The sequence below is a fragment of the Macrobrachium rosenbergii genome, chromosome 6 (assembly GCF_040412425.1).
Source record: "Macrobrachium rosenbergii isolate ZJJX-2024 chromosome 6, ASM4041242v1, whole genome shotgun sequence".
NCBI lineage: Eukaryota > Metazoa > Arthropoda > Malacostraca > Decapoda > Palaemonidae > Macrobrachium > Macrobrachium rosenbergii.
In genome coordinates, this window is record NC_089746.1 from 5,716,235 (window position 1) to 5,788,323 (window position 72,089).

At 36.1% G+C, this 72,089-nt stretch overlaps 7 protein-coding genes across 7 annotated transcripts; all 7 read right to left on the reverse strand.

The window, feature by feature from the left end:
* Positions 1-14,706: 14,706 nt before the first annotated feature.
* LOC136839698 (serine/Arginine-related protein 53-like) lies at positions 14,707-15,090 on the reverse strand. Its single transcript, XM_067106051.1, has one exon. The coding sequence runs from the start codon at positions 15,088-15,090 to the stop codon at positions 14,707-14,709; it is 384 nt and encodes a 127-aa protein (XP_066962152.1).
* Positions 15,091-15,840: 750 nt separating this feature from the next.
* Positions 15,841-16,320, reverse strand: LOC136839699 (ADP-ribosylation factor-like protein 6-interacting protein 4). Its single transcript, XM_067106052.1, has one exon. The coding sequence runs from the start codon at positions 16,318-16,320 to the stop codon at positions 15,841-15,843; it is 480 nt and encodes a 159-aa protein (XP_066962153.1).
* A 219-nt stretch (positions 16,321-16,539) lies between these two features.
* Positions 16,540-16,953, reverse strand: LOC136839700 (protein SREK1IP1-like). Its single transcript, XM_067106053.1, has one exon. The coding sequence runs from the start codon at positions 16,951-16,953 to the stop codon at positions 16,540-16,542; it is 414 nt and encodes a 137-aa protein (XP_066962154.1).
* A 111-nt stretch (positions 16,954-17,064) lies between these two features.
* Positions 17,065-18,189, reverse strand: LOC136839701 (protein FAM133A-like). The gene is made up of 2 exons (XM_067106054.1): positions 17,464-18,189; positions 17,065-17,364 (listed from the first exon to the last, which is right to left on the reverse strand). The coding sequence occupies exons 1-2, from the start codon at positions 18,187-18,189 to the stop codon at positions 17,065-17,067; spliced, it is 1,026 nt and encodes a 341-aa protein (XP_066962155.1).
* A 1,629-nt stretch (positions 18,190-19,818) lies between these two features.
* On the reverse strand, positions 19,819-21,389 carry LOC136839702 (myb-like protein V). Its single transcript, XM_067106055.1, has 4 exons — positions 21,354-21,389; positions 20,958-21,223; positions 20,375-20,575; positions 19,819-20,272 (listed from the first exon to the last, which is right to left on the reverse strand). The coding sequence occupies exons 1-4, from the start codon at positions 21,387-21,389 to the stop codon at positions 19,819-19,821; spliced, it is 957 nt and encodes a 318-aa protein (XP_066962156.1).
* A 95-nt stretch (positions 21,390-21,484) lies between these two features.
* On the reverse strand, positions 21,485-21,991 carry LOC136839703 (micronuclear linker histone polyprotein-like). The gene has a single exon (XM_067106056.1). The coding sequence runs from the start codon at positions 21,989-21,991 to the stop codon at positions 21,485-21,487; it is 507 nt and encodes a 168-aa protein (XP_066962157.1).
* Positions 21,992-22,652: 661 nt separating this feature from the next.
* LOC136839704 (uncharacterized) lies at positions 22,653-57,220 on the reverse strand. The gene is made up of 6 exons (XM_067106057.1): positions 57,009-57,220; positions 35,391-35,524; positions 33,046-33,124; positions 26,642-26,826; positions 26,485-26,553; positions 22,653-22,789 (listed from the first exon to the last, which is right to left on the reverse strand). The coding sequence occupies exons 1-6, from the start codon at positions 57,218-57,220 to the stop codon at positions 22,653-22,655; spliced, it is 816 nt and encodes a 271-aa protein (XP_066962158.1).
* Between the last annotated feature and the right edge of the window lie 14,869 nt (positions 57,221-72,089).

Consider the following 72,089-nt stretch of genomic DNA (forward strand, 5'->3'; position numbering starts at 1 on the left):
TGCTGTCTCTTGAAATCCATTCCGTAGTTCATGACAGTTTTCTGGGAATGGAAAAGATGACGATGGTACATTTGCTACGTTTGGGTTTCAGCTTATCAAAACAATTAAGAAAACTTTATAAAAGATCCGTTATTCCATGATGAAATATTTCTGAAAAAACGTCGTCGATTTTTATTGTCTGTTTAAATTACTAATTACTCTCTCTCTCTCTCTCTCTCTCTATATATATATATATATATATATATATATATATATATATATATATATATATATATATATATATATATATATATATATATATATATATATATATATTCATATATATATATATATATATATATATATATATATATATATATATATATATATATATATATATATATATAGTATATGATGATTGTTATTCACTGATGAAATAATTCTGAAAAATACTCTTTCTCTCTCTCTCTCTCTCTCTCTCTCTCTCTCTCTCTCTCTCTCTCTCTCTCTCTCTCTCTCCATTTTATACCCACTCTCACTGTCGAATATTTCTCCGTTATATAAAAGTCCTTCGAATTAGTACCTTGCTCTGATCGTCTTCAATTCTCGTTATCTCTTTTTATTTCATTACTGATAATGAGAAGTTCAATGGACCGAGTGATGCGGGTTATCTGCATTTTACCTCTCGATCTCATTTTTGAGAATTAATGGGATGCAATTTGAGGGTGGTGGGAATACTGGGAATACAGTAGTTCCTAGTTTCAATTTTACTTGTGATAGGTTTCTTCTTGTACCATGCCTGTATATTGGTTCAACCAGGCTTTCTATAGGTAATACTGAAGTCTCTCTCTCTCTCTCTCTCTCTCTCTCTCTCTCTCTCTCTCTCTCTCTCTCTCTTCCAAATTATCCGACCTTAACTGTTTCTTAACTGGTGCTACTAATCTGTGAAGTGTTGTATTATGGGAGAAACAAAATACTGCCACGTCTTGTACCCTTATGACCTTCATCGTAATGATCTATAGTGACTTCGTTAACTTAATTTCATGTGTTGTGTTAATATAGCTTCCCTCTTCTTTCATTGTTTATTGAATTTAAACACAATTTCATTATTGTTATTGGTAGTTTGATATTATAACATTTAAAGTGTATCCTGCTTTGAGTTTGTTAAAAGACTTTATTATTATTATTATTATTATTATTATTATTATTATTATTATTATTATTATTATTTATTCGGCATCCGAGGATCGAAATTCTTCTCTTCATCCCCAGCACTACAATGCCGCTCGTTGAAACCGAACATCGACTTGGATGAGTAGGCTCCGCCCGGGTACATGCCCCGGGCAGCCAATCATAATTCAGCACCGATCAAGACCCCCTATTATTATTATTATTATTATTATTATTATTATTATTATTATTATTATTATTATTTTGTTGAATAATATGGCTGCATTATACGAATTGGTTTTATACTGAGTTTTCTCAATTTTCTTATAATTCTCTTTCCTTGCACGTCAGTATAACATCAATTCGCATAATGCAGCCATATTATTCAACAAAACTTGCCTCAAAGAGAGTCTTCTTCCTTCTATCATTATTATTATTATTATTATTATTATTATTATTATTATTATTATTATTATTATTATTATTATTATTATTATTATTCAGAAGATGAGCCCTATTCATATGGAACAAGCCCACCAGAGGGGCCACTGACCTGAAATTCAAGCTTCCAAAGAATATTATGGCGTTCATTAGAAAGAAGTGACAGAAGGCAAGGGGATACAGAAAAGAGCGATCAGAAAATAAATGATTTCACACGAAAATAATTCTCGTCTTGGAACAAAAAAAGGCGAGAAAAAAAGAAACTTCACAAAGTCAGAGAAAAAAAGAAACTTCGCAAAGTCAAAGCAGGGAATACATGGTATAAATATTAAACTGCCAATAACATAAACGAAATAGTTCTGGAATTCAAGGAACGATGATAGAAGGAAGCTATATCTAGTGTACAGAACGCAAGGAATTAAGTCAACACAACAACACAGAGCATTGATACTGCACCGTGGAATCGCCCACGTTATAGCCACCGCAGACGACAAATAAAACAAAAATATTCTTTTGAAGTCGCTCACCTTTTGCATTGACCAGACCGAGGGAGAGAGTCTAGTCTCTTCTCTAAAGGCCTTTGATCGCTTCGAGAGAGAGAGAGAGAGAGAGAGAGAGAGAGAGAGAGAGAGAGAGAGAGAGAGAGGCACAACATACATCTTTTTCCCGGCTCCAATACTTCCAAGGCCACTCGATTGGCTGAGAGTCTTAGCCACATGCCTCCCCCCTCCCCTCCCCTCCCCCTCCCTCTCCTCCTCCCCCATATCTCCAACACCCTCTCGGTCCAAACCGTCCCCCCTTCCCCCCCGGTTTCATCCACTACCCACTCCCAAGGGTAAGAAAAAACTCTGATTCTTCTCTCTTTCCATCGAACCCAGATTTATATATGTAGCCTTTGTAGTCTTTCCCCCGGTTTACATAAAAGAACACTTCCTTTTGAGAGGATTATGTGAATCTCTATTATTATTGTTTCTCTCTCGTACGCTTTCATATGCTAAGTTATAGGTTGGTTTGATTGTATTTGAAGCTTATATTAATTTCTGCTTATGTTAATTTCTTCTACGTTTTAAGTTAAAATTAAGAAGAAATATTTTAAGATTGAGATCGATAATCAACTCATGAAAAACATATATTTTTAATACTGTCTACTTCTTCTCTCCTCCTCCTCCTCCTCCTTCTTCTTCTTCTTCTTTTTCTTCTTCTTCTAGAGAGAGAGAGAGAGAGAGAGAGAGAGAGAGAGAGAGAGAGAGAGAGAGAGAGCCTTCGATCCTCTAAATCCGAATAAGAAGTTTGAATTCATATTGGGAAGATGTATTCAAAGCAAAGTTCCCCAAGAATCCCATTTAGTTGCCCCACCTCTTCAGCATTATCCTTTTACTAAGATCCCTGAGACCGAGAAAGAGCGCAGGGTTCGGTGAAAGTATTTTATAAGTAACATATATAACAAGTAAAATATGAGCAGAAGTTTCTTTGGCGCAATCGAGTTTTCTATACAGCGTATAATCAAGGTATAATGCTGTATGAGCCGCGGCCCATGAAACTTTAACCATGGCCCGGTGGTGGCCTATCCAAAATCGTTGCCAGAAGCACGATCATGGCTAAATTTAGCCTTAACTAAAATAAAAACTACTAAGGGTAGAGGGCTGCAATTTGGTATGTTTGATGACTGGAGGGTGGATGATCAACAAACCAATTTACAGCCCTCTAGCCTTAGTAGTTTTTAAGATCTGAGGGCGAACAGAAAAAGCGCGGACGGACAGACAAAGCCGGCACAACAGTTTTCTTTTACAGAGAACTAAAAGGGGTTTCTGAATCGTTCTGACGATATTTCAGTCGACAGTTAATCTATTTTAGAGCCAAACAAGCGATTGTCTCGCGAAAGTTACTGAAGTCTGCAAACTTTCGCTCGCAGCGGGAATCGTTAATCAAAAGTTCTTTCGAATTTGGGAGAGGATGTGCTACAAGGATACAAATACTTCGCCTGGAAAAAACATTTCCATGGATTAAGAATTTGATACATTATAAACTTCTACTACCACTAATTCTATTCCTAATAATAATAATAATAATAATAATAATAATAATAATAATAATAATAATAATAATAATAATAATAATAATAATAATGAAAACTACAGCAGTACAGCATAAACAATGATTATTCTCAAGTTTAGAATCTTAACGTTCCGTAGCGAACATGTTAAGTTCTATTGTCACGAACTAGCAGCCAGAGATAAACTGGTTATCAAATGAATGGGGAATAATACTTAATTACTTTTGAATACTTTTATTTAAGCAAACTAAACGGAATGACCGAGAATTCTCCCTGATGAAGGATTAAATTTCGACCAAATGCACAAACTCATATAAGTCATGCTGACAGGGGAAAGAAAAGAATAATTGAATCTGTCATACAGTAATCTAATTCAAAATAGTAAGGGAAGTGAAGTATATTTAATTAGAGGAATTAATACAATAGGATAAAGATGGAATTTCAGATCTGGATGATCGAATGGGAAGAGACAAGAGACGAAGGAATAAGTGGAATTGGGAAATTGAATTAAATGTTAAAATTGGAAGCAGATAGGAAAATTAAAATAGCGAGAGAGCTTTCATTATCTATTATCTATCTATCTATCTATCTATCTATCTATCTCTCTCTCTCTCTCTCTCTCTCTCTCTCTCTCTCTATATATATATATATATATATATATATATATATATATACTATATATATATATATATATATATATATATATATATATATATATATATATATATATATAGATGAATATTATGCATACAGTATATACTGTTTTATATACATACGTATGCATATATATATATATATATATATATATATATATATATATATATATATATATATAGACAGAGAGAGAGAGAGAGAGAGAGAGAGAGAGAGAGAGAGAGAGTAGTCAGTGAAGTATTATGTAGAGAGAGAGAGAGAGAGAGAGAGAGAGAGAGAGAGAGAGAGAGAGAGAGAGAGTAGTCAGTGAAGCATTATGTAAAGTGTTTAAACTGATTGGGATAACATGCGTCTTTCGCTGCAATGAAACTACGGCAGAATTCTTTTTTTGACGTCTAACTGTCAACTACGTGTGTCTGAACTCGTCAGGATAAAAAAAAGTAAAAAAAGGTTTTCTCTCAACTTCCACCTTATGACTCAATATTACTAGGTCTCAACAATATTTTAATATCCCTGAAAGACGCAACTATTCATATTTTCTAAATTAAGCCCCACAAACGCAAACATGAACAATATACACAGCGACCTGAAATCCTGCTTCCATCAACAAAGCCTTCTTGCGTAGCTTTCATAAGCTGTTGGCTGAGATAAAAAAGAAAAAAAAATCTGCGGAGCCGTGGGTTGGGGGCGGGGGGTTAATGTTGGGTGGGAAATATTGGAGGAAATGTTTGTTCATTATTATTCGGGAGTTCACGACAAGCATATCAAAGGCTGGTGGAACAATAGCTTTAGAGAGGATGCATATCTCCTGAGATAGGATGTTAGGTCCCCAGCAAAAGCAACCTGAGGATGCATTTTTGCCAGGAAATATATTGTAAAGAGACACACTTTAACACACACACACACACACACAACTTTTGTGAATAAAATCCCAGTCAGATACCATCCTATTTAAATGTGCTCCTTTTATTCTTTGTGTGAATGCACAGTACAATTGTGCAAGTGATCAGCTTATATATATATATATATATATATATATATATATATATATATATATATATATATATATATATATATATATATATATATATAATATATATAAATATATAAATATATATATATATATATATATATATATATATATATATATATATATATATATATATATATATATATATATATACACACTAATAATCTAATTCATATTTCTAGGGTTGACTCCAAAGAAAGGCAACAGTGATTTTAATGTTCATTCTTTATCAACTGATTCAAGGATTTACTCCCAATGCAAAAAACTTTAATAACATTGCAAGGTATCAGCCTCCTTACACACACTCTGCAGGCTAGCCCTTGCCTGAATTATCTTCCCTAAAGTTCTTGTACTATGCAGATCTCCAAATTCCCTGTTTAACCACTGTCCTTACTCAAAGAATGTTAAATTGATGTTAAATAAGTACATTCCCAATTCACGCGTTATCATGAAACACAAAACAGAATTACAGAAATTTCTTGCACTTTACAGGTCTCCAAACTCCCTATTTAATCACTGTACTTTCTCAAAGAATGCTAAACTGATGTAAAATTTGCATAATTCCAATAAACGCCTTTATCATGAAGTACAAAAAAAGAATCGCAACCTACTGTCTCAAAGAATGTTAAACTGAAGTAAAATTTGCATTATTCCAATTCACACGTTTATCATGAAGTACAAAACAGAATTACCGCCTGCTATGCATGTTACTTGGCGCCTCCAGAAACTCCACTAATTTGAGCATATCATTCACGCTCACAGTCCGTGCTTGGAAGTCATAAAGCCGAAGGCAGAGTGGGTATCGTGACATTTGTACACAAAGGCCTTCCCTCCCTCCTTCCCCTCCCATGCTTCATCCTTCCCCGAGAAGGATAATTTGCAGTCGGCAAATTCAATGGGCCGTGTGACAACGCATTCATTCGCCTCGGAATCGTAACTTGCTTATCAAGGGCCATTACGTCTCGCTAGAATGAGCGTCGCTGGGTAATCACTGCGCTGAGATTTCAGCGAGAATTACGGTGCTAAAGGTATTTCAGGCGCTTAAATATCATTGAAGATATTTGCTGAATAGGAACTTAACTTCAAGTGCCACGAAACTTTCCCTGTAAATATTCATCGAAGGAATTGAAAGATATTTTGACTAAACTTGAAGATATGTTAACTGATCTAATTTTCATGAAACTTTCCAGTAAATATGCAACGAAGGAATTAAAAACTATTTACTGAATGTTAACTGAACTCTAAGTTTCATGAAACTTTCCCAGCAAATATGCAATGAAGGAATTAAAAACTGTTTATATACTGTATGATAACTGAACTAAGTTTCATGAAACTTTCCCAGCACAAATGCAATGAAGGAATTAAAAACTGTTTACTGTGTGTTAACTGAACTCGAAGTTTCATGAAACTTTCCCAGCAAATATGCAAAGAAGGAATGAAAAACCGTTTACTGTGTGTTAACTGAACTCGAAGTTTCATGAAACTTTCCCTGCAAATATGCAAAGAAGGAATTAAAAACTGTTTATTGTATGTTAACTGAACTCTAAGTTTCATGAAACTTTCCCAGCAAATATGCAATGAAGGAATTAAAACCTATTTACAGTTTGTTAACTGAACTCTAAGTTTCATGAAACTTTCCCAGCAAATATGCAATGAAGGAACTAAAAACTGTTTACTGTGAGTTAACTGAACTCCAAGTTTCATAAAACTTTCCCAGCAAATATGCCAAGAAGGAATTAAAAACTGCTTACTGTGTGTTAACTGAACTTTAAGTTTCATGAAACTTTCCGAGCAATATGTAATGAAGGAATTAAAAACTGCTTTCTGTATGTTAACTGAACTCTAAGTTTCATGAAACTTTCGCAGCAAATATGCAATGAAGGAATTAAAAACTTTTTACTGTATGTTAACTGAACTCTTTGTTTCATGACACTTTCCCAGCAAATATGCAATGAAGGAATGAAAAACTGTTTACTGTATGTTAACTGCACTTTAAGTTTCATGAAACTTTCCCAGCAAATAGCCTATGCAATGAAGGAATTTAATGACAACTGCTGTGTGTTAATAATCTCTAAGTTTCATCAAATTTTGCGTGTATAAACTGTTCAGAAAATATACGGTTTGAAGGACTTTTACAATATTATAAAAATGGCTTCAATATTCACAATAACTGATATGATTTTATTTCTACGTTGCAACCAGAACACCAGAATGAAACCATTTAAACAACACGAAAACACAAGCAACACAATTAAAACACCGTGGAGCTGATATCTGATCGAGATTTACGGTGCAAAGAGTATCGAAGATATTCAAATATCTTTAAAGTTATTGACTGAACGAAGACTGAAGGTAACTGTTTGAAAGCGCAGTCGATAACAATTGTAATAATTACTAATAATTTTTAATGTTGGAGCAAAAACTTACATGAAATTATTTTATTTTGACGTTGAAATGCGCTCTAATTTGCATCACATTCAGCGTGTAAAAATTTTCACGATATATATTGTTTGAAGGAATTCGACATTACAAAAATGACTTCAAGTTTCACAATAAGTGAAATTATTATATTTCCACGTTGCAGTCGGAACACTACAATGAAACCATTTAAACAACACGCAAACAAAAGAACGCTGAAAAAACAATACGTATTTTACGTGAATCAATTTTCCCGGTAAATTAGGTTTGATGAAATTTGACATTATAAAAATGGCTTCAAGTTTCACAATATTGAAAATTATTTGATTTCTTCGTTGCAGTTGCAAGACCAGAATGTAACTATAATCAGTGATTATTAAACTGGGTGCCGTGGCACCCTGGGGTGCCACAGACAGTTCCTAGGGGTGGCGCAAGATTGTCATGAATTTTGTCTTGGCTAGATGATCTCAATGAACATTTGAAAAAAAAAAGTTTGCAGAAGTCTTCATATAATTATTATCAGTGTGTCTACTCTAATTCTTCTGATATGCTCTTTGTTTGTGCAGTAAATTTCTGCATGTGCGGTGTTATGATTTTGGTTTGAATGTCTAATAATTTTATTTATTAAAAAGACTGAGAAAAAAAGATAAAAAAAATAGATTGAGAACCACTGAACTAAGTAAACAACACGCAAACAAAAGAAACAAAAAATGAAAACATTTGTATAAGCAACGTTTAACTTTCAATTTCTTTAATTAGTTTGTTTGTTTGTTTGTTTAGAGAATGACTGGATCACGCCATAATTAATTTTTGTGATTTTTTAATTTACTTAGGAATAAATTCTCTAATGTCGCATTGATAAAAGGAGATGTCCATCACAGAGAAGCCGATATTATTTCATTTGATACTGAGTAACCCCACCCCTCCCCCCAACACCCCATGGATCACTCGCCCCACACAATATTACGTATATATTAAGCAGTGTTTAGGGTTGGTAGGCCTGGGGCGGGGAGGGGAAGTGAGCAGGCATACCAACAGGATTAGCATACGCTTACAAGGGCGAATTTCCTGTATTTCCCAAACACAAAACGGCCTTTATGACGAATGTGTTCTGACGAATTAAATTTTTGAATCCGGGTGGGCTTTGTTTCTCAAGAGGATCTGATGGGGAAAAAATAACATACAACAGCTGTTGATTTGGTCGTTTTTGCATTGATACAAACGGGAACTTCGACGTTAAGGGATGAGAGTTGCTGTTGTCATTTGGCTCTAGTGGAGTCTGCAGTCATTTTCCAAGAGAACTGAGCGTTCATAAAGAGGAATATTCTTATTTTCCTTCGATTACAAATAAAACATGTTAAAAAATTTATATATATAATATATATATATATATATATATATATATATATATATATATATATATATATATATATATATATATATATATATATATATATATATATATATATATATATATATATATATATATATATATATATATATATATATATATATATATATATAAAATGAAACGCTGAAGGATATTGATATATTATATTGTTGGATTTTGTTGGGGTTAAGCCGTTTGCTTGGAGACATTCTGGGCAAAGGTAAATGGAAACAGCACCTAGGTATTCAGGAGTCGGTGCTGACGGAGGCCTAGCGTCAGTATGGCTTCCCATGGAGACAAGGGGGCATCGTACCCTGGCGATGTGTGGGTTATGCCGCTGGAAGTCGTCTAGATCCGGCGAGTGCGTTCGTTCGTGCGCTCTGATGGGCGTCCCATGTGAAGTGCCAATATTCCATTTTGAAAACAGGCTAAACACTGAGGGCCTAGATGGCTTTGTGTCAGGATCCGCTTGGTTGGAGGAATTCTGAGTACTGCCTGTGGGGTGAGCTGGAACTTTATTTCCAAAAAAATCTGAATGGATTTAATTGGTTTAACATTTTCTGATTTATTTTACTGATTTATTTTTACCTGCTATGTCTCTGATTTTTATTGATGATTTTACCATGCTTAATTATGTGCATTTCCTTTGGGGTTGGTAATGGGGGAAAAACATCCCACATGTATTTTTCTCTGCGCCTATGCTTAAAAGTTGTTTCAACTTTGTTCTTCAGATGTATTGTGAATAGAGGCCAATATAAATGGAGGGGAATGTGACGTACCATGACTTCGGTCATACTGACTTATTTTAACTTATATGCTGAGGCTTACTTAGTGGAAGTTAATTGTACCATATCTTACTTGGTTATTTTGAGGGTACCAATTCTGGGATTTGATATTCATTCCCATTTCATTTTTATTTCATTTCAAACCACTTGCCATGTTAGATTATTGAATAAATTATATTTTTGGTAGTCATGTGTTTGCTGTTCTTCCTTAGTTCAGATAGTGATTTGAATGAGAGAGAGAGAGAGAGAGAGAGAGAGAGAGAGAGAGAGAGAGAGAAAATGTGCTGACCCAGTACTGATGATATGACACTGTTCTTAAAACAGATGTAGAAGAAGGTTATGACCCTATCTGACTTTGTTAATAGGGTATAATATATATATATATATATATATATATATATATATATATATATATATATATAAATAATGCACACACACACACATATATATATATATTTAATCTTTCATGGTAAGTCATGTAACATCAAGTATCAAATTAACTATGTATTAGCAGAGAAATGATGCTAAACGTTCTACATCAGAGCTGTCTAGAACACGCTTATTATGAATTCTGATACCATGAAACTTGATCTTGACTGTATTTCATAATGAGAAATCTGGACAGACTACAGAATATCAAAAATCAATCCTCTGAAACCAGCTCTGACTTGAACCTTTCTCCTGGAATTCATTTGTAGTGACGTCTCACCCTTCTTTTATTCTTCTCACACCCCTTTCTCTCCCTTTCATTCTTCTTCTACCCATGTGCAGTAAATGTGCCTCGCTGTCGAACTTCTCCAAAGTTCCAGAGGTCCTTTATTCCTGTGGAACAGCCTCCCTGGAACTTCAGAAGTTCAGGTGAAGATGTGATGTATTACTACTCTAATACGATTCTCCTTATACTTTACTAACTTACTTTTTTTTCTATTTATTTATTAATTTGTTAGTTGATCTTTCTTTTTAATACGTTATTTCTTTTTTCTGTAGTTCCCATTTCCTTCTGTTACTTATTTCTGATGAACACCACATTCTTTGGAAGTTTGAATTTCAAGTCAATGGCCTTGTGGTGGGCTTCTTCCATATGAATAGGTTCATCATCTGAATAACAAATATATATATATATATATATATATATATATATATATATATATATATATATATATATATATATATATATATATTAATAATAATCTCAACCTTCCATCTTAATAAAAGATTCAGCTTCAGTCCGACTTAGTCAGTGTATCCTGAGAGACGGACGGAGCAATACGTCACTTCGGTTCAGCACCTTCTGGCGTTCCACCTCGCGTCGCGCGTTCCCCGAAGGTGGACAATAAATATCCATGATGCTGCGCCATTTCGTTCATTCGTCCACGTCATAACTTCCCGACCATTAACCGCTCTCTCTCTCTCTCTCTCTCTCTCTCTCTCTCTCTCTCTCTCTCTCTTTCGTACCCTCCTGGGTGCAAAGAAGAAGACGGTAATAAAAATGCGAAGCTGATTAGACTGAGACGAAGAACAATTAAAATGAGAATATTTCATGTGGAGAAAATAATAGTATATTGCAGTCATTATTTTCGAACTGCAAGTTTCATTAAAGACCTTTCTTTTAATGTTGCTAGCCTGAATGTTATTTATTATATTGTTTTCACTTCCTTTCACGTACAGTAATACAATCTTGACTCCTTCTTCCTACTACATAACAGCCGGTGTATACACATTCACTTCTCCTATACAATGTAAATTATCGCAAGAGGTAAATCCAATGCCCTTTCTTGATGCAAAGTAAAATTCTATAATCAGCTGTCCGGAATGAACATGGGGTGGGAGCAACCATTACAAAAATCAGTGGTAAGGATGTAAAGAGTATCATCTGCAGAAGCTCCCCCTCTGAGAGAGAGAGAGAGAGAGAGAGAGAGAGAGAGCGCAAGCACTAGGTTTCACGCTCCTGCTTTGTATAAAAAAAAAAAAAAAGACATTGCTTAAACTTCCAACAGTCTTAGGAATCTGGTAAGAATCACAATAGGTGACAATAGGTCACAGTTTGGTCCAGAAAGTCAATAAAAAGACCGATTTAAAGTTGTAATGAAAGTTTTTTTGACCCCAGTTATCCAAGGCTTATGTTTAGGTTCAGACATTCGTTTTTTGAAGTAAGTCTTCGTATGCTGCTTCCTCTTTCTGTGATGAAGTTGCTGGCTACATACTCTCTCTCTCTCTCTCTCTCTCTCTCTCTCTCTCTCTCTCTCTCTCTCTCTCTCTATATATATATATATATATATATATATATATATATATATATATATATATATATATATATATGTTTGTATATATATATATTTACATACATATATGCATACATATATACAAGCACGCATACATGCACACATAAATAATATATATATATATATATATATATATATATATATATATATATATATATATATATATATATATATATAATCAGAAAGCTACAAACGTCCTTTAATATCAATTCACTCTACCTCGGAAGTAATATATTTTCATATATGTTACCGAAGGAATTTTTCGTTGATAATAAGTCCAGCGTCCCGTGGGGTCGAACCAGCGACGGACGAGGAATCAGGACTACCGGTACACTAACGCTATCTTGTGGCCGACTGCGTTGGTGTGTCACTGTAATCTGATTCCTCGTCCGTCGCAATTCAGCTTCCAAGACAAATATCAATAATACATTCATTGCTATAATATATTACTTCCGAGTAAAATGATTGAATGATAAGACGTTTATACTTTCTGATTATATATATGAATCACGGTGATGTGATAAATAGTCATATATATATGTAACTTAATAATATATATATATATATATGTATATATATATATATATATATATATATATATATATATATATATGTAGCATATATCATATATATATATATATATATAGTATAATTATCGTCTTATTTAAGTTAACGATTTCGATCACCTAAGACCAAGAAAACTACGGAGAATTTATCCCTCTTGTGAAAGTTTCCTCTCACCTTCTGTCGTGTCAAAAGAATGACGAACGATCTCTCACCTACTACATCAGGCTAGAAGACAATCCATCCGGCAACCGCACCCCCGACCCCCTCAGAAAAAGCACCCATCCAACACCTGCTGCCAGTCTCCAAGCGACGACGACGACAACCTCCTTCCTGATTTGTCAAGAGGTAACCCGTCGGGAATCGTGAGCAGACTCGAGTTCTCTCTCACTCGAAAGAGAAGACAAATGCTTTTCCCCCACCAAGTGATGAATGCGATTTGCCACACGGTCTGAGTTTCCATTTAAATTCCTTCGGGAAATCTGCTCAGATGCTGATGCTGCTGGCATCTTTATGGCATGTGGATCTTCTGCTGCTTCTGTTGGTGTTGGCTTTCAAAGGTGCACCTCTTGAATTTCTGATGGCAGGAGGACGAAGAGACATCTTTATAGTATGTGGATCTTCTCCCGATTCTTCTTCTTCTTCTGCTTCTGCTGGTGGTGGCTTTCAAAGTCGTACCTCTAGAATTTCTGATGGCAGGAGGACGAAGAGGCACCTTTATAGCATGTGGATCTTCTCCTGCTTCTTCTTCTGCTTTTACTAGTGGTGGCTTTCAAAGGCGTACCTCTTGAATTTCTGAGGGCAGGAGGACGAAGAAGCATCTTTATAGCAAATGGATCTTCTTCTTCTTCTGTTTCTGCTGGTGGTGGCTTTCAAAGGCGTATCTCTTGAATTTCTGACGACAGGAGGACGAAGAGACATCTTCATAGCATGTGGATCTTCTCCTACTTCTTCTTCTGCTTCTGCTGGTGGTGGCTTTCAAAGGCGTACCTCTTGAATTTCTGATGGCAGGAGGACGAAAGGCATCTTTATAGCATGTGGATCTTCTCCTGCTGCTTCTTCTTCTTCTGCTTTTGCTGGTGGTGGCTTTAAAAGGCAGACCTCTTGAATCTCTGATGGCAGGAGGACGAAGAGACGTCTTTATAGCACGTGGATCTTCTCCCGCTTCTTCATCTTCTTCTTCTTCTGCTGCTTTCGCTGTTGGTGGTTTTCAAAGGCGTACCTCTTGAATTTCTGATTGCAGGAGGAAAAAGAGACATCTTTATAGTATTTGGATCTTCTCCTACTTCTTCTTCTTCTTCTTCTTCTTCTTCTGCTGGTGGTGGCTTTCAAAGGCGTACCTCTTGAATTTCTAATGGCAGGAGGACGAAAAGACATCATTATAGCATGAGGATCTTCTCCTCCTTCTTCTTCTTCTTCCTCTTCTTCTTCTTCTTCTTCTTCTTTCTTCTTCTTCTTCTTCTTCTTCTTCTTCTTCTTCTTCTTCTTCTTCTACTGCTCGTGGTGGCTTTCAAAGGCATACCTCATGAATTTCTGATGTCAGGAGGATGAAGAGACATCATTATAGCATGTGGAGCTTCTCCTGCTTCTTCTTCTTTCTTCTTCTTCTTCTTCTTCTTCTTCTTCTTCTTCTTCTTCTTCTTCTTCTTCTTCTGCTGGTGGTGGCTTTCAAAGGCATACCTCTTGAATTTCTGATGTCAGGAGGACGAAGAGACATCTTTATAACATGTGGATCTTCTCCTGCTTCTTCTTCATCTTCTGTTTCAGCTGGTGGTGGCTTTCAAACGCGTACCTCTTGAATTTCTGATGGCAGTAGAACGAAGAAGCATCATTATAGCATGGATCTTCTCCTTCTTCTTCTTCTTCTTCTGTTTCTGCTGGTGGTGGCTTTCAAACGCGTACCTCTTGAATTTCATATGGCAGGAGGACGAAAGGCATCTTTATAGTATGTGGATCTTCTCCTGCTTCTTCTTCTTCTTCCTCTTCTCCTTCTTCTTCTTCTTCTTCTTCTTCTTCTTCTTCTTCTTCTTCTGCTGGTGGTGGCTTTCAAAGGAGTACCTCTTGAATTTCTGATGGCAGGAGGACGAAGAAGCATCATTATAGCATGTGGATCTTCTCCTGCTTTTTCTTCTTCTTCTGCTTCTGCTGGTGGTGGCTTTCAAAGGCGTACCTCTTGAATTTCTGATGGCAGGAGGACGAAAGGCATCTTTATAGTATGTGGATCTTCTCCTGCTTCTTCTTCTTCTTCTTCTGTTTCTGCAGGTGGTGGCTTTCAAAGGCGTACCTCTTGAATTTCTGATGGCAGGAGGACGAAGAAGCGTCATTATAGCATGTGGATCTTCTCCTGCTTCTTCTTCATCTTCTGTTTCTGCTGGTGGTGGCTTTAAACGTACCTCTTGAATTTCTGATGGCAGGAGGACGAAGAGACATCTTTATAGCATGTGGATCTTCTCCTGCTTCTTCTTCTGCTTCTGCTGGTGGTGGCTTTCAAAGGAGTACCTCTTGAATTTCTGATGGCAGGAGGACGAAGAAGCATCATTATAGCATGTGGATCTTCTCCTGCTTTTTCTTCTTCTGCTTCTGCTGGTGGTGGCTTTCAAAGGCGTACCTCTTGAATTTCTGATGGCAGGAGGACGAAAGGCATCTTTATAGTATGTGGATCTTCTCCTGCTTCTTCTTCTTCTTCTGTTTCTGCAGGTGGTGGCTTTCAAAGGAGTACCTCTTGAATTTCTGATGGCAGGAGGACGAAAGGCATCTTTATAGTATGTGGATCTTCTCCTGCTTCTTCTTCTTCTTCTGTTTCTGCAGGCGGTGGCTTTCAAAGGAGTACCTCTTGAATTTCTGATGGCAGGAGGACGAAAGGCATCTTTATAGTATGTGGATCTTCTCCTGCTTCTTCTTCTTCTTCTGTTTCTGCAGGTGGTGGCTTTCAAAGGAGTACCTCACGAACTTCTGATGGCAGGAGGACGAAGAGACATCTTTATGGCATGTGGATCTTCTCCTGCTTCTTATGGGGGTGACTTTGAAAGGCGTACCTCTTGAATTTCTGATGGCAAGAGGACGAAGAGGAATCTTTATAGCATGTGGATCTTCTTCTTCTTCTTCTTCTTCTTCTTCTTCTTCTTCTTCTTCTTCTTCTTCTTCTTCTTCTGCTGGTGGTGGCTTTCAAAGGCAAACCTCTTGAATTTCTGATGGCAGGAGGACGAAGAAGCATCTTTATGGCATGTGGATCTTCTCCTGCTTCTTCTTCTTCTGCTTTTGCTGGTGGTGGCTTTCAATGAAGTACCGTACCTCTTGAATTTCTGATGGCAGGAGGACGAAGAAGCATCTTTATAGCATAGCATGTGGATCTTCTCCTGCTTCTTCTTCTTCTTCTGCTTTTGCTGGTGGTGGCTTTCAAAGGCGTACCTTTTGAATTTCTGATGGCAGGAGGACGAAGAGGCATCTTTATAGCATGTGGATCTTCTCCTGCTTCCTCTTCTTCTGCTTCTGCTGGTGGTGGCTTTCAAAGGTGTACCTCTTGAATTTCTGATGTCAGGAGGACGAAGAGACATCTTTATGGCATGTGGATCTTCTCCTGCTTCTTCTTCTTCTTCTGCTTCTGCTGGTGGTGGCTTTCAAAGGTGTACCTCTTGAATTTCTGATGGCAGGAAGACGAAGAGGCATCTTTATGGCATGTGGATCATCTCCTGCTCCTTCTTCTGTTTCTGCTGGTGGTGGCTTTCAAAGGCGTACCTCTTGAATTTCATATGGCAGGAGGACGAAAGGCATCTTTATAGTATGTGGATCTTCTCCTGCTTCTTCTTCTTCTTCCTCTTCTCCTTCTTCTTCTTCTTCTTCTTCTTCTTCTTCTTCTTCTTCTTCTTCTTCTTCTTCTTCTTCTTCTTCTTCTTCTGCTGGTGGTGGCTTTCAAAGGAGTACCTCTTGAATTTCTGATGGCAGGAGGACGAAGAAGCATCATTATAGCATGTGGATCTTCTCCTGCTTTTTCTTCTTCTTCTGCTTCTGCTGGTGGTGGCTTTCAAAGGCGTACCTCTTGAATTTCTGATGGCAGGAGGACGAAAGGCATCTTTATAGTATGTGGATCTTCTCCTGCTTCTTCTTCTTCTTCTTCTGTTTCTGCAGGTGGTGGCTTTCAAAGGAGTACCTCTTGAATTTCTGATGGCAGGAGGACGAAGAAGCGTCATTATAGCATGTGGATCTTCTCCTGCTTCTTCTTCATCTTCTGTTTCTGCTGGTGGTGGCTTTTAAACGCGTACCTCTTGAATTTCTGATGGCAGGAGGACGAAGAGACATCTTTATAGCATGTGGATCTTCTCCTGCTTCTTCTTCTGCTTCTGCTGGTGGTGGCTTTCAAAGGAGTACCTCTTGAATTTCTGATGGCAGGAGGACGAAGAAGCATCATTATAGCATGTGGATCTTCTCCTGCTTTTTCTTCTTCTGCTTCTGCTGGTGGTGGCTTTCAAAGGCGTACCTCTTGAATTTCTGATGGCAGGAGGACGAAAGGCATCTTTATAGTATGTGGATCTTCTCCTGCTTCTTCTTCTTCTTCTGTGTTTCTGCAGGTGGTGGCTTTCAAAGGAGTACCTCTTGAATTTCTGATGGCAGGAGGACGAAAGGCATCTTTATAGTATGTGGATCTTCTCTGCTTCTTCTTCTTCTTCTGTTTCTGCAGGCGGTGGCTTTCAAAGGAGTACCTCTTGAATTTCTGATGGCAGGAGGACGAAAGGCATCTTTATAGTATGTGATCTTCTCCTGCTTCTTCTTCTTCTTCTGTTTCTGCAGGTGGTGGCTTTCAAAGGAGAGTACCTCACGAACTTCTGATGGCAGGAGGACGAAGAGACATCTTTATGGCATGTGGATCTTCTCCTGCTTCTTATGGTGACTTTGAGAGGCGTACCTCTTGAATTTCTGATGGCAATAGATGTGGATCTTCTCCTGCTTTTTTCTTCTTCTTCTGTTTCTGCTGGTGAAGAGAATTTCTGAAGGAGGACGAAGAAGCATTTTATAGCATGTGGATCTTCTCCTGCTTCTTCTTCTTCTTTTTGTTTCTGGTGGTGGCTTTCTTCTTCTTCTTTCTTCTTCTTCTTCTTCTTCTGCTTCTGCTGGTGGTGGCTTTCAAAGGCATGGCAGGAGGACGAAGAAGCATCTTTATAGCATGTGGATCTTCTCCTGCTTCTTCTCTTCTTCTGCTTCTGCTGGTGGTGGCTTTCAATTTCTGATGGCAGGAGGACGAAGAAGATATCTTTATGGCATGTGGATCTTCTCCTGCTTCTTCTTCTTCTTCTTCTTTCTGCTTTTGCTGGGCAGGAGGTGGCTTTCAAGAAGTACTGCTCCTTCTTCTTCTTTCTTCTGTTTCTGCTGGTGGTGACTTTAAAGGCGTACTTTGAATTTCTGATGGCAGGAGGATCTTTAAGAAGCATCTTTCCTCTGCTTCTTCTTCTCTTCTTCTTTCAATGCTTCTTGAATTTCTGGTGGCTTCTTTATAGCATGTGGATCTTCTCCTGCTTCTTCTTCTTCTTCTTTTTGCTTTTGCTGGTGGTGGCTTTCAAAGGCGTACCTTTTGAATTTCTGATGGCAGGAGGACGAAGAGGCATCTTTATTCTTCATGTGGATCTTCTCCTCTTGAATTTCTGATGGCAGGAGGACGAAGAGACATCTTTATAGCATTCTTCTGCTTCTTCTTCTTCTTCTGCTGGTGGTGGCTTTCAAAGGTGTACCTCTTGAATTTCTGATGGCAGGAGGACGAAGAGCATGTGGGATCTTCTCCTGCTTTCTTCTTCTTCTGCTTCTGCTGGTGGTGGCTTTCAAAGGCAGAATTTCTGATGGCAGGAGGACAGAAAGGCATCATGTGGATCTCTTTGATGGCAGGAGGACGAAGAAGCATCTTTATAGCATGGATCTTCTCCTGCTTCTTCTTCTTCTTCTGCTTCTGCTGGTGGTGGCTTTCAAAGGCGTACCTCTTGAATTTCTGATGGCAGGAGGACGAAGAGGCATCTTTATAGCATGTGGATCTTCTCCTGCTTCTTCTTCTTCTTCTTCTGCTGGTGGTGGCTTTCAAAGGAGCACCTCTTGAATTTCTGATGGCTTCGAAGAGCATCTTTATAGCATGTGGATCTTCTCCTGCTTCTTCTTCTTCTTCTGCTTCTGCTGGTGGTGGCTTTCAAAGGCGTACCTCTTGAATTTCTGATGGCAGGAGGACGAAGAGGCATCTTTATAGCATGTGATCTTCTCCTGTCTTCTTCTTCTGTTTCTGCTGGTGGTGGCTTTCAAAGTCGTACCTCTTGAATTTCTGATGGCAGGAGGACGAAGAGGCATCTTTATAGTATGTGGATCTTCTCCTGCTTCTTCTTCTTCTTCTTCTTCTTCTGCAAGTGGTGGCTTTCAAAGGAGTACCTCTTGAATTTCTGATGGCAGGATTCTGTTTCTGCTGGTGGTGGCTTTCAAAGGAGAATTTCTGATGGTAGGAGGACATCTTTATAGCATGTGGATCTTCTCCTGCTTCTTCTTCTTCTTCTGTTTTTGCTGGTGGTGGCTTTGAAAGTTACCTCTTGAATTTCTGATGGCAGGAGGACGAAAGGCATTCTTTATAGCATGTGGATCTTCTCCTGCTTCTTCTTCTTCTTCTTCTGTTTCTTCTGGTGGTGGCTTTCAAAGTTTTGAATTTCTGATGGCAGGAGGACGAAGAAGCATCTTATAGCATGTGGATCTTCTCCTGCTTTTTCTTCTTCTTCTTCTGAATTTCAAAGGCGAATTTCTGATGGCAGGAGGACGAAGAGAGCATCTTTATATGGCATGGATCTTCTCCTGCTTCTTCTTCTTCTTCTTCTGTTTCTGCAGGTGGTGGCTTTCAAAGGAGTACCTCATGAATTTTGATGGCAGGAGGACGAAGAACATCTTTATGGCATGTGGATCTTCTCCTGCTTCTTATTCTTCTTGACTTTGAGGTTCGTACCTCTTGAATTTCTGATGGCAAGAGGACGAAGAGGAATCTTTATAGCATGTGATCTTCTCCTGCTTCTTCTTCTTCTTCTTCTTCTTCTTCTTCTTTATCATGTGGATCTTCTCCTCTTCTTCTTCTGGGGTGTGGTACCTTTTGAATTTCTGATGGCAAGAGGACGAGGCGTACCTCTTGAATTTCTGATGGCAGGAGGACGAAGAGGCATCTTTATAGCATGTGGATCTTCTCCTGCTTCTTCTTCTTCTTCTTTCTTCTTTTGCTTCTGGTGGTGGCTTTCAAAGGCGTACCTCTTGAATTTCTGATGGCAGGAGGATGAAGAAGCATCTTTATAGCATGTGGATCTTCTCCTGCTTTTTCTTCTTCTGCTTTTGCTGGTGGTGGCTTTCAAAGGAGTACGAATTTCTGATGGCAGGAGGAAGATCTTTATGGCATGTGGATCTTCTCTGCTTCTTCTTCTTCTTGCTGGTGGTGGCTTTCTGCTGGTGGTGGCTTTCAAAGAGGCATCTTTATAGCATGTGGAACTTCTCCTGACTTCTCTTGAATTTCTGATTTCTGGCAGGAGGACGAAGAGGCATCTTTATGGCATGTGGATCATCTCCTGCTTCTTCTTCTTCTGTTTCTGCTGGTGGTGGCTTTCAAAGGCGTACCTCTTGAATTTCTGATGGCAGGAGGACGAAATCTTTATAGCATATGGATCTTCTCCTGCTTTTTCTTCTTCTTCTGCTTCTGCTGGTTCTTCAAGCACTTTGAATTTCATCTTTATAGTATGTAGATCTTCTCCTGCTTCTTCTTCTTCTTCTTCTTCTTCTTCTTCTTCTTCTTCTTCTTCTTCTTCTTCTTCTTCTTCTCTGCAGGTGGTGGCTTTCAAAGGAGTACCTCACGAACTTCTGACGGCAGGAGGACCAAGAGACATCTTTATGGCATGTGGATCTTCTCCTGCTTCTTATGGAGGTGACTTTGAAAGGCGTACCTCTTGAATTTCTGATGGCAAGAGGACGAAGAGGAATCTTTATAGCATGTGGATCTTCTCCTGCTTCTTCTTCTTCTTCTTCTTCATCTTCTGCTTCTGCTGGTGGTGGCTTTCAAAGGCAAACCTCTTGAATTTCTGATGGCAGGAGGACGAAGAAGCATCTTTATGGCATGTGGATCTTCTCCTGCTTCTTCCTTCTTCTTCTGATGGCTTTTGCTGGTGGTGGCTTTCAATGGAGTACCGGCATGAAAGGATCTTACCTCTTGAATTTCTGATGGCAGGAGGACGAAGAAGCATCTTTATAGCATGTATCATGTGGATTCTTCTCTTCTTCTTCATCTTCTTTCTTCTTCAGGAGGACCAAGAGACATTCTTGATCTTTTCTTCTGCTTTTGCTGGTGGTGACTTTCAAAGGCGTATTCTTGAATTTCTGATGGCAAGAGGACGAAGAGGAATCTTTATAGCTTGGATCTTCTCCTGCTTCTTCTTCTTCTTCTTCTTCATCTTCTGCTTTTGCTGGTGGTGGCTTTCAAAGGCAAACCTCTTGAATTTCTGATGGCAGGAGGACGAAGAAGCATCTTTTGGCATGTGGATCTTCTCCTGCTTTTTCTTCTTCTTCTGCTTTTGCTGGTGGTGGCTTTCAAAGGGTACTGTACTCTTGAATTTCTGATGGCAGGAGGACAGAGAAGCATCTTTATAGCATGTGCTCTTCTTCTTCTTCTTCTTCTTCTTCTTCTTCTTTCTTCTTCTGCTGGTGGTGGCTTTCAAAGGCGTACCTGTGGATCTTTTATGGTGGTGAAAGGCGTTTCTGATGGCAGGAGGACGAAGAGGCATCTTTATAGCATGTGGATCTTCTCCTGCTTTTCTTCTTCTTCTTCTTCTCCTTCTTGGTGGTGGCTTTCAAAGAGCGTCCTCTTCTCTTTATAGCATTGGATCTTCTTCTTCTTCTTCTTTGAAAGACTTCTTCTTTCTGCAGGTGGTGGCTTTCAAATGTGGATCTTCTTCTTCTTCTCTTCTGCTTCTGCTGGTGGTGGCTTTCAAAAGCAAACCTCACGAACTTCTGATGGCAGGAGGACGAAGAGACATCTTTATGGCATGTGATCTTCTCCTTCTTCTTATGGGGGTGACTTTGAAAGGCGTACCTCTTGAATTTCTGATGGCAAGAGGACGAAGAGGAATCTTTATAGCATGTGGATCTTCTCCTGCTTCTTCTTCTTCTTCTTCTCCTTCTGCTGGTGGTGGCTTTCAAAGGTGTACCTCTTGAATTTCTGATGGCAGGAGGACGAAGAAGCATCTTTATGGCATGTGAATCATCTCCTGTTCCTTCTTCTTCTGCTTCTGCTGGTGGTGGCTTTCAAAGGTGTACCTCTTGAATTTCTGATGTCAGGAGGACGAAGAGACATCTTTATGGCATGTGGATCCTCTCCTGCTTCTTCTTCTTCTTTTGTTTCTGCTGGTGGTGGCTTGCAAAGGTGTACCTCTTGAATTTCTGATGTCAGGAGGACGAAGAGACATCTTTATGGCATGTGGATCTTCTCCTGCTTCTTCTTCTTCTTCTGCTTCTGCTGGTGGTGGCTTTCAAAGGTGTACCTCTTGAATTTCTGATGGCAGGAAGACGAAGAGGCATCTTTATGGCATGTGAATCATCTCCTGCTTCTTCTTCTTCTGTTTCTTGCTGGTGGTGGCTTTCAAAGGTATACCTCTTGAATTTCTGATGTCAGGAGGACGAAGAGACATCTTTATGGCATGTGGATCATCTCCTGCTCCTTCTTCTTCTGTTTCTGCTGGTGGTGGCTTTCAAAGGTGTACCTCTTGAATTTCTGATGGCAGGAGGACGAAGAAGCATCTTTATGGCATGTGAATCATCTCCTGCTCCTTCTTCTGTTTCTAATGGTGGTGGCTTTCAGAGGCGTAACTCTTGAATTTCTGATGTCAAGGAGGATGAAGAGACATCTTTATGGCATGTGGATCTTCTCCTGCCTCATCTTCTGCTTCTGCTGTTGGTGGCTTTCAAAGGCGCACCTCTTGAATTTCTGATGGCGGGAGAACGAAGAAGCTCGCTTGGACGACTTACCAGCTGCTCTTATTCTCGCTGTGAGGATATAGGAATCTTGGTCTCAGCTTTTGAAATGAGACTTGGTTTTAAGCTGATTACGATGAAGGGATTGCTGGAGTGTTTGAGAATATAGTTAACGAACATCTTAAATAAGTAAAGATTAACGATTTTGTTGTTTGTGTTTCATCTTCTGAATAATAATAATAATAATTTCAGATTTGTGCCCTTATGACTTTAGGGGAATATGATTGGCATCTGGGTCTTGCAATTCGATTTCTGAGAAGTCTGAAGTCTTCGCTCAGGTCGTTGCCTAATAAATACATCTTTGTAAATACATCTGGTTCATCAAAGGAATTCTTATGCACCTCCTCGGAAAGTCTATGAATAAATGAATGGATTTGCATTTTATGTCCTTCTAGCTGTGCTATACGCGGTGGTGGTGGTGGAATGCTCAGATATTAGTGAATGAATTGACTTTAGTCTTAAGTTCTTATAGCTACAGGATATAATTGTTCTGATTTTTCTTCTACATAATCCTTTCCGAAGCGTTTAAAATTGTTTGTGGAATCTGCCTTACAGAGATGCGAGTTTTGTAATTAGAAGAATTTAATACTGAATTTTTTTATATCTCTCTTTATCTCTCACGTTCAAAATTATATATGTGGATCTGCCTAAGATCAGCAATGCTACGAGTATATCTAGCCTGACTTGTACCCGTCTGATTTCTATCTTGAAATGGCACAAGACGTTCGCGTTTTTTCCTACATTTTCAAATCCAGTGAATACGGAAATAGCGCATATTCTAATTTGAACAGTTTTAAGACATCCCTACGTTTACAGCTGGAAACTAAACTTCCAAGAAACCGACATAGACAGACAAATAGTGAGGATATGTACTACGACATACCGGATCAGTGGTGAACCACATTTGCCTGTATTTAAGCGTCTTCAACATGTCAGCTCACCTACTGGCCGAATCGGTGATATTTACTTCAAAAAGTGTATGTAAATTATTTTTGACACTACGGATGCTTATGTGCAATTTATTTTGAATAAACAGTGCCTTAATCTAATTGGCAAATTCAACTTCCAAAATGTATTAACATTAATATAGAATCTACGCATGTTTTTGTTTTAATTCAATTTGAAAAACTGCGACTTTAATCATAAAAGACACGATGATTATGGTTTTTAACTTTAAAAAAGTATACGGAACATGTTTGTAACAACTTACTCTTCATACATATACGAGTATATGTACATACACGAGCATGTCTATATATATATATATATATATATATATATATATATATATATATATATATATATATATATATATATATATATATATATATATATATATATATATATATATATGAGAATCTACTGTTCACTTTTACCAGACATATGTAATTCTAATAGTCACAATGCCCTCTTAACTCCTCAATTCTTCTCGCTTTTTTGGATATGCTTGTAACTACAAAGCCGTAAGATCCAAACGCAAGAAATTGAAGAGACTGTGATGGCCGTTCGTTTCCCGCGACCGACCATCACAGTCTCTTCAATTTCTTGCATTTGGATCTTACGGCTTTGTAGTTACAAGCATATCCAAAAAGCAAGAATTGAGGAGTTAAGAGGGCATTGTATATTAGAATTACATATATATATATATATATATATATATATATATATATATATATATATATATATATATATAAATTTACATATATAAATATGTATATACATATATACTGTCTGTATATGTGTATATATATATATATATATATATATATATATATATATATATATATATATATATATATATGTATATATATATATACATATATATATGTATATATATATATATATATAATATATATATATATATATATATATATATATATATATATATATATATATATATATATATATATATATATATATTAATTTCAATCTCGTTAAGTTCTCTATAGAGAGAGAGGTGCCTGAACGACGAAGCTTTGAGTTATTTTTCCCTTATTATATGTACCGTTTATTCAACGACTAAAGTTGTTCTGCGAAGCGCAAAGCAAGCACAAGAACTCAGTTCTCTAATGGTAAATTCCTCCACCATAAACTCCTGCTTCAGAACGTATGTTTGTATTATGCCTCTAATAAGGTCTTGTAACTTGGATTGTGTAAGCTGCAATGTATGTATGATTGTGAATGTAAGTGTGTACATTATACATATATATATATATATATATATATATATATATATATATATATATATATATATATATATATATATACTTTTAGGCTTTTAAATAACTTTGTTATTATCAATACACCATTTTGATATAAAAAAAAATTCTTTGCATTTCGCACTATTGAGAACCGAACGCAGTAATAAAACGAATATCAGGAGAAATTTTTTTTTTCTCTCTCTCTCTCTCTCGCTATCCTTGGGAATTTCACGTTCGTAAGCCCTATGCTCTTATTAGTTTACGGCCCCATGGTCTCTCCCGGAATAGGCTCTCAGCCTTTTGGGTTATGGTGACTAAAAACAATAGTTTACGGACCCTGTAGGCAGGCAGAATGACTGCCTATTCTAATGAAATGGGATTTCAGTTATTCTTTTAGTGCCTCATTCGCGAGGGTTATGCCTCTAGTGTTTTTTTTTTTTTTTTTTATCTCCTACTCTCTTCCTTCCTTCCTTCCTTCTTCGTCTCCTTTTACTTCTTCTCCCCCCTCCTCCATCTTTCCTTCTCCTTTGTCTTCGTCTTCTTCCTTCCTTCCTTCCTTCTTTTTCTTTGGGAGGACTTCCTCCTCCTCCTCCTCCTCCTCCTCCTCTCCTTCCTTCCTTCCTCTTCTTCTTCTTCATCTTTAGCAGGATTTTTTTGTATTCTAGGCAACCAGCGAAAGCAAGCTATCCTCCTCCTCCTCCTATATGCATGTATATTTATATATATACATCATACCTTTTAAGCACCGTGACTAGACCTCCTGGAATTCGGTTTCTGGAAAGAAAATGGAAGATATAAAGGGGAAGCGTACCCACATATACGCGTTGTACTTATTGCTTCTGGAAATGCTTGCGGGCACTATGGAAGCAAAGTTATTTCTGGTGTATTGTCACGGACCGACGATTCTGGGGACCATTTCTTGAGGACCAGGCAGGGGACTTTAACCTCGATTTGGGCCATTGAGTCAAAATGGAGCCAGTTACTCTTCTACCAATAGCCTGTGGGCGAGATTGAGTGGCTTTTATTCTGGGTCTTATTCCTGCATAGAGATCTCTGTCTCTGTCTCTATCTCTGTTTCTGTATCTATCGGCCTCTCTGTCTGTCTCTCTCGTATTGGGAGATATATATACTACTATATTCAGTATATATATATATATATATATATATATATATATATATATATATATATATATATATATATATATATATATATATATATATATTATATATATATATATATATATATATATATATATATATATATATATATATATATATATATATATATATATATATATATATATATATATATATATATGTACACAAATATTGTATATAATTCTATATATCCATATGTATATAGACATTTTGAACAATTATATATATTCTTTCTACAAATATACTTATATATATATATATATATATATATATATATATATATATATATATATATATATATATATATATATATAGATAGAAATATTACAAGCTCTTATAACTTCCTACCCTTCTCTACCAACAAACCCTCTGACCTACTCTCCTCTCCACGAACATTACCCGCGACAGCCTTCTCCTCTGTAAGTACAGAAGTTGTGTCAATGTTTTTGGTGAAATTAAGGTCCTCACATCAGTCACTCCCGTAAGAACTAATTGCCTCCCAGACTTTTCTCGGGAGACTGAAGAGGCAGCATCGCATCCATCTGAGATAGAGTCAAGAATTGCTTTCTGGTCCTGACGTGGAATGCGTTTCTTGCTTCTTCTTGGAAGAAGAAGAAGAAGAAGAAGAAGAAGAAGAAGAAGAAGAAGAAGAAGAAGAAGAAGAGGCAATTCATGGTAGAAAAGCGCTTGCTTTGGGATTGCGTTTTCAGGGAATTTTGTTAAAAGTTTACTTCGATTATTCACGATATATATATATATATATATATATATATATATATATATATATATATATATATATATATATATATATATATATATATATATATATATATATATATATATATGTATATATATATATACATATATATACATAAATAAACAGAGGATTCAATATCTGATATATATATATATATATATATATATATATATATATATATATATATATATATATATATATATATATATATATATATACTGTATATAATATATATATATATATATACATAAATAAACAGAGGATTCAATAACTGATATATTTCTGTCAATAAATTAAAAATTTCCTCCCTGGGAAACATCAGATGAGGTCATTACTGCTCATGCTATTACGAATAATAATAATAATAATAATAATAATAATAATAATAATAATAATAATAATAATAATAATAATCATCAGTATAAAACTGAATGAATCAAAGATGAAAGATCTTTTGTTCTGACCATCAAAGCTTCCAAAACGACACAAAATGAAACATCCTTCGTGAAGGCTCTATAACATTTTTAACGCAGTCACCTTCGGATAAAAGAGAATCGGCCAGTGGCGCATTAAAACGCCCGTTTATCTTCGCAGATAAGAAAGTTACCGTCCCTATTTCTCAGGGGCTTATCTCGCTCGATCTGCCTCGAAGAGTTATAAAACTCCGTTTATCTGGGTCCGCCTTCTTCTTATATTCAGTTTTATGAACTCGGGTATATCGACCTTCTACTCGATTTACGGGAAAGGGGGCGTTTGAAATGATTAATGACTTGCTTTTGGATTTTTGTGTCTTGTGACAGATGGCTTTTCAGTCCACAGAGGCGAATAGCGGGTTACTCCCGTCTCTCTCCTCATCCTCCTCCTCCTCTTCAGGGTAGAGGGAGCCGAGAGCCCCTCCTCTTCAGGTCCTACCAAAGGGCACCGCCGTTGGTCAGGTGTTCAAGTGGACTTGAAAGTCGTAGATGAACCACTTGTCCTGTCCAGGATTCTTTGAGATCAGATGGGATTCACTTAAGGTTAATGTCTCAAAACTTGAGATTAAAGGTCGTCTCTCTCTCTCTCTCTGAAATCCACCAATCTTCTGAATAAGAGCACCTATGGTCACTGAAATGCAACACATCTGGAAACGTGAAATATAATTTTTCTGCGAGTTCACTGTCTTATAATTTCAGTTTTGCTTAAGATAGACTCAGAATATTTAACGTTTGCTTCAGTCTCTTTATGTAAGAAACCATATTAAAATCTTAGATATACAATAAGTATGAGGTTCAATGCATTTTGGGTCACTGGGTGTCTTTTACAGAAACTGTTATAAAATGGGCTAGAGTTGAGCAGACTACTTGGCAAAAGGCCTCCACCTTCTGTACTTCTCCAGAGCACTCTATTATACATAGCTGTACTTTAATTTGCAACGGTGGTTTGAATTGCATCATAGATGTAATCGTTGCGTTGTCACGAAACAGCAGTATGTAAATAGCAGGATATTTATTTGTCATTTGTTAAGGTTTTATTGAACTGAATTCAATTGAATATAGAATTTAAGTCAAAGGTCAAGCACTGGAACCTATGAGGTCATTCAGCGCTGAAACGGAATTTGACAGGAGAAGGTTTGAAAGGTGTAACAGGATGAAAACCTCACGGTTGCACTATGAATCAATTGTTAGGAGAGGGTTGAAAGTAAGATGGAAGAAAAAGAATATGAAAGGAGGTACAGTAAAAGGAGCGAAAGGGGTTTATGCTAGGGGCCGACGGCACACTGCAAAGAACCTTGAGTAATGCCCACAGTGCACCGCATGAGGTGCACTGACGGCACTACTCCGCTGCTCAATTTCTGTTAAGGTTTCATTCAACAGAATTCAGTATATGCTGCAAGAAAATAGGACTTTAATCTGGCTAGGAAGCGTTACAAGCTAAACTGCCTCTCCAGTAAATGATTAACTACCTGTTCCCTAATCTTCAGAGCAGTAATTACCGAATATTACTTTGTAATTTGTTAAAATTTTACCACGTAGAATTCAATATACACTTCAAGAAAATATTAATTTAGTCTGTACAGGTGGCCTTACGAATTCAACTGCCGCTCCAGTATATGATTAACTGCCTGTTCTCTAATCTTCAGAGCTGTCATTACCTAATATTACTTGCATCATAATTTTCATAGATGCGTTGTATTTCAGGCGCTAAGGTAATTATACAATATGCTTGTTGGCACCTTAATTGCTTGGATAATTGCTTTTCTCTTGGAAGCGCTTTGAGATAAGTTCAGTTTCTCAAAAGTGAGTGGATGCTGCTGACATCACCTCCTGTTGCAGCGTTTAATGTTTTTTTTTACTGTGATGTTCACCTGAGAACAATGAACACGTAGATTCATGAGTCTGCCTTGGTTATGGTGATTTAATATTCTATTTCATTAGTTTGGAGATGTGTTTGCTTTCAGTTATTCTCTCTCTCTCTCTCTCTCTCTCTCTCTCTCTCTCTCTCTCTCTCTCTCTCTCTCTCTCTAAATTGTAGCCTTTTGTTATTTTGATCAAATGACGTTTATTTTTATCTTTTTAGGGGTGACTGTTTACACACTCTCTCTCTCTCTCTCTCTCTCTCTCTCTCTCTAAGTTGAAGACCTTCGTTATGGTTTGAATGCCTTGTATTTTCATTCAATTTTTTTTTTGAGGGTAAGATGTGTAAATAAATAAAAAAAATAATTCCGGAAAGTATGAATGTATATATGACTTAATTCAGCGAATCAGTAGCAGCAAATTAAATTTTCTAAAACTATTTTCCAAGGCTAAAATCGAATATTCAAGATCAGGTCGGAATTATATCGACTGAACGCAATCATACTTAAAATAAAATTTATTTGTTTTTTCAAAAAGAATATTAAAACAAAAACAGGTGTCATATGAAATTCAAAGAAATAAAAACACAGAAAATGCCATGAACTGAAGTAAAAAGGATGAAAAAAACGAACTCCATATTCCTTTTGTATTTTTAGGTGATCTAGGTTCTCTTAATCCTCTCAATTAACTGACAGAAGGCAAACGTCCAACAAGCCCTCTCTCCCATTCCCATTCCCCCTTTTCCCTTAACGAAAGACTTCTGTGCCTAATAGAGATACAATTCGCCCATGGATTGAGTTTTTGCCTCGGATGGAAAATAAAGGGTAAAATATTCATGTGACAATTTACATGCAAAAGAGTCTCTCTCTTTCTCTCTCTGTATACCGGAGACCTATTTTCTCTCGTTTCAATAGTAATTCTCTCTCCCTCTCCGTATACCGGAGGCATTTTTTTTCTCTCGTTTCGTCAGTAATTCTCTCTCTCTCTCTCTCTCTCTCTCTCTCTCTCTCTCTCTCTCTCTGTATACCGGAGACCTATTTTCTCTCGTTTCAATAGTAATTCTCTCTCCCTCTCCGTATACCGGAGGCATTTTTTTTCTCTCGTTTCGTCAGTAATTCTCTCTCTCTCTCTCTCTCTCTCTCTCTCTCTCTCTCTCTCTCTCTCTCTCTCTCTCTCTCTGTATACCGGAGACCTATTTTCTCTCGTTTCAATAGTAATTCTCTCTCCTCTCCGTATACCGGAGTTTCGTCAGTAATTCTCTTTCTCTCTCTCTCTCTCTCTCTCTCTCTCTCTCTCTCTCTCTCTCTCTCTCTCTCTCTCTCTCTCTCTCTCTGTATACCGAGACCTATTTTCTCTCGTTTCAATAGTAATTCTCTCTCCCTCTCCGTATACCAGGCATTTTTTTCTCGTTTCGTCAGTAATTCTCTCTCTCTCTCTCTCTCTCTCTCTCTCTCTCTCTCTCTCTCTCTGTATACCGAGACCTATTTTCTCTCATTTCAATAGTAATTCTCTCTCCCTCTCCGTATACCGGAGGCATTTTTTTCTCTCGTTTCGTCAGTAATTCTCTCTCTCTCTCTCTCTCTCTCTCTCTCTCTCTCTCTCTCTCTCTCTCTCTCTGTATACCGGAGACCTATTTTCTCTCGTTTCAATAGTAATTCTCTCTCCTAAAAAAACGTATACCGGAGGCATTTTTTTCTCTCGTTTCGTCAGTAATTCTCTCTCTCTCTCTCTCTCTCTCTCTCTCTCTCTCTCTCTCTCTCTCTCTCTCTCTCTCTCTCTGTATACCGGAGACCTATTTTCTCTCGTTTCAACAGTAATTCTCTCTCTCTCTCTGCAACCGGAGGCATTTTTTCTCTCGTTTCGTCAGTAATTCATTCTCTCTCTCTCTCTCTCTCTCTCTCTCTCTCTCTCTCTCTCTCTCTCTCTCTCTCTCTCTCTCTGTATACCGGAGGAATTTTTCTCTCGTTTCGTCAGTAATTCTCTCTCTCTCTCTCTCTCTCTCTCTCTCTCTCTCTCTCTCTCTGTGTGTGTGTGTGTGTGTATATGCCAGGCCTGTTTTCTCTCGTTTCATCAGTAATTCTCTCTCTCTCTCTCTCTCTCTCTCTCTCTCTCTCTCTCTCTCTCTCTCTCTCTCTCTGCGTATACCGGAGAATTTTTCTCTCGTTTCGTCAGTAATTCTCTCTCTCTCTCTCTCTCTCTCTCTCTCTCTCTCTCTCTCTCTCTCTGTGTGTGTGTGTGTGTGTGTGTGTATACCAGGCCTGTTTTCTCTCGTTTCATCAGTAATTCTCTCTCTCTCTCTCTCTCTCTCTCTCTCTCTCTCTCTCTCTCTCTCTCTCTCTCTCTCTCTATATTTCCCCTCGTTTCTTCATTAATTCTCTCTCTCTCTCTCTGGAAGTGAAAGTCTTTCGTTATTATCAAATGACTTTTATTTTTATTTAATATTTCGGGTAGGGCGGGGGTGAAAAAAATTAAGTTTTTACAATAGAAATATGGAAAATTTTAATAAAAACATGACTTAAATCAGTGAATCAGTAGCAGCAAAAGTGATAAAATTTTGTCAAAATGTTTGTCATGGCTAAAATCGAGTATGCAAAATCAGGTTGGAAATATATCAACTGATTTAAGGAAAAAATACGTAAAATGAAATAAATTTGCTCATCAGAAAAAATTTTAAATCACGAAAAAATATATGATATATGAAATTACAAGAAAAAAAATTACTGAAAATGCTAGGAGTTGAAATAAGAATTATAAAAAAAAACGAATTCCATACACCTTTTCTCTTACTAAGTGATCCCGGTTCTCTTAATCCTCTCGATTAACTGACAGAAGGCTGACGTCCAACAAGCCCTCTCTACCATTCCCATTCCCATTCCTATTCCCATTCCCCTTCCCCCTTTTCCTTTAACGAAACACTTCTGTGCCTAATAGAGATACAATTCGCCCATGGATTGCGTTTTGCCTCCGATGGAAAGTAAAGGTAAAATATTCATGTGACAATTTACATGCAAAAGAGTCTCTCTCTCTCTCTCTCTCTCTCTCTCTCTCTCTCTCTCTCTGTATACCGGAGGCTTTTTTCTCTCGTTTCAACAGTAATTCTCTCTCTCTCTCTCTCTGTATACCGGAGGCATTTTTTCTCTCGTTTCGTCAGTAATTCTCTCTCTCTCTCTCTCTCTCTCTCTCTCTCTCTCTCTCTCTCTCTCTCTCTCTCTCTCTCTCTCTCTCTTCTATATGTCTGTCTATGTATATATCTATTTTTACGTATTTCCCTGGGTTTATGGTATTTTACAGGCCGGCAACGGAATATCTAATTGGCCTTGGAGTTCTGACTTGTGTAAAGGGAAATCGTAAAAAAAATAAGAAAAAGGGGAGAATTTAGGAGCTGAAGGCTCTACTTCATAAGGCAATGTTACGTAAACACTTGGGATAAATTAAAGAATTGTATTTACAAAAGCAAGCATTTGAAGGGAAAATGGATAAGTAAATTGATAAAGGGCTTGCAACGCCTGAAGATCCTGCTACTGGAGTCTTGACTAAAGGCAAGGCACAATCCAAGATGAGTCCACTGCGAATAGGTCCCTCTGCAAGAGAGATTTACACATTACACGCCAATAAAGGAACAATATAACACCAAATATGGCTCGAGTTTGCACTGAGGGTGCCAAAGACTCGAGGAATGAATGACCACTTTACACTCGAACACAGGGCATTGGAAATGGCACTGGATAAACTGGCACAAGGACCGAAGTGAAATGTTGGTACTCAAAACTTTCTAAAGGGCAAATTGTCGTGACTGAAAAGTCTTCGCTCGCACTTTACCTTAGGGGAAGCGGGTCTCTGACGAAGAGGGACGAGGGACGATCACACGTATGGTGGGGCCCTCGAGGATGACTGGAGTCTGGAGTCAGACAGGGATACTGAATGGTCTCTCAGCAAACTGCATCACCCGGCCGCGTGTATGGCTAACTGCACGACTAACTAACTGCTTCACTCTCTACCGCGGTCTCTTCCTTTTAAGGCACGCGGTCACGGGTAGGAGCCGTGTGCAACCAGTGTGCCTGTGGCCAGGTGGCCAGCGATCGGTGGCCTCTTCCCATGTTTCCTGCGGATACAGACAATTCAGGCAGCTTAATTTGCCTTTAGAAAGGCCGTTGTAAGAAGCTTAGTTGGGCAAAGCTTCTTAAGGGAATGGCATGTAGTGTCCTCTCCTTGCCCCTTTTATCCGTGTCATCTCAATATCTGTTCCAGGTAAAAAGAAGGACAGATCGAAATGTTGATAACCGTGCTCTGATTTCTAGGTCAAATACGATCGGCCATGCGGTTCTCAATAAAGAAAAGGTAAATTAGGTGGGGGGGGGCGCTGTGCACGACTTCTTGTAGATTATAATACTATGCAATCCTCTAACCCTTTCTACCTCCTTTTATCAATCTGGATAAATTGCAAAGTATGAGAATCAAACAGAAACTATTCATTATAAATTTCTTGTTATCTTTTCCCGCTCTAAATATGCCTCTTCCTACTCCACAACAATGGCAGGAGGCTTCTAGATTTCTTATGTTGGTCGAAATTAATTAACCTCAAACTGAGAGACTTCATAGTTTAAAAAAAATGAGAGAGCTAAACCCAAACTCCTTCCTCCACTCGTCAGAGTTTGAGCCTTAACTACCCAACATAAAAGCCATTAAATTTTTGAGGCGTTGTTAGTGATATCCTGATCGCTTTATCTTTCGTAAATATAAACTGAAATGTAAAATATAAATATAAATTATATATATGTGTGTATGTATTAACGTATGTATGTATGTGTATATATATATATATATATATATATATATATATATATATATATATATATACATATATATATATGTGTATAAATATATTTATACATATATCTGTAATACATATTTACATATCTATATATACATATAAATATACTCATATATATAAATATATATATATGTGTGTATATATAATATATATATATATATATATATATATATATATATATATATATATATATATATATATATATATATATATATATATATACCAGTGAATAGGATTGATTGTGTATACATATAAAAATATTAAGCTACTCCCATAGATTTCTTATTGTTTGTGAATTCCTGCTCTATTTTCACTTTGGCAGCGACGAGGACTAACTTGTGTTGGCCTAGAGACGAACTTGCTAGAGAGTTCTAAATCCTTCTGCGCTGAAGAAGTTTAGCAATAAAGATTTTCTCGATCCCTTGTCTCACTTTGCACAAGTCGGGTTTTTTTCCCTGACCTTTGAGATAGACTAATTTATGAAATTCCTCAGGAGGGTATGTGATTATATATATATATATATATCTATATATATATATATATATATATATATATATATATATATATATATATTTTTATATATTATATGTATATATACATATATATTTTACATATACATATTATACATATGTATAACTGAATCACGAAAATATCGAACGTAATGAATATATAAATAAAGACAAAAATCCACGAAGGAAAGAGAAACAATGGGGTGCTGCGAGGCCTTTCGACTGTCGTCCTTTACTTAGCAGACTCAGTAAAGGACGACAGTCGAAAGACCTCGCAGCACTCCATCGTTTCTGTTTCCTTCGTGGATTTTGTATATGTATATAATAGCAAATCCTACACCGACTGTGATAAAGTTTTTTAAAAATCGAGATTTCAAAATCATACAATTTTACATTACTTGAAATCATTACTTTTTTAATCCCATCTACCTACCTGCCCTAAAAATGGAAAACTTTCTATATGTAAATGCCTTGTAAGAGAAAACAAACGCAACGCAAGAATTTTCTTAATAATACAACAAGCATGACTCACACCGTCTTATTCATATTATATTCCTCTTTCCTGGCATTAACTCTGCGCTAAGGACTAGGTTCTCGGGTGGTGTACCTTGGTGGGTAGGTGAGTTGTGGGGCGGGAGGGGGGGGGTAAAGGAGGAAGTTGAATTGCTGCTCCTAGTATTACTACAATATACTACAATACTGTATTATTATTGTATTAAAATTCTCCTCTTAAACATAAGTGGATTTCTCAGCACCGTTTCTACTGCAATGCGCGTGAGCTATTTTTTAAGGGCCATCCGGTTCAGCCTTCGTAATAAATATACAATTAGCAAGGCAAAGAGACGAGGAGGAGGAGGAGGAGGAGGAGGAGGAGGAGGAGGAGGAGGAGGAGGAGGAAGAGGAGGAGGAGGAGGAGGAGGAGAGAGAAGTGGTTTGTTTTGAGTCTTCTAAATTGACTCTGGGGAAATGCAGAGATTGGTCTTCAAGTATATGTGGGCAAACCGGAATATATTATCTTGAATTCAATTTCATTTTCTAACCTTAGATTAAATTTCCGTCATGGAAGTTTCATGAGAAAATATGGGGTCTTTACCAAAAATGGATGTTTTTAATTGTGGCAGCTGATTACATTTTCGTCATTTGTAATTTGTAGGTGAACGTCAGAAAATTAGGAGTCTATATAAAATGTGTGCTTTTAATTGTGATAATATCTGATTATACTTTTGTTTTTTGAGATTTGTAGGTCAACGTCAAAATGCCAAATGCCTACAAAAGGACATCAGATTGCCCATTCCATCGGCTTCTGCTCAAAAGTAGGAAAAAAAGGGACAATGCTCACAGATTAAGTCCAAATAACCACTACTTTACTAAGCAAGTTTGCACAGAGCCAACATTCTCAAACAACCAACATTCTCAAACATATTTATCAAACACAAAGTAATTCTCTCTGAATTCTGACGGAATTCACCGTTTTCGTCCGTGAAAATCATGGGGCGGAATGTACAGTGAGCATTTATTGGTAGTACCCAACTGTGAAAATGGTTCCGTTCGAAATTAAGTGAATACTATCCATTAATCTCAATTATAATTCATATGAAATGTAAATACAGAGAGCATTTATTTGTATTAACCGACTGTGAAAATATTTTCTTTTGAAGTAAAGTGAATAATATTCATTAATCTCAAGTATGATTCATATGAAACGTAAATACAGTGAGCGTTTGTGTATTACCCAACCGTGAAAATATTTTCTTTTGAAGTAAAGTGAATAAAATTAATTCAACTCAATATAATTAAAATATCAAATCTAAATTATTCCGCACTTTGCTTTTTTTATGAAATAATAATCGGACGCAGTAATAATAACAGAACAGTATGTCACGTTGGACCCTGTAATTATGCTCACTGTATAATTTACAAGTTCATAACAGCACTGACAGTCAGCATTTTTTTTAATTTGCTGTATTGCAAAATAGACACATTACAGAGGTTTTCCATTTTATTATATCTATAAAACCTTATAGATGATATCGGGCGTGTCAGAATGGTATAAATGTCTGAATGGTGCAAATGTCTAAGAAGTATAAACGTCAGAATGGTATAAATATCCGAATTGTATAAATGTCTGATAGTATAAATGTCAGATTAGCATAAATGTCAGAATAGGATAACTGTCAGAAAAGTATAAATGTCAGAATAGTATAAATGGCAGAACAGTATATATGTTAGAACGGGATGAAATCCAGAATACTATAAATGTCAGTATACTTAAATGTCTGAACAGTGTGAATGTCAGAATAGTATGAATGTTAGGATACTATAAATGTCAGAAAGGTATATATATGCCAGGGCAGTATAAATGTCTGAATGGTATAAATGTCCGAATAGGATAAAAGTCAGAACAGGATAAATGCCAGAACAGGATAAATGCCAGAAGAGGATAAATGCCAGAATAGTATAAACGTCAGAATAGGATAAATGTCTGAACAGTATAAATGTCTGAATAGTATAAATGCCAGCATGGTATAAAAGTTAAATAGTATCAATGTCAGAAGGGTATGGATGTCAGCAGAGTATAAATTTCAGAACAGTATAAATGTCAGAGGAATATAACTGTCATAATGATTACTGAAGCATTTAATCGACTATTTCTCATAATTCGAGTGAGATCTTGTTTGCTAATGTGGCGTTATTCAAATGAACATTTCAATAGAACATTATTTAAAATGTACCTGACATACATGCATTTTTATATGTATTTGAAAATGAAACAGAAAATCTTGATCAGTTAGTGTATACCGACAACGCTGCAAGAATTAATAAGCAGGTATTTTCAGTCTGGTAAATAAGATAAAACTGGATGCCACAACTAAAACACATCAACGAGGTGCTTAGCCTCCTGAATGCTACGGAATGAGGATAACAAACGCACGAGAAAGGAAATAAACAAAACGGAAACACAATGACGACCAAGCGGCGATGACGTAAATGAGTTCGCAACATTAGAATAAATATGTAAGTGAAACCCACAAGATTCCTGTGTATAACTTGTTTGCTTGTAAATATTTACATATTACTTTAATCTCGAGTACTTTCAGGTCCTAACTGTGACCCCTTTTCAAGAGATGTGAAGGTTGTCAGTCTGGTTCAAGGCCCAGCCTGACTACCTTCACATCTCTTGAAAAGGGAGCAGTTAGGACGTGAAAGTACTCCAGATTAATATGTAAATATTTACAAGCAAACAAATTATACACAGGAACTTGTGGGTTTCTCTTTCCATCTTCAGAAGAAAACTGAAAGACGTTTTGTTTGATTCATATATATAAGTAATAAAGCACAAAAATAAAGAGAAAAACGAAAATTCAATACAATCAAGTAAAAAAATGCCCCGATGTTTCTCCTCGCAATCGAGTTTTCTGTACAGCGCATAATCAAGGCCACCGAAAACAGATCTATCTTTAAGTGGTCTCGGTATAATGCTGCATGAGCCGCGGCCCATGAAACTCGCAGCCGGCAGTGGTGGCCTGTGTTGTTGAGTTGCCAGAAGCACGATTAAGGGAAGCTTTAACCTTAACTAAAATAAAAACTACTGAGGCTAGAGGGCTGCAATTTGGTACGTTTGATGATTGAAGGGTGGATGATCAACAAAGCAATTTGCAGCCCTCTAGCCTCAGTAGTTTTTAAGATCTGAGGGCGGACAGAAAAGTGCGGACGGACAGACAAAGCCGGCACAATAGTTTTCTTTTACAGAAAATTAAAAAAGGATTATATAAATAAACCTACTTTGGTAGCACACCAAATATTCCCTTCCGAAGTCACAAATGTGGTTACACAGACGATACTTAAGATTATTCTAGTCACTAATTTCTTGCAATTAACCATTTTTTCACTTCCCATTCGAATTCACTCAAGCGATATAGTTTAACTTCTTTAACCGACGAAAACCACTGAGTAGATTTACCTGACATGTCGCGCGTCGATGGACATATTAAATGAAAATTATTTTTTGAGAAATTAATGAACGTGGATATATAATTATATATTTGTGTAGCGTTTTGTGTTTGTTAGTTTATATATTTATAATATTATGGGTTTTTTTTCGAATGGCGAATTTATAATTATTGAATTGAATAGAATATAGAATTTAGGCCAAAGGCCAAGCACTGGGACCTATGAGGTCATTCGGCGCTGAAACGGAAATTGACAGTAAAAGGTTTGAAAGGTGCAACAGGAGGAAAACCTCGCAGTTAAACTATGAATCAGTTGTTAGGAGAGGGTGGAGGAAAATAAGACGGAAGAAAGAGAGTATAAAAGAACAAAGGAGGTACAGTAAAAGGAACGAAGGGGGTTGCAGCTAGGGGCATAAGGCACGCTGCAAAGAACCTTAAATAATGCCTACAGTGCACCTCATGCACTAATCCGTCTACGGGCGAATTCATATTTTTGATCATTCTGTTCTTTGGAAATTTTCGTAGCAAATTCTTGTTTTTATGGTTTGTTCTCCGTGAAGGTTTGCGCATTAAAAGCAGAAATGATGATACTGATACGAGAAAATAATTTTGCTTGGTAAGAAATATGAATGGTTTGGAATGCGAAACGAATTTACCCTTAAAAACGATCTTATTAATGGACTGTGTAAAATTGCCATGGCTGAATAGAAAGATAGTTTTAGAATCCACTGTTGAGGAGATTCTCAAACAATTTTATTTAATTTTAATTTAGTCTAATAAGAAACTACGTATCATTTACTGAAACAACCTCTATCCAACTAGAGATGTGTATTCAACAATAAATGTATATTCACTTAGATCTTCATTAATCTTGATACAATATTTATAGCTTAGCCCCACCTCTCTTGCTTCGTTTTGTATGCAAAAAAAAAAAGGAAAAAATTCGCCGAAGATTCTTCGGCGCAATCGAGTTTTCTGTACAGCCCCTACAGCATATAATCAAGGCCACCGAAAATAGATCTACCTTTCGGTGGTCTCGGTATAATGCTGTATGAGCCGTGTCCCATGAAACTTTAACCACGGATCGGTGGTGGCCTATCCTATATCGCTGCCAGAACCACGATTATGGCTAAATTTAAACTTAAATTAAATAAAAACTACTGAGGCTAGAGGGCTGCAATTTGGTATGTTTGATGAGTGGCAGGTAGATGGTCAACATACCAATTTGCAGCCCTCTGGCCTCAGCAGATTTCAAGATCTGAGGGCGGACAGAAAAAGTGCGGACAGAATAAAGTGCGGACGGACAGACAAAGCAGGCACAATAGTTTTCTTTTCCAGAAAACTAAAACTACCAAAGCATGACAGCATAACAAATGAAGCTTTATATAATCCATCAATCTTAAATTCAATTCAGTTTGATAAGGTGCTGTTTATCATTTACTGAATCAACCTTCATCCAAGTAGAGATACGCACAAAAACAAATAAAAAATTGATTCAGATCTTCACAAATAATATGACACACTAAATATAGCTTTAACTTCACAATTCCTTCAGAACAGGTTATTCTCGACGTACATAATCCATATAATCTTCAAAGGACGTCATTAGGAACAATCCAGCCGAAATTAAACCTCTCAATTAATCCTGATGAGGGGAAGGCAAAGGACTCTCATTATCTCCTGTGACCTCTCCTGACTGGGTTCGAAATGTGAGCAGGGTACAGGATACACGCATACATTGACATATTAATATATATATATATATATATATATATATATATATATATATATATATATATATATATATATATATATATATATATATATATATATATATATATAAATATTCCTTAAGTATAATCATAAAAGCAATTCATATACTAAAAGGACCTCATTTAAACTGGATGGTATCTAATGGAGTATTTATTCAGAAAAAGTAACAAGCTTTCTTGGACAAACAGTCCACATTATCAAGTATCCGTATAGTGACCAGACGCGTAGTCCAGCTGTATTTATATCTGTGTGCTGGGTACTTTTAATCCTATAATCGCCTGGCTCCTCCTGTGTGACCCCACCCCCTCGTGACCATGGCCTTTCTCTGCCCCCTTCTTCTTCCAGGTGTCCATTTTCCGTGCGTTTCCTTGCGTTTTTCCTTCGTTTCCTTGCTACTGTGGAGTATGCGATTTTTCTAGATATGCTGTCTTAAAAGCCGTTTCCGGTGTTCCCTGCCATGTGTTGTTAAAAGTACCCAGCACAGTTTGAATGAGGTCCTTTTAGTAATTCTACTAATGCACAGAACAACTGTGTATATGATAAAGTTAATATATATATATATATATATATATATATATATATATATATATATATATATATATATATATATATATATATATATATATATATTGATTCAATAAATTATATATATATATATATATATACCTTTCTATTCCTGAAGTACAATTATAAAAGCAATTCATGGTGTGTATATGTGTATATATATATATATATATATATATATATATATATATATATATATATATATATATATATATATATAATATATGAGTTGCTTTTACAGTTATATTTAAGGAATAGAAAGGTGGAGGTCCTAATGCATATTTCGGCTCACATTCTTGACCACATGGCATGTGTTAATCTACTTCAGAATGGAGGTTAATGAGTTTTCAATTGAAGCTACTCTGCATACAAACTACGTAATATATATATATATATATATATATATATATATATATATATATATATATATATATATATATATATATATATATGTATGTATGTATGTATATGTATATATGTGTAATATATATAATATATATACATATATATATATATATATATATATATATATATATATATATATATATATATAAACTTGACTAAAGCATCCAAATATGATTCAAAACAGCATAAACCCTATTCAAGAAAATATACTTAGCATTAATTCCAACACACATCAGAGAAATCTTTCAGAGTTTAGAACTCAACAACAAACAACACTAGGTAATTCTGTAAGTGTTTTCATAATCACAATTCAAAGAAACATTTCAATATCCAGGAATAAACATCAAGTACAACAGTCATTCTTCAGGGATTTTCACAACCGCCAGTCAAACAAACAAATAAGAGTAACTTTCCCCAAAGCAATTCCTTACCAACTATCGTAACCCACTTTGGGGGGCCCAAGCAGCACTTCCCTTGCATCATCCGTACCCGTTTCTCTCGACTTCGTCTTAATATAGAATCACCAAGGGATGCTGTGAATACTAATGTCCCGTGCATCATCCTTTCAGTCTGGACACAACAAGACAAACGGAGGCATTCTTCACGCCTCCCACTGCTCGCTTGGCCTGCTTTGGCTTGCAGTGGCTGGGTTTACTTGTATGGGTGAAATTACTTCAGTAAATAAATGGTATAGTAGTCATGATGGATACATAGCCAAGGAGGAAGACCATGGTGCATACGTACATACATAAATGTGTATATATATATATATATATATATATATATATATATATATATATATATATATATATATATATATATATTTATATATATATATATATATATATATATATATACATATATATATATATATTTATATACATATATATATATATATATATATATATATATATATATATATATATATATATATATATATATATATATATATATACACATACATATACATTTTGTATGTGTCTGTATATATATATATGTATATGTATATATATATATATATATATATATATATATATATATATATATATATATATATATATATATATATATATATATAAAACATACACTCAGAGAGATCAGAGAGAGAGAGAGAGAGAGAGAGAGAGAGAACGCGCCTTCCAACAGCTGTCAAATGAATTACAGCCTTTCAATCAAAACAGGAGGACGTAGAATTGAGAGTGAACTGGTGGGTAGAGGGTCGTAGCTAACTTCACATATTGTAACAGAGGGGACGATCGCTTATCAAAAGATGTCTTGACACTTACGAATCTTGACAGCTGCTGATGTTCTTTTTTTTATATATGATGTTTTAAGTTTTTGTCTATCAACTGAAGACAAAGGTTTTAAATTTTTTGTCTAGAATCCTCGTACGTATCTTGTTAAGGACTGTTGAAAGCTAAACCCAGTTTTCACTGAAATTTTCATTTTTAGGGAAATATTATATTATGGTTTTGAGGAGCGATATTTGTAAAAATATAGAATTATGAAAAAATAAGATTTACTGAGATCTGCTGTTAGCAACCCTTATATATATATATATATATATATATATATATATATATATATATATATATATATATATATATATATATATATATATCAACACACAACCACGTGTGGAACAGAAATAAATTTCTGACTCACATCAGGATCGAACCCAGGTCTTTCAATTTGAACGGCAAGGGCGCTGGCCACTAGGCCATACAAGTCTTAAAAGAAGTTGGAACCTGAGTGCCACTGCACACAAGGAATTACCTAAGGAAGCTAACTGCTTGCATACCAGCGTGATTGTGTTGATTATTTCTATCATCATATTCACTCTGAAGGGATAATTCGAATGAAATGCTGTCAACGGGGTTACTGATGAGTCGGAAAGTTGGGGAAAACACGCTGGTATACAAGCAGTTAGCTTGCGCAGGTAGATTCTTGTGTGCGGTGGCACTCAGCTTCCAACTTCTTTTTTTAAGACTTGTGTGGCCTAGTGGGCAGCGCCCTTGCCTTTCAAATTAAAAGACCTGTGTTCGATCTTGATGTGAGTCAGAAACTTTATATATATATATATATATATATATATATATATATATATATATATATATGTGTATGTGTGTGTGTGTGTGTGTGTGATATATATATATATATATATATATATATATATATATATATATATATATATATATATATATATATATATCACAAGTCTTGGAATATGCTAACAACAATGAACACATGACATGTACACAGTAGTATGTACAGCATTACAGAGACAACTCTAAACGTCATAGCAAGAGAGAGAGAGAGAGAGAGAGAGAGAGAGAGAGAGAGAGAGAGAGAGAGAGAGAGAGAGGACGTCCGCTACGACATCAGCAGCTTCGTCGAGATCTTAAAACATTTTTCACTCGCAGCTGTGGAAGGTCCTAAGTTTTTTCGAGTACCACCTCACTTCTCTTCGTCTTGCTTTTTAAAGTGACAAGCTCCTTATGAGCAGAGAGAGAGAGAGAGAGAGAGAGAGAGAGAGAGAGAGAGAGCCTGTTTTTCCAATTTCATAGAGAAAAAACAATTTTTTCTATTTCAAAGAGAGAGAGAGAGAGTGTTTAAAGACTAATTTTCCAATTTCAGAGAGAGAGAGAGAGAGAGAGAGAGAGAGAGAGAGAGAGAGAGAGAGAGAGACTAACAACGTTTCATGAATGTTGGTATGGAAATAAGGACCGTTCTCTGTAATCTGTATGGCAATTTTAGATTACAACATTATTCACAGTTTTTAATACAATAAACAACAAGAATTTTTTGGCTTTTAAGACCAAAGATAAACATAAACTGTAGTAATTTCATAGTGATAAAAAATCCCGTGAATAATTAGTAAATAAAATTCCCTGTTCTGTAGATGTACATTCAGCCTACCTCAATTTCAACTTTCAGAGTGTAAGTATACAACAGGAAAGAAAGCTTCTCCTCACAAGCGCCATTTAATCTCCACTTCTTCACTAAACCATCCCGCCGGAGGGAGCAGTCCATTCTAATCTGCATCTCACGTCGCCTCCAATAAACAGTTAAACCGAATTAAACCGGGAAAGCTAAAAACAAAACCGTTCTTCGAGATCCCTCGCACCCAGCAGGCCGTAATCGGAATGAGTGATGAGATCGTTAAGCGTGGCGTTCAGAAGCACACGAGAGAGAGAACGCGGAGATGTGTTTCAATTTGAGAACCATTTGCGTCTCAGACCCTGAAATGTGATTTATTATAAGCACGTACGTCGACAAGGGAGTTTGTGATGTGGTCTCTGTTTTGTCTTAATGATACTACCCTAAAACAATTCTCCTTGTATTTCAATAATTTACTTACATTTTGATCTATTTATCTACCGATTTGTTAATTTTTTTTCTAATAGCTGATCTCCTCTGTCTGAATTTCCTGTTACCTTCTGTTCCTTCTTTCAAATGAACGCCATAATACTCTTTGGAAGCTTGAATTTCAAGTCAGTGGCCCCTGTGGTAGGCTTGCTCCATGAGAATAGGGTTCACCTTTCAAAGTGATAATAATAATAATAATAATAATAATAATAATAATAATAATAATAATAATAATAATAATAATAATAATACACGAATACAAGGGGAAGATCTGACCGCGTTTTGATGTTTTTGGGGATAAGTGACTTTTTTTTAAGTTTTGTGAAATATTCTGTTCTAGGGAAACGATGGATTCAGCAAAGACTTAAGTAAAAATAAACACAAAGAATTCAGTAAGACTAAAGACAATGTTATTCGTATTATCAAAATGTCAGGCATCACAATTTAAGCTTTCCCAAACACCAAAAAGATCCATTAAACAACGGCGTCTTAATTTACATTCTGTTCTAACAACATATTATTCTACATCGTCCAACAAAGTCCATTCAGAGCAAAGTCTAATAGAAGAAGTAGGTTTAAAAAACAATTAAAAACAAGTTAAATATGCGCCGAAGCTTCTTCGGTGCAATCGTCTTTTCTGTACAGTGCATAATGCTGTATGAAACTCTCGATGTGCTGAACTACGAAACTCTCAGCTACGACCCGGCAACGCTCAGTTGCTCCCCAGATGCCGTCATATGAAAGTGCGCCGGCGACGCCTCCGGAATTGGACTCGGCGGTGCCAGACGAACGATCATGGCTAACTTTAACCTTAAATGAAATAAAAAAAAAACTACTGAGGTTAGAGGGCTGCAATTTGGTATGTTTGATGATTGGAGGGTTGATGATCACCATACCAATTTGCAGCCCTCTAGCCTCAGTAGTGTTTAGGATCTGAGAGCGGACAGAAAAGTGCCGACAGAATAAAGTGCGGACGGACAGACAAAACCCACACAATAGTTTTCTTTTACATAAAACTGACTAGACATTTTGCCATGAAACAAAACTATCATAGCCAGAATACCTTCTGACAATATTAAAACCTTGCATTTCTCATCATAACTGCAGTCAAATCAAATGAACACTGAAGTAATAATTCTCAATTTTGCAGTGAGACAAGGTCTGCCGGATCGCCATTAGGGAATTACAAAGACACTCTCAGATTACCATACCGACGTTTACTGGAACATCATTAATCTGAACTGAACTGAATAAATTCAGGCACTGGGACCTGAGACCTGAAGTCATTCAGCGCTGAAACGGAAACTGACAGCAAAAGGTTCGAACGGTGTAACAGGAGGAAAACCTCAAAGCAGTTGCGCTATGAATCAATTGTTAGGAGAGGCTGGAAAGTAAGATGGAAGAAAGAGAACATGAAAGGAGGTGCAGTGAAAGGAACGAAAGGGGTTGCAGCTAGGGCCTAAGGAAGGGACGCTGCAAAGAACCTTAAGTAATGCCTATAGTGCACCGCATGAGGTGCACTGACGGCATTAATCCCCTACGGGATGTAACGACCACTTAAGTGATTCAATTTGTACTTTGACAATCGAGCTCATTTCCTTTTTTGTCGTGCTTGTGTAGGGTCCACCGCCAGCTCTAGCAGATATGAGTCTCCGTAATTGTGCTGCTGTTCCTCTTCAGTGATACATCTCTTGCTAGTCTTCTTGGCGCTGAGAGTGTCTGAAATAGCCACGAGTTCGCGTTGTTTATGAAAAGTGTGCATTGATGAATAACTGATTGTTAATCTCTCTCTCTCTCTCTCTCTCTCTCTCTCCTCTGTCTATCTGTCTGTTTGTTTTTATGTCTCTGTCTCTGTTTCTGTCTCTCTCTCTCTCTCTCTCTCTCTCTCTCTCTCTCTCTCTCTCTCTTCCATGTTTGTCTGTCTGTATGTCTGTTTCTATGTCTCTGTCTCTCTGTCTCTCTCTCTCTCTCTCTGTGTGTGTGGTTAACTACGATCGGCGCGACACCAGATTACCGAAACAAATGAAATCCATCTCCGTTCCAGCCTGCAAGTCACAATAGTTAATTGCTTACCATTTGTCTAATTTACTGTTTAGGTCCACACTGCCAAATTGGGGTTGAAAATGACATAGCTCTTAAGAGATGGGCTGGAGACAAAGGTGAATGGATATCTAAGGATAATAATGATTTATTCCAAATTTATAAAAAAAAAAATTGTACAACAAAATTATCTTGGAAAAAACACTGAGTGCAACAATCTAATGTAAGATGGTCTGGATGTATAGTGAGAAAAGAAGAATATACATTATGCTAGTTCGTGAGAGATGTAACTCCAAAGAATAGAGAGAGAGAGAGAGAGAGAGAGAGAGAGAGAGAGAGAGAGAGAGAGAGAGAGAGAGAGAGAGAGAGAGAGCGGTTGGAGACAAGGTCAGTGGATATCTATGAATAATATTTCATTTTAAATTTATGAAAAAATAATTGTACATCAAGATTATCTTGCAAAGAAACACCTAGCGCATAACTAAGTTTAAGGTGGTCTAGACAAATGGTGAGAAAAGAAGAATATACACTATTCTAGTAGGTGAGAGAGGTAATTCCAAGAAGAGACCCAGAGAGAGAGAGAGAGAGAGAGAGAGGCCAAAATTGGTATGAACAGAAATGAACGCAAGAAGACACTTCTATCTTCTTCCTTTCATTCCACCTTGACCATTTTATGAGAGAGAGAGAGAGAGAGAGAGAGAGAGAGGGAAGATAACCATCATAACGAATGGAGTAAGATAACATTCCCAAAAGATATGATTGACGGCATGACAGTGGCGATAGAGCAGACCAAAAATAAGAAAATAAATAAATAAACAAGTAAATAAAAATAAAAAAAACTATACAACAAGACAGTAAAACATCTATGTTGTTTTTAATCATAACTATGTTACTGCATCGATTTGTTGATGTTAAAATGTGTTTTAATAATTTACTTACATTTTTATCTATTTATTTACTAATTTGTTAATTTAATTTTCTTTTTTAATATTAATTTATCTCCTCTTTCTGGACTTCCCATTATTTTCTGTTACTTCTTTCAAATGAACAGCATAATATTCTTTGGAAGCTTGAATTTCAATTCAATGGACCCTGTGGTGGGGTTGTTCCATATAAATAGGGTTCATCTGCTGAATATAATAATAATAATAATAATAATAAATAATAATAATAATAATAATAATAATAATAATAATAATAATATAAACGCTGTTTATTTATAAACCTTTCACCACCCGAAATTAACTGAATCAGAACAGAATAAAATAGAGAATTTAGGCCCAAGGCCAAGGGCTGGGATCTATGAGGTCATTCAGCGCTGAAACGGAAATTGACAGTAAAAGGTTTGAAAGGTGTAACAGGAGGAAAACCTCACAGTTGCACTATGAATTAATTGTTAGGAAAGGGAGGAAAGTAAGATAGAAGCAAGCGCATATGAACGGAGGTACAATAAAAGGAATGAATGGGGTTGCAGTTAGGGGCCCAAAGCAGGGACGCTGCAAAGAACCCCCCTACGGAGAAACCGAGTAAGCGTTGCATTCTCAGAAAGTCATTACAGCTTATTACAGATAATGATAAACTGGCCTGGCGGTTTCCATGGTAACCTATATTTACCAAACGTCGGCTCATTGCATGTTCGTAACCAACAGGTTTCACCGACACTCATTCATCCGCTTTCGAAATAATTCGTCGAGTCTCAAGAAACGTGTGGACGAAAATTTAAATCTTTTCAAAGCGCTTATACAAAGCTCCTTTGCTTTCATTTCGTCACATTCACGGTCTCTTCACTCCTCAATGAGGTCCTCGTTGTTCCCAGCAGATGAGAACCGAAGTTTCCTTTCAAGCGGAATTCACCTGCAGAGTGAACTCTTTCCATTGCCTATTTTCGTGACCTTTATCAAACTGCACTTTCACCGCTCTTCGTAACTGGCGTGGTCCATAAGCACCACCGTATCTGTTCAACCAGTTCCTTTACTGTCTTTATTATCTCCTCTCTTTCGTTCCCATTCGGCCAATTCATGCCTCCTCCTTTTTATTACCCTGTTTGGAAGTTCTCCAACTTCCCTTTCATTTGACTTCCAAATGGACAATTTTCCCTCTCTCCATAAATACGCGATATTAGACTGAGATTCTTCAAGCGCAATTTTCTGAGCACTCCATTCATAACAGGCCCTTTTAGTTTTCTGTAAAAGAAAACTGTGTAGATTTTGTCTGTCCGCCCTCAGATCTTAAAAACTACTCAGGCTAGAGGGCTGCAAATTGGTATGTTGATCATCCACCCTCCAATCATCAAACATACCAAATTGCAGCCCTCTAGCCTCACTAGTTTTTATTTTATTTAAGATTAAAGTTGCCCATAATCGTGCTTCTGGCAACGATATAGGACAGGCGACCACCGGGCCACTATTAAATTTCATGGGCCGCGGCTCATACAGCATTATACCGAGACAACTGAAAGAAAGATCTGCTTTCGGTTATACGCTGTGATTAGCTGTGCTATACGCGCAGAAGAAACTTTGAGAAAACCCGGTTGTTTTAGAAAAGGAGAGTGAGTCCCGTTCATGTAATCACGTCCTGCGTCACGATTCATTCTCGTACTGGAGTAAAGTGGAAAGCCAGATTCGTCGACGATAAATGTAACGAAAATATATAATGGAAGATTAAATTACAAAGAAACATTTTGCAAATCTATATTCGTGATACCGAAGTAATTCCACATCTTTTTTTTTAATTTTCATAAAAAAACTTATTATTAATAAACGGTATTAAGTATGAGTGCAGAATAAACAATACAAAATAAATCTATACCTGTGATCCCCAAAGTAAATCCAAAAATATTAGCATTGGTGTAACATACACAATACAACAAAAATAAATCAGACACAAAATCATTTTAATAATCGGGTTGAACTACCTTTGTACCCTCTTAATTTTTTAAATTCGAGTCTCCAACAACATTCAGAGTCGCCTTCTATACAGAACATATGAACTAGATCAGGGGCGTCCAGGCTGTTTAGTCTGAGGGCCACTCTTGCAAAAACAAAAAGTCATGCGGGCCACCTGTGTGTATGCATGTATATTTGTGTGTAAGTATATATATAGATATATATATATATATATATATATATATATATATATATATATATATATATATATATATATATATATATATATATATATATATATATATATATATATATATCACGTATTTACATTCCTCCCTCGTAGTCAGCTAGGAAATAATTCAAATTTCTGAATAAAAGCACTTCTCATTTGAATGTTAGGTCAAACAACATGGCGGAAAAGGAGAATTATCACTTGTTTTGAACCAAGAACGCATTCCTCTCTGCACCTGAACAGAAGCGAGTACAATGGAACCCCTTTTGACCCCTCCAGATCACGTGTCCAACAAATGACCCCTCCAGAAGCGTTATAGGCGAACCCAAGCTGTGAGGTAGATAGGAACTTGGCCTCTAAGTACTTAACAATAAGACCTATTTTTCCCCACCCTCTTTGCTGTCTGTATGACTTTTTGCAGATCGACTGAGGCCTACACTCCAAAATGAAAACAACCTGGAGGAGCGCGCCCTGGACTCTCAGACCCAAGCACTCCGCAAAACCAGCTACGTGTACAGATGGACGCCTTTCCACCTCTGGTGACGACTAATCACGTTGATCGGCCGAGCCCTTACATGTTAAACGCAAACATCTACAGGCACCAGGTACGTCAACTGCAATTAGTCAATAAGCCAGCTTCTTTTTCTCCGTGAAATTCTTTTCCATTTCTCCAAGTTCAATTCTCATTCTCCTAAACAAAGCTCCCTTGCAAAACCAACCTACGAACCAAGCAGCCCGTGAATCGCCCCATGACTTGCTTTGAGACCAGTCTAATTCAATTCAGTGATCAGAACTCATTTATTCCCTCCACAGTGTTAATTAAGGGCCAATTAACTTAAGTAACTCAAGGAATCAATTTCTCCATAGTGTATAGGCTCATGTGAGAGAAATTATTTGTGCTACATCGCTAATCCTGGCTTTTTTTCCAGGAGTCATCCACGCTCTGCTCAAGTCGAACCACCGCCTTGTGAATCAAATCCTTAAGAATACTACCATCTCTGAAACAAAGAAAGTCTGGATAGCATTTCCCCCCGTTGCGCACAAAGCCAAATACGGAAACTAAATCAAGCTTTATCACGCTTTCCAATTTGAGACCTGCCATTCACGTCATTGTAATTTCCATGTTCTTTAATTTTGATTGCCTGCTGGACTCCCATTTCCAGTTTCATTTGATTTCTTCTTGTGTAAATAAATTCATTGTAACGTAACCCTTTATTCACTTCTCATGGCGACCTTCCATTCTTTGATCAAATTGGTAAAATAAGGTAAGTTCTTAAATTTCCCTTCATTTTGGTTATGTCCTGGTGTTCTCCTTTGGCCCCTCTGGCAGTAAAAATTCACAAAAACCCTCTTGCATTCTTCAAAGAGACCCAGTACGTGATAATATAATATATATATATATATATATATATATATATATATATATATATATATATATATATATATATATATATATATATATATATATATATATAATGTAATACACAACAGACGCCAATGAAACTTTTCTTGGTAGTTATTGACTTTGTAAGGAATATTTCTTTTATTCAAGAAAAGCGGTAAATCTAATTTTTATGATATAAAAAAGAGAAATATACTTTTACTCATTCTTCTCTAGCGGGCCACTTTAAAGCTAGATTATTAGCATTGTCTTTATTATTCAGAAGGGTGAACCTATTCATATGGAACAAGCTCACAGGGGCCACTGACTTGAAATTCAAGCTTCCAAAGAATCTAGGTGTGCATTTGACAGAAGTAACAGAAGGTAAAGGAAAATACAGAAAGAGGAGATCAGCTATTTAAAAAATAACAGATATATTAAAATATTAATATATAATAAATAAAAATGTCAGTAACTTATTAAAATAAAATGAGAGTTGTTTTACGGTAGCAATGTTTCAGGGTAGTAGGACAGAAAAACAAAATCCCCAAAACAGTAGCCCTAACCCTCAGCTAGGGTCATTCACCATCGAATATGGAACCACTAGTTCTGTATGAACAGAACTCATGTGATGGCCAGCCACCCAGTTTCTCTTGATCAGATAAGGAGAAAACGCCCTGCTGACCATTTTCCAGAATGCCAAACTGAAATATGCTGGAAACGGTCTGGAAAATGTTATTTGGGCGAAGAGATAAGACATACAATATTGTTACGACAACAGAAGAAAAAAAAAAAGAAAAAAACTTGACGAAATTGCTATATGAAAATGGGGAAGGGCCAAAAATATTTCCATTTTTCCCCTTTTGAAAGTATGAATATTAATCTCATATCATCAAGCAGTAAAACAACACTATTCATCACCGAGAAATAAGACGTAGAATAATGTTGCAAAAACAGAAGGAAAAAGCAACAAAAAGTTCATGAAATTTCTTTATGCAAATGGAGAAAGACCAGAAACATTTCTACTTTCTCCTTTTGAAAGCACAAAAATTCATGAAGAAACAGTAAATTAATACAATTCTTCACATAAAAAGCAATGTTATTTGGACAGATAAGGCCTAGCATATTGTTTAGTAAAGTTTTAGTTAAAGTCCTCCTGGGCCTCTGTAGGCTCATAGGGCAGGCGCTGATCTCCTGTTTCTTAGGCCGGCAGCCAGTTGGGGACAGGTCCCAATGCCTAAGACACGTGGACAGTGTGTCGCTAGGCCCATTGTTGAAACGCCTAGCCCAAGGTCTGGTACCTATTCTCCTACTCACCCTCGAGCTTTTAGATTGCTAAGTTGGCGGGCCACCGGGTTTATGCAATGGCGCCATCCAAGTCACTAGCGAGCGGCAGGGTTTGAATAACGGTCCTCCCGACTGGCGGGCGAGAACCTTACCACTGCACCACAATGGCGGGTATTTTTTTAGCATATTGTTACAAAAATAAAAAAAAAAAAAAGCTCCATGAAATTTCTTTATGAAAATATTAACTTTATTAATTTTGAAAGTTCCAGTAACACAAGAATGGAAACTACGAATGGAAATTAAGCATTTTTCAATATACACAAAATAAAACAAATATCAAGAAAGATTCTAATTGCTCCGTTAAAACAATGCAAATGGGTAAATATTCAATTCTTAACTAGAGTCAGAAGGACCAGATTTAGATTTGGGCATGGAGATGTATTAAAATAATTAGCTGAAAAATGTCTTGACATTTCAATTTTCTTTTTCATTTTTTCAGACACAAACTGAAATGGCTTTCCTATAATAATTTTAAACGTTCGCAGCACTAAAAAAAGCGGCGAAACTATAAAATCAATCGCTGATTAATAATAATAATAATAATAATAATAATAATAATAATAATAATAATAATAATAATAATAATAATAATAATAATAATAACTCCTAGCTACAACACACAAGGAACATTCAAAATCTCTTATGCCATTCTCATGTTTACCCCGTAAATTTCGTATAATGACCCAGAGCCACTTTTCATAGCATTAGGGAATGTCTTCTGGAGAGAGAGAGAGAGAGAGAGAGAGAGAGAGAGAGAGAGAGAGAGAGAGAGATGCTGGTGGTAAGCTCTGGCAATGGAGCCAATTGTCATGAAAAATCATCTCTGTTCTTTTGTTAGAACCAAAATTTAGTTTCGACTTCAGGAAGCTTCCAATAACCAACTTTCAAATATTTTATACATACAGTACGTACAAACACAGACACACACACACACACACACACACACACACACATATATATATATATATATATATATATATATATATATATATATATATATATATATATATATATATATATATATATGAATATGTATAAATGTAGTACCTATATATTTATATGATATATACTGTATATATACACATATACATACATACATATATATATATATATATATATATATATATATATATATATATATATATATATATATATATATTACTAAAAGGACCTCATTCAAACTGGATGGTATCTAATGGAGTTTTTATTCAAAAAGTTACAAGCTTTCTTGGACAAACAGTCCACATTATCAAGTATCCGTACAATGAGCAAACGCATAGTCCGGCTGTATTTATATCTGTGTGCTGGGTACTTTTAATCCTATAATCGCCTAGCTCTTCCTGTGTGCCCTCCACCCTCTCTTGACCTTGGTCTTTCTCTGATCCCTGGTTCCAGATGTCCGTTTTCCGTGCGTTCTCTTGCGTTTTTTCTTCGTTTCCTTGCTACTGTGGAGTATACGATTTTTCTAGATATGCTGTCTTCAAAGCCGTTTCCGGTGTTCCCTGCCATCGTGTTGTTGGCGCAAGTTATGAAGGCGTTCTCTACAACCAGTCTAGATGTTTTGTTGGTGTTCCTGTACAGAAAACTCATATTTTCCCAGTCTATTCTGTGATCATTTTCCCAACAGTGTTTGGCAACTGCCGACGTCTGATTATAATGCCTTATGTTCTGCAGATGTTGTTTGCTTCGCTCTTTACATGATTTGCCAGTTTCGCCATAGTACCCTTCTTCACAGTCTAGACACGCTGCCATATAAACCCCCTCTAATCTCTTCCCCTCTACCGACTTTTTGTTTCTAACTATTTTATTCCTAATGGTGTTTTTGTAGCTGCCTATCAATTTGAAATTATTTAGCTTCCTGTTGATGGGTGCAATAGAGTTGTTGTCCGGAACTGTAATTATTTTCTTTCCTACCAAATGTTCCTTTTCAATCCTTTCCCTCTCCCCAAAATAGTTTTTCCTTGCTTTGATATGTGCCCACTCCCACCAATACTTAGGGTAGCCTAATCTCTAAAACTCTCCCTCAGGTAATCCAACTCTTCGTCTAAAAATTCAGGACTGCAAATCCTAAAAGCCCTGATGGCCAACCCTGTCATTAATCCTATTTTTATTTCTTTCCTATGACTGGAGAACCTATGTATGTATGAATTGGTGTGTGTCTTCTTCCTATATACCTTGAATTTTAAATTCTCCCCTACCCTCTTGACCAGGACATCCAAGAAAGGAGTTTCTCCTTCCTTCTCTTCTTCTAATGTGAACTTGATGTGTTCATTTAGTTTATTTATGTTTTCTAGAAACTTGTGTAGGTCTTCCCTTTCTCCCTTGTAAATGATCAAGATGTCATCCACGTATCTTACCCATTTTACGATATTTACGTTCCCTTTATTTACTTTGCCCACCTCTTCCTTTTCAAACCATTCCATAAAGATATTGGCTAGAATTGGTGAAAGACTTGAACCCATGGCCACGCCATTTTTTTGTATATAATGGTTTTCGCCCCACTTGAAAACATTAACGCTGAGGGCCGCTGTTAGCAGTTTTATTAAAACGTCATGATCTATGTCGCATGTATAGACCCCCTCCCCATATTCTTTTTATTATTTCCATCGTCGTCTTTACTGGTACGTTAGTGAACAGGAAGTTACATCCAAACTTGCAAATTTGCAGTCTTTTACGTTAATTTTGGATAATTCGTCTATCAGGTTCATGTTATGTTTTAAATGCCCTTCGGATACTAAGCCTACCCATTTTCCCATTATGTTGGAAAGAAATTTCTCCAGCCTCCTCTGCGGTGATCTCGTCGATGCCACGATCGCTCTTAGCGTATGTGATAAAGTTAATATGTATATATATATATATATATATATATATATATATATATATATATATATATATATATATATATATATATATATATATATATATATATATATATATATAAAACAAATCAAATGAAACTTGTCTGTTTGCTGGATACGATTGTCACTACAAAGCCTTCATTCTCAATGAAGAGCAAGTGAAGAAACCACAACTCCCGTGGTGAGATTCGAACCTACTCAAGAAAGGTTAGGGTGAGAGTAAGCTAAACTCAATTTTGTCAGTGTGTGTGTGTGTGTGTGTGTGTGTGTGTGTGTGTGTGTGTGTGTGTGTGTGTGTGTGAAGAAAAAATTATTATGTATGTTGGTGCGTACAATGAACTGGATTAACATTTTATTTAAACTTGGTGACAAGAGATACTCGTATGTAAAAATGTGTCATGTTCACTCTTCTACACATTTCATTATTACTGTCAAAGCTTTTTTTTATATTTTCAATTCAGTAAAATTGAAGATTTCTAATTAATAACTCAAGAGCTCCTGTTTAAGATATTTCACGTGCAAAGAAGTAAATCCATAGCATAAAGAATAAAAAGTATTTCTGTACATTTATATATTTAGTTCATAAAATTCACTAAGAAGGATAACTCTTGAACCAAACCAGAATGGTGGCATATTTATAATTATGCATCACCCTTATACGTGCCATATAGGCTATATCTTAGCTCCGGGATAACTCGGTGTCTCATTAGATCTGATGAGCCAAGGCAGATACTATGCAATGGCGTTTTGCAAGGAATCAAAGACCGCGACTAACGACCTCATTAGCGAGATGCCTGCCATTCCGAAATCGAGCCTAATTCCAACGAATCTGGGGAAACCTAAATTACTTGGACAACCTAATTCTCACGGATCTTGAAGTCTAAATTACTTCCAAGTACCAAAAAGGTATGTTGTGATACATTTAATTAAACACTGCAATAGGAAAGCATTGCAGCGAATGACATTTTATAAGATTTAACAACAACGATATTAGCGAGATTCCTAGCATTCCGAAATGAAGTCTAATTCTCACGAAAAACTAATTTCCACTAACCTGAGAAAGATTAAAAAACCTAACTTCCACGAATCTGGTAAACCTAAATTACCTACGAAACCTAATTCCCACGAATCTGGGAAACCTAAAATATCTTAGAAAACCTAATCCACACGAATCTGGGAAACCTAAATTACTTATAAAACCTAATACCCACGAATCTGGAAAACCTAAATAACTTAGAAAACCTAATTCACACGAATCTGGGAACTACATAACTTAAAAACCTAATTTACACGAATCTGGGAAATCTAAATTACTTACAAAACCTAATTCCCACGAATCTGGGAAACCTAAATCGTTGGAAAACCTAATTACTACGAATCTGGAAACCAAAGCACTTCTATCTAAAAGTAGTGTTGGGGGACATTCAATTAAACAAAAAATAGGAAAGCATCTCATATGAGAAGTCGGTGAGAATGAAATCCTTACAAGAACGACCTCACAATCTTGCTTTCGAATTCCTCGCAATTTTTTAAACATAAGTTCCGATGAAATTTCTTTTTTTTGGCCAAGAGGAATTTTCCAGAGACTTTCCAAAATCATTTACATTTTGCCTCCTTCATAAGTTTTGGACTTTATACCTCCGGGCCAACAAGATTTCTGACAGGAATGTCTCGTTACCCGGAATTTCCTCCTCAGGCAACGACGACGTAAAAAACTCAACATTACTTATGACTTGCAACTTGAAAATTACGAGGGGGAAATATATCTCGAAGGCCTGAATGCCCAGATCCCATGTGATATTCCTCAATTTCGACGTATTTCGGTCAAAACTGCGTTCTATAAGACACATTTTGATATAAATATGTGGATTTTTAATAAAGAACATATAATGATTATCATATGAATCGTATAATACCAAAACCGGACATTAAAAGGAGAATGTATCGTGATCTTGGATAGGTAAAAAATAATGACAATAACATTACAATTACGACAATGACGCCTTCTTAGCAAGACGATGCATATAAGTTTAATAAAAAAAAAATAATTTAAAAAAATTTCCCTAACCGTAAAAGTTAAAGAAACAATATGAATACAGTGGCAGTAATCAAATGTCCCATAAAAGTTATGTAATGCCATAGCTTGATAATAATTCTCTCTCTCTCTCTCTCTCTCTCTCTCTCTCTCTCTCTCTCTCTCTCTCTCTCTCTCTCTCTCATTTAATATTTACATTTGCATGGGACTTACAGAGGTAGACACTGGTAATGATGAACGTTGTGGTAAGATGAAAATGCGGATGAAATTTCTGTTACAGAGAAAAAGTTCGTCGTTATTTCACATCTAAATAAGACGCGATATCAGCAGAAATCGGATGCACGATTTTGAGACAAAATTAGGACAAATTTAAATGGCAACAGGGAACATTTTTGTCTCCTTTCTGTTGCCTCTTATTTTAATCCTTCCACTTCTTGGAAAACTTGGTGAATAGTACCAGGTGATTATGAAATCTACTGTATTTTAACCTGTGTCAAAATTCCACTTTTTTTTTTTTTAAGTAAAAGAAAACACTGAGGCCGCAAAAGACGATATATATAATATATTACGCTGTAGCTACCTTCATGTTTTGCTAGTGATGAATTACGCATTATTTTCAGCCCTGAAAATCTGGGGTAATAAAAGTTTTATCTTTTGATAAACGGGGGAGAGGAAACCAAGACTATTTTCCTCTCCATAAAGGAATATAATCATAACTAGAGAAGATATTATGATGACGGCTGAGAACGAAGCAAGACGGAATAATTTTCTATTTTAAAGAGGAAAATATTAACAAAGTGGGGAGGAAATAATGATATAGAATAAAACAAAGCAGAAATGGAACAATACTAGAATAAGGGGGCCCTGATTCCCTTCAGCTGGTAGGATGGTGGGGTGGCATCCTGAAGCTAGCAGCGACCGGGCCTTATATAATCCTATTTTCTATGGTGCATTACTATAATGTGACCGGAAATAATAACCAAAAAGCCACAATAATGCATATGAGCGATTGCCTTTATCCAAGATACAAAAAAAAAAAAAAAAATTAAAAAGGGAGTTTTCGACCGTTTGCATAACGGTCCTTTTCAGTTGGCTGAAAAGGACCGTTGTACAAACGGTCGAAAGCTCCCCTGTTTTATCCTTTTTGTGTATTTTGGATAAATACAAACGTTCATATACATTATTGTGACTCTTTAACAATCCTTATTTGCTCAGAGCAGATAAGGAACCCTAATGAGAGGCCGGAATAGAATCCTCTAACACAAATACTTGTTGGTGTTCCTGCCTTCGGTCTTGGGAGGGAAAAGTAATTTCGTGTCTTTGGATGGGAAGTAATTAGACCTGAATGGATCTTGGGGATAGTGTTGTCTAACTTAGGCCTATTGGGAAATTCTTGTTTGATTTTTTTTTTTGTAAGAACGATTGTCTCTCTCTCTCTCTCTCTCTCTCTCTCTCTCTCTCTCTCTCTCTCTCTCTCTCTAGGTCATTGGGACACTCGTTTATGTTTACATTACTTTCTAGTAAAAAATTATTTCTCTCTCTCTCTTTTGGGAAAGACTTGTTTTTATTTTATGTTAAGGGAATTCTCTCTCTCTCTCTCTCTCTCTCTCTCTCTCTCTCTCTCTCTCTCTCTCTCTCTCTCTCTCTCTAGGTCATTGGGAAAGTCTCGTTTACATTATTTTCCAGAAACTTAACGCGCGCTCTCTCTCTCTCTCTCTCTCTCTCTCTCTCTCTCTCTCTCTCTCTCTCTCTCTCTCTCTCTCTCTCTCACACACACACACACACACACACACACTCCAGGTCTTTGGGAAATTCTTTACATTTTTCTGTAGAAAGAATTCTCTCTCTCTCTCTCTCTCTCTCTCTCTCTCTCTCTCTCTCTCTCTCTCTCTCTCTCTCTCTCTCTCTTTCAGACAAGTTTAACACGTTTATCTGCTTCTAGCCGATAAAGAATGTTAGTATTTTTCCAAATGTTGCCCCACCTTTACTCTGTAATGACCAAAAATAATAATCAATAATAATCAATGCCACATCAAATCAACCTAGTGTCTCGTATCAGTGCAATTTTTGAGAGCTAAGACATTGCTACGATCGAAACGATTAAGAAATATCATTATCAAGCAAAATTCTTGCGAGATCACAATGCGGTCTGGTGAATATGAAAGAATGAAGCTCTGGATCATTTCCTTTACCGAGGATACTGGATTAGCACCGAGCAATCCCAACCTTTTTAGTTTTCTGTAAAAGAAAACTATTGTGCTGGCTTGTCTGTCCGTCCGCACTTAATTCTGTTCGCCCTCAGATCTTAAAACCTAGTGAGGCTAGAGGGCTGAAAATTGGTATGTTGATCATCCACACTGCAATCATCAAACATGCCATACTGCAACCCTCTAGCCTCAATAGTTTTTATTTTATTTAAGGTTAAAATTACCCATAATCGTGCTTCTGGCAACGATGCAGGATAGGCCACCACCGGGCCTAAGTTTCATGGGCCGAGGTTCATACAGCATTATACCGAGACCACCGAAAGATAGACCTGTTTTCGGTGGCCTTTGTTATACGCTGTAGCGGCTGTACAGTAAACACGATTGTGCCGAATAGACTTCGGCGCATCTTTTACTTGTTTGAATAAACAGGCGGAACACACGCAACGGAACAGCAGTGATTAGGCCAGTGGATTCTGAGTGCAATATTTTTGTTAATTTAGTCAAGACCCGAGCTTATCCCTAACGCGGTTAATTTCTGGTTTTCACTGAAATAAGCTGTCATTGTAAGCTCGATTTTGGGGACTATTTACGAAAAGTTCGTAAAATAATAATAATAATAATAATAATAATAATAATAATAATAATAATAATAATAATAATAATAATAATAATAATAATAATAATAACAACAACAACAACAACAACAACAACAACAACAACAACAATAATAATAATAATAATAATAATAATAATAATAATAATAATAATAATAATAATAATAGGGTAGGCTTCGTGTTCAGAGCTGGCCTCTGATTGGCTGATTATGACTCTGCTGGGAGCCAATGAAAAATAGGGCCGGTTTTGTGGGGCCAATAATAATAATAATAATAATAATAATAATAATAATAATAATAATAATAATAATAATAATAATAATATTATTATTATTATCATTATTATTATTATGATAAAACCTTTTCATATGAAACAGGCCTACTGACATTAAATTCAAGTTTCAAATTTATTTTCAAAATGAAATCCGTTATTTCCAAAATTAATTCTACATCATTTGCGTGCTCAAGGAAGCCGTCCTTCTACCGGTCCTTCACTTTTCCTTTCTTTCTTCCGGTCCTTCATGCTGCCTTCCTTCCTTCTTTTCTTATTTTCATATTTTCGCATTTCTGGCAGAAAAGAAAGGAGGGTGACTGCGGACCAAAATTCGAAAGCACAAACATGGCGGTGGATGGCTTCCTTTCTTATCACCTTTTTCCTTCCTTCCCTTTCTCTTTGCTGTCGTCTTTGTCTGCTTTCGACATCTCTCCTCTTTCGTTCTGGGGAAGATTTTTTCTCTTTTTATAACAATCTGTTAAATAAAGATTTTTTTCTCTTTATAATAACCTGTTTAATAAAGATTTTTTCTTTTTATAACAACTTGATTGATAAAGATTTTTTCTTTTATAACATTCTGTTAAATAAAGATTTTTTTCTCTTTATGGTAATCTGTTTAATAAAGATTTTTTCTCTTTATAACAATTTGGTTAATAAAGATTCTTTTTTTATAATAATCTGATTAATAAAGATTTTTCTCTTCATAATAATCAGTTTAATAAAGATTTTTTCTCTTTATAATAATCTGTTTAATCGATTTTTCTCTTTATAACAGTCTGGTGAATAAAGATTCTTCTCTTTATAATAATCTGTTTAGTAAAGATTTTTTCTCATAACATTCATTTAATAAAGATTTTTTCTCTTTATAACAACCTGGTTAATAAAAAATTTTCTCTTCATAATAATCCATTTAGTAACTATTTCTTCTTTATAACAATCTGGTTAATAAAGATTTTTTCTCTTTTAATAATCTGTTTACTAAATGTTTTTTCTCTTTATAACAATCTGTTTAATAAAAAGTTTTCTCTTTATGTAATCTGTTTAATAAAGATTTTTCTCTTTATGTAATTGTTTAATAAAAATTTTTTTCTATTTATAACAATATGTTTAATAAAGATTTTTCTCTTTATGTAATCTGTTTAATAAAGATTTTTTCTCTTTATAATAATCTGTTTAGTAAAGATTTTTTCTCTTTACAATAACCTGTTTAGTAAAGATTTTTCTCTTTATAACAATCTGTTTAATAAAGACTTTTTCTCTTTATAACAATCTGTTTAATAAAGATTTTTTCTCTTTATGTAATCTGTTTAATAAAAAATTTTTCTCTTCATAACAATCCCTTTAGTACAGATTTTTTTCTCTTTATGTAATCTGTTTAATAAAGATTTTTTCTCTTATAACAATCTGTTTAATAAAGATTTTTTCTCTTTATAACAATCTGTTTAGTAAAGATTTTTCTCTTCATAATAACCTGTTTAGTAAAGATTTTTCTCTTTATAACATTCTGTTTACTAAAGATTTTTCTCTTTATAATAACCTGTATAGTAAAGATTTTTCTCTTTATAACAATCCGTTTAGTAAAGATGTTTTCTCTTAATAACAACCTGTTTAGTAGAGATTTTTCTCTTTATAACAATATGTTTAATAAAGATTTTTTCTCTTTATAACAATCTCTTTAATAAAGATTTTTTGTCTTTACAACAATCTATTTAATAAAGATTTTTCTCTTTATAATCAGTTTAATAAAGATTTTTTCTCTTTATAGCAATCTGTTTAGTAAGGATTTTTTTTCTCTTTATAACAATCTATTTAATAAAGATTTTTCTCTTTATAATAGTCAGTTTAATAATGATTTTTCTTTATAAAAATATGTTCTATAAAGATTTTTCCCCTTTTTAATATCCAGTTTAATAAAAAATTTTTCTCTTTATAACAATCCGTTTAATAAAGATTTTTCTCTTTATAACAATCCGGTTAATAGGGTTTTTTCTTTTTTTAATAAACTGTTTAATAAAGATTTTTTCTCTTTGCAATAATCTGTTTAATAAAGATTTTTTCTCTTTATAATAATCTGTTTAATAAAGATTTTTCTCTTTATAATAATCTGTTTAATAAAGATTTTCTTCTCTTTATAATAATCTGTTTAATAAAGATTTTTCTCTTCATTATCTGCCCAATAAAGATTTTTTCCTCTATGGCAATGTTTAATAAAGATTATTTCTCTTTATAACAATCTGTTTAGTAAAGATTTTTCTCTTTGTAATAATGTGGTTAATAAAGATTTTTTCTCTTTATAATACTCTGTTTATTAAAGATTTTTTCTCTTTATGGTAATCCATTCAATAAAGATTCTTTCTCTTTATAATAATCTGTTGAGAACATCTTTTATGAGCTCATTCTTGTGAATGTTTTTCTCAAAATCCCCCTTCTCTCTCTTTTAACTGGATCGTGAATAAAAGTGAAGTGCGTTTCATTGAAAAATTTTACCTTCCACTTGTGGAAATCAACTTTTGTAATATGAGCTCACTTCAAATATAATTAAACCATTGTTGTATAATAATAATAATAATAATAATAATAATAATAATAATAATAATAATAATAATAATAATAATAATAATAATAATAATACCCCAGAATTTTTTATAATAATTATATTAATAAAAATGATAACGATAATAATAATAATAATGAAAATAATAATAATAATAATAATAATAATAATAATAATTATTATTATTATTATTATTATTATTATCATCCCTGAAAAATTCTATTTTATACTATTACATTAGTATTATACAAAATCATGATAAAACATAATCCTAATAAGATCCCACCTCCTTCGCCTATGTGTCTGATGAAGTCACGCAGCGAGAAGGCCCTCTAATCCCTATCAAGGATTTTGGGGGCTATCAGAAACTTAGCCCCGCCCGGTGTAATGTAAGGCATCCAATATTCGCCTCGTCAGCCATCCTTCCCGACTTCACATTAAGGTTGGATATCAGCTCCCGAAAGAAAGTTTTAATTAGATACGTCTGAGAGAGAGAGAGAGAGAGAGAGAGAGAGAGAGAGAGAGAGAGAGAGAGAGAGAGAGAGAGAGAGAGAGAGAGAGTTAATATTTTTCCAGAAAATAATGTAAACGAGAGAGAGAGAGAGAGAGAGAGAGAGAGAGAGAGAGAGAGAGAGAGAGAGAGAGAGAGAGAGAGAGAGAGAGAGTTAATATTTTCCAGAAAATAATGTAAACGAGAGAGAGAGAGAGAGAGAGAGAGAGAGAGAGAGAGAGAGAGAGAGAGAGAGAGAGAGAGAGAGAGAGTTAATATTTTTCCCAGAAAATAATGTAAACGAGAGAGAGAGAAAGAGAGAGAGAGAGTTAATATTTTTCCATAAAAAATGTAAACGAGAGAAAGAGAGAGAGAGAGAGAGAGAGAGAGAGAGAGAGAGAGAGAGAGAGAGAGAACATTCAGAAGGTTCTAAAACCTTCGTTAAACGAAGTACGAAACGTGTGGGAGAATCTTTCACAGATTTTCTGTTTGGGTACGTTGTTTGTTTCATAATTTCTTGGAATAAAATGGAATATAAAATTAGGCCAAACGCCAAGGGCTGGGACTTATGAGGCCAATTAGTGCTGAAAGGGAAATTGAAAGTAAAAAGGATTTCTCAAAGGTGTAACAGGAGGAAAACCTCGTTTTTGGCTTGTGAAACAATTACTGTTAGGAGAGGATGGAAAGTAAGATGAAAGAATGAGAAATATGAAAAGGAACAGTAAAATGAATGAAACAGGCTGCAGCTAAGCGCCGAAGGGACGCTGCAAATAGCCTTAAGTAATGCCTACAGTATACCGTACGAGGTGCACTGACAGCACTACCCCCTTACGGAGATTTCTTGGAATTGGTTTGTTCTTTTCTTTGGAAACATGTTACAAACTGGTTTTTTTTTTATCTAATTAAATCAGTTTGCTTGGAATCTTATCTTGGCTACAACTAAAATGTGGAACAGTTTGCGTAGTGCAGTTGTTGAAGGAATCTTCTGATCTCCAAATATTTAAGCGAGGAGCTAATTCATTCCTGCTCTCTGCTGCTGCTGCGACATCTCCTGAATTTCAGGTGTTTCGGTTTTAATTTCTGTTCCCTCATATTTATTTATTAATTACCTTTTCCCATAAGCTGTCTCTCTCTCTGCAGGCTGATTTCCCTTTGGAGCCCTCTTGGGTTTATTATAGTCTGTTGACTCCGTCCGTAAGGGTTTCAAGCTCAAGATTTCAAGAAAGAAAGAAGAAAAGCTATTGCACTGATTCATTATTATTATTATTATTATTATTATTATTATTATTATTATTATTATTATTATTATTATTATTATTATTATTATTATTATTCAGGAGATAAACCCTATTCATAAAGAACACGCCCACCGCGGCATTAACTTGAAATTCAAGCTTCCAGAGAATATTATGGTTTTCATTTGAAAGAAGTAACAGAAGGTATCAGCAAACACAGAAAGAAATCAATTGTTAGAAAAAAAATTCACAAATCAATAAATATATAGATAAAATGTAAGTAAATTATTAAAATAGGGCAGTAATACATTGCAACCGCGCTTGAATTTTTGAGGTTCCAACTGCACAATATCCTCAATGAGATCCACAGCACAACGGTGTGAGGAATAAAAGACCTCTGGAATTGAGACGTTAGAAACGAGACTGTAGCTTCAAGGGATGTTTCAGTAACTCCGCCTCGATGGAAGGACGCAGAGTAAAGCATTTTGCATTTCATGAAGAGTGTAAATCCCGTAAAGGTTGCCATATAAACAAGTGAAAATGGACCGAAGTTTCTTCAGCGCAATCGAGTTTTCTGTACAGCTTATAATCAAGGCCAGCGAGAATAGATCTACCTCTCGGTGGCCTCGGTATAATGCTGTATGAGCCGCGTCCCATGAAACTCTCAGCCGGCCGTGGTGGCCTGTCCTATACCGTTGCCAGAAGCGCGATTTTGGCTAACTTTAACTTTAAATAAAATGAAAACTATTGAGGGTAAGGGGCTGTAATTTGGTATGTTTGATGATTGGAGAGTGGATGATCAACTTACCAATTTGCAGACCTCTAGGCTCGGTAGTTTTTAAGATCTGAGGGAGGGCAGAAAAGTGTGGACAGAAAAAAGGCGGACGGACACACAAAGCCGGCACAAGAGTTTTCTTTTACAGAAAACTAAAATGATGAATGTGGGTAAAACGGATGTTTTATTTGGACATTAAATGGAATCATAATGTGCTAGGATTTTCCAACATAACTGTCTCATTAAAGTGTATTAGCTAGAGAATATTTCAAATAAAAATCATTTAACATTTTTCAGTCGCTCATTATACGAGATGAAAAGCAATATTCATCATTAAGTGAATTAAATTTACAATTTATTCATCATATAATCCGGCATATTTTTTCATGAAATCAAGGTTCACGAGAAATCACAAAAAGTGTAACTTACATCAAGTTGCTTCATAACATTACAAAGGTCTGCCTTTGATTAACAAACACACGAACAAACTATAACTTCATTTGACTGAATCTGATAACGAAAGGATTTGCAATGTACTATAATATCAAATATTTCAAGGGGATCAGATATTCTTGAAAATTTCAACTAGTGAAAAATATTAGATCTCGCACCCCAAAAGGGCTTTGTATTAAAAGACCTGATTTGACAACGAAAGGATTTACAAGGTAATATAATGTACCATATTTACCAAGGAATAAATATTAATTAAATTTCAACTTATTGAAAAATATCACAATTACTCGCACTCTAAAATACAAGGCTTCGTTTGGATGACCTGAAGTCCCCATTAATTAAAAAAACGCCCTCCAAGCATCTACTTGTCAGGAAATTCCTTGAAGAGATCAACAGGAAGTTGGTTGTGGATCTGAGGAAGAAATTGTCCGCCTGAGCCAATTGTCCTGTTGCAACAGAATCCCAAAAACGTTTAGTCCTCTTCAGGCATCGCTTTACCATAGGAGAGGACACTACAGTGAGGGACAAGAGCTTTAATCCAAGGCTTTTTTTTTTTCTTTTTTCTTTTGGAGCGCGACGGAAGAGTGCTTATTGCCTCGTCCAATGAGAGAGAGAGAGAGAGAGAGAGAGAGAGAGAGAGAGAGAGAGCACTGTTGTCTGCTTCACATTTATAGAGAGAGAGAGAGAGAGAGAGAGAGAGAGAGAGAGAGAGAGAGAGAGAGAGAGAGAGAGAGGCTGGGGTGAGTGAAGATACCAATATATACGTTAAAGAAGGAATTCACTTGCAAAGATCAGCATACGACCGTCTCGACTACTAGTTTTTATTTACCTATTTTTTTTTATAACACCGAAATCCTTCACAATTTATCACATGTCCTAAAGGCTGAGCAACTTTTTATGCTTCCGACCATAATCCCTACTAGAAATCCCTTCAAAACACAAGACACATATAACAAAATCTAACAAATTAAAGTCCGGAACGTCATAAAAATCAAATTCCATGACGAACACTGCAGTATGCTAGCAACAATATTATGCAAAAGTTAATGGCACTTTTTACTAGGCTGTAGTTTTATAGCTGTTGCAGAGTTTGAAATACTTGTTTCACATTCGAATATTGTGTGAAATAATGGGAAAAAATGGAATGTGGAATTTAGGCCAAAGGTCACGCGGTCGGACCTATGAGGTCATTCAGTTTTGAAAGAGAAATTGAGAGCAAAAAGTTTGAAAGGTGTAACAGGAGGAAAACCTCGCAGTTCCACTATGGAACAATTTTAGGAGAGGGTGGAAAGTAAGATGGAAGAGAAAATGAACGGAGGTACAGTAAAAGTGATATATCGTTTTGTCCGTCGTAACAGAACTTCAGCTAATTTCCTTGTATTTTAATCATTTACTTACATTTTTATTCATTCATTTAGTGATTTGTTAATTTTTTCTCTATTTCCTATTACCTTCTGTTACGTCGTTCTTTGAAAGCTTGATTTTCAAGTCAGTGGCCACTTTGGGCTTGTTCCATATGAACGGGTTCATCTTCTCAATAATAATAATAATAATAATAATAATAATAATAATAATAATAATAATAATAATAATACTGAGCTGTTATTTCACGATTCTGTGGATAAAATATGCGTATGATTACTGATAAAAACCATCAGAATTTTGAGAAATTAGATGAAAATATAGAGAACAGCAAATGAAAAACACTGACCACACCGAACTAGATATTAAGGCTAAGTTGATGAGAAAATCTCGAGTGAAAATTCAATTAACTTTTCGAATAAGTTTTGTTAATAGGCTGGACTTGACCGCATGCTACCATTTATGACCTAGCTAACGAAACCCAGCTACAAGTTCTGCGGTAAAAACCAACAGTCTGAACATTTCGCTTTATATGCAGTGATCGTCATCCCGAAGAGATTTTATATGAAGATGCTTAATCACCTGTTCTTGTTTCTTCCCCCTTCGCCGAGCGAGGAGTTAATTTTCAATCTATTTCTACTGTTTTACGAAATTCATACTGACAACAACACTATAGATTATGTTTTCCCTTCATACTTATCATTCATATTCAGATATATATATATATATATATATATATATATATATATATATATATATATATATATATATATATATATATATATATATATACATACATACATACAGAAGTTACAAATATCTCCACTAGATACCATCCAGTTTTAACCAAGTCCTGTCAGTAATTGTAATAATGCACAGAACAATTGTGTAAGTAATAAAGTTAAATATATATATATATATATATATATATATATATATATATATATATATATATATATATGTATATCTATATATTTTTTTTTTTTTTTTTCTTTCTTTAACGGACCACGCAAGCATTTTACAGAGGGTAATCCTTGGATCCGTATGATGATTATTCAATAGCAGGCTCATAAAGTCGGGGTGTCGGTGTCGACTGTGTGTAACAAACCGACGCAAAACATTGCGAAATTTGCGAAGGAAAACTTTTAAAAGAGAAAACCAGCTTAATAACCAGCCCACGTTCGATTCCCTTTGTTAATTTGATAATTACCGCGAGAAAACGCCACTAAAACGAAAATTAACTCGGAAAAACCTTTCACGTTCCCGAAGGTTTCGGTCGACTGCCGCCAACTGATCATTATGGCCGTAATTGGGGGCTTAATTCATTGAGCTGATTACGCTGGACCAGTGGTTCTTGACCTTTTTCAGTGCCCGTACCCCTTGATACCTCAGAAAATGTTCTAGTAACCCCATCCAATAAAAATATAATACATACATATTAAAAGGATTAGTGATACAAACCTTGCTGGCCATCTGTCTCGTACCCCCGGGTTTAAGGTTTCATCCAAGGTTAAGAACCACTGCGCGAAAGCTTTCGATATTAGGGCTGTTCATTTTATTATTATTATTTTTTTTCTGGGAAATGAAAGCAGACGTTACGTTCCCATCATGGAAGCCGAGGTCAGATGGACTTTGAGTAATTAAATGAATACTGGCAGGTAACATCGTCACTATTACAAACCGTTAATGGATTTTGACAGGAAAGTGGAGAATGGATGAGCAAATATGCTTTCAAATTTGGTTTCTCTCTCTCTCTCTCTCTTTCTAAATATGAGAGAGCACGATTATCTGCTTCATATTCAGAGAGAGAGAGAGAGAGAGAGAGAGAGAGAGAGAGAGAGAGAGAGAGAGAGAGAGAGAGATTACGACCATCGGCATTATATTGAGAGAGAGAGAGAGAGAGAGAGAGAGAGAGAGAGAGAGAGAGAGAGAGTACGGTCATCGGGTTTACATTTATATTTAGGGAGAGGGAGACAGAGAGAGAGAGAGAGAGAGAGAGAGATCATCGGCTTTATATTTAGAGAAAAAGAGTGAGAGAGAAAGAGAGTACAATCATCGGTTTTATATTTCAAAACAGAGAGAGAAAGTACGATCATCTGCTTCATATTTAGATAGAGAGAGAGAGAGAGAGAGAGAGAGAGAGAAGAGAGAGAGAGAGAGAGATTACGACCATCGGCTTTATACTGAAAGAGAGAGAGAGAGAGAGAGAGAGAGAGAGAGAGAGAGAGAGAGAGAGAGAGAGAGAGAGAGAGAGAGAGAGTACGGTCATCGGGTTTACATTTATATTTAGGGAGAGAGAGAGGGAGAGAGAGAGAGATCATCGGCTTTATATTTAGAGAGAAAGAGTGAGAGAGAAAGAGAGTACAATCATCGGTTTTATGTTTCAAAACAGAGAGAGAAAGTACGATCATCTGCTTCATATTTAGAGAGAGATAGAGAAAGAGAGAGAGTACGATCATCGGCTTCATATTTAGAGAGAGAGAGAGAGAGAGAGAGAGAGAGAGAGAGAGAGAGAGAGAGAGAGAGTTAAAAGGATTAGGATGTCCAAAAAACTTATTAGTCCATCCAAGGAGACATCATGTGCTCGCTCATCTCTAGGAGCAGGTTTTACTGTTCATTCACAGTGTTCTTCTAATGATTTTGTCTAGCTTTCTTTTAAAATCTTCCAGACTGTTGCTGTTTACAACATATGTGTCACACATTATGTATGTGAAGCGGTTCCCACAATGAGATGTGTTGTATCTCTTCAGTTCAGTTCTAGTTTCCATCCATCATTTCTCGTCTGATTGATTGACTATGAAATTCAGGTCTTGAAGACCAAGCGCCGGAACCCATCAGGATTATTCAGTGAAGTAATGAAGGTCAAATATATAAATTAATATGATTGACAATGAATAGGTGGATGATGATATACTAGTAAAATTCAGTGTTAAAAAATGAACGCAAAAAATGAAGAGTGGTCTTAGATAGAGCCAACAAAAGGTTTTCGTCTAAAGTAAAGAGGCTACTGTCTACTTTTGTTATGCCTTTCAGTATTTTGAATGTTTCTATTAGTTGTCCGCGCAATCGTCGTGTTTCTAAGCCATACATGTTCAGGCTCTCTAGTCGTCTTCGGTAACCTATTTGCCTGATGGATGGAATTAACTTTGTGGCTCTTGCTTGTACCCCTTCTAATCTATTTATGTCCTTTCTTAGCGTTGGTGACCAAAACTGTACTGCATATTCAAGATGACGTCCAAGTATGGATGTGTATAGCTGCAGCACCGTTTCCTTGTTTCTGTATTTGAACTGTCTCTTTATGTATCCCACTAGTTTCAGTGCCTTTTTTTTCAGTTTTTATGCACTGTTTTGTGGATTTTAAATCCTTGGTAATAATGACTCTAAGGCCCTCTTCTTGTTCTACACTATTTATGTCATTCCCAAGGAGCATGTAGTTGGCATGAGGGTTGTTTGTTCCTATTTGTAACACTACACTTTTCCAAGTTAAAATGTATTTGCCATCTTTTTGACCAGTTTCCTATTTTCCTTAGATCATTTCTTAACCTTTCCACTGTATCTGGGTCTGATGCATTTACACCTAGTTTGGTGTCATCTGCAAATTTGGTTGTCCTGCTAGTTAAGCCTACATCAATGTCATTAATGTAAATCCAAAACAAGAGTGGGCCAAGGACAGCACCCTGAGGAACTCCGCTTGTCACATCTGCCCGTTCTGATTCTTCACCGTTTATTACGACTTCCAGCTTTCTATCAGTTAGCCAGTCTTCGATCCAGTCTCCAATTTCTCCTACAGTTCCTAAAGGTCTAACTTTTGTCATTAGTTTCTTGCGTGGAACTTTGTCAAAGGCCTTTTGGGCATCTAAGTAGAGTATAACGATTGCTCTACTACTGTCGTAAATACCAAGCATGTTATGAAAAAAACTCCAAGAGGTTTGATAGGCAGGATCTGTTTTGTCTGAAGCCGTGTTGACTGTTTAACAACAGGTTATTTCTACCAATGTGATCCACAATTTAATCTGCAATTATGGACTCAAAAATCTTGCAGGGGACTGGCGTTAGACAGATTGGTCTATAATTTCCTGGCTCTTCTCTTGGACCTTTTTTTGTAAACTGAGGCACATTACTTAGTTTCCATCCTTTTGGTGCCTTTGGTTGTTCTGCAGTTTTCTGTAGAGTTTATTTAGGTGAGGAACTATCTCCTCTTTTAACTCTTTAATTTCTTAGATGAATCCCATCCGGGCCAGGAGATGTAAACTTGTTTAGTTTTTCTATTTTGTTTTTATCGTCTTCAGTAAATATTATTTTGTCAAGCGGTTCTGCCCCTTCATATTTAATAGCTGGTTCAGGGATTGAGGTTGTGTCTTCAATTGTGAACACACTAGTAAAAAACTTATTCAATAACTCCGCTTTTTCCAAGTCTGAGTTCACCAGGTTTCCTCTATTGAGAGAGAGAGAGAGAGAGAGAGAGAGAGAGAGAGAGAGAGAGAGAGAGAGAGAGTACGATCATCGGCTTCATATTTACAGAGAGAGAGAGAGAGAGAGAGATTACGATCATCGATATTTAGAGAGAGAGAGAGAGAGAGAGAGAGATCGAGAGAGAGAGAGAGAGAGAGAGTAGGATCATCGGCTTCATACTTAGAGAGAGTACGATCATCGGCTTTCCTGAGAGAGAGAGAGAGAGAGAGAGAGAGAGAGAGAGAGAGAGAGAGAGAGAGAGAGAGAG

What these genes read in the sequence shown, in the direction of transcription:
- LOC136839698 (XM_067106051.1), bottom strand. Translation starts at nt 15,090, where the DNA reads ATGACGCTTCTTCGTCCTCCTGCCATCAGAAATTCAAGAGGTACGCCT.
- LOC136839699 (XM_067106052.1), bottom strand. Translation starts at nt 16,320, where the DNA reads ATGTCTCTTCGTCCTCCTGACATCAGAAATTCAAGAGGTACACCTTTG.
- LOC136839700 (XM_067106053.1), bottom strand. Translation starts at nt 16,953, where the DNA reads ATGACGCTTCTTCGTCCTCCTGCCATCAGAAATTCAAGAGGTACTCCT.
- LOC136839701 (XM_067106054.1), bottom strand. Translation starts at nt 18,189, where the DNA reads ATGCTTCTTAAAGATCCTCCTGCCATCAGAAATTCAAAGTACGCCTTT. An exon ending in TGCCATCAGAAATTCAAGAG is followed by an intron (nt 17,365 to 17,463) that starts GTACTCCTTTGA and finishes TCCTGCCATCAG; the next exon opens with AAATTCAAGAGGTACTCCTT.
- LOC136839702 (XM_067106055.1), bottom strand. Translation starts at nt 21,389, where the DNA reads ATGCTTCTCTGTCCTCCTGCCATCAGAAATTCAAGA. An exon ending in TGCCATCAGAAATTCAAGAG is followed by an intron (nt 20,576 to 20,957) that starts GTAAGATCCTTT and finishes CACCACCTGCAG; the next exon opens with AGAAGAAGAAGAAGAAGAAG. An exon ending in TGCCATCAGAAATTCAAGAG is followed by an intron (nt 20,273 to 20,374) that starts GTACGCCTTTGA and finishes GCCAGAAATCAG; the next exon opens with AAATTCAAGAGAAGTCAGGA.
- LOC136839703 (XM_067106056.1), bottom strand. Translation starts at nt 21,991, where the DNA reads ATGCTTCTTCGTCCTCCTGCCATCAGAAATTCAAGAGGTACACCTTTG.
- LOC136839704 (XM_067106057.1), bottom strand. Translation starts at nt 57,220, where the DNA reads ATGTGTCTTATAGAACGCAGTTTTGACCGAAATACGTCGAAATTGAGG. An exon ending in AGAGACCCGCTTCCCCTAAG is followed by an intron (nt 26,827 to 33,045) that starts GTAAAGTGCGAG and finishes GCAATCCCAAAG; the next exon opens with CAAGCGCTTTTCTACCATGA. An exon ending in TCTTCAGTCTCCCGAGAAAA is followed by an intron (nt 26,554 to 26,641) that starts GTCTGGGAGGCA and finishes CTGTACTTACAG; the next exon opens with AGGAGAAGGCTGTCGCGGGT.